Genomic DNA, 71,134 nt, shown 5'->3' with positions numbered 1-71,134 from the left:
AAGTGGAAAGGTAAGTCTGAGAGTCACTGGGCCTATCGTTGGTGTTAAAATCCAAGGCGCAGAATGAAATCCCCCAAGAAGGAAATAAAGATAGAAAAGAGGATGGGGAAAAAAAAAAAAAGAAGGAGGACCCAGCGGGAGGCAGCCTGGGAGCACTACCATGATGAGAGATGAGTGAGGAGGTGGAGCCAGCAAAGGATGAGAGAAGGAGCACCCAGGGATGGAGGGGGGAGCAGAGGGCATGGATCTGGGTGGGAATGCTTCCAAAGGGATTGACTATGAGGTGCCACTTCCTGATTTTTGGCCACTGGCTCTAACAAGCCAAGGTCAGTGGCTGCTCTGGAAAATGTTTTGAGCCGATAATGGAAGTGGGTTCCCTAGAGGCTCAGTGGTAAAGAATCTGCCAGCCAACACAGGAGCCAGGGATTCGATCCCTGGGTCGAGAAGATCCCCTAGAAAAGGAAATGGCAACCCGCTCCAGTATTCTTGCCTGGGAAATCCCGCAGACAGAGGAACCTGGTGGGCTACAGTCCATGGGGTCGCAAAAGAATCGGACACAACTTAGTGACTGAGCGACAATGGCAAGGAACAATGGGAGGACGTGTCTTTTTTTTTTTTTTTTTCTCTCTCTGCTCTGAAAGAAAGACATGGGCTGGAAGCTGGAGACATGACTAGAGGCCAAGGGAATTGTTTTTGCTTTTGAATTGAGGATGAGGGTTGTTAGAGCCTGCGGTCTGCCCCGGAGGGCGGTCCAGAAGCCATTTATGGACTGTGCAGGAGGAAAGGAAACAGAGGTAGGAATGAAGTCCTTGGAGAGACAGAGAGAAATGGGGTCCATGACCCCGTGGACAGGAATACAGGTGCCACAGATGCCTCAGCTCGGCCGACCCCAGGGCAGGGGCGCCAACCCAGGTCCCGAGCGCAGAGGATCTGAAGCGGCTCACTCAAGGCTGAGAGGATGAACACTTGCTTCCTCACTGACTGCTGAGCCTCCGATGCATGCATTTTAGCCCCCTTCTGGTCAGTGGCTGCCATGGTCACCACCCTCATTTTCATACAAATGGCTTTAGAGAGGAGAGCTCATTTGATCCAGAGCTCCTGGAAGGCAGAGTAGATCTGAACTCAGTTCTGCCAGCTTCCCATCTCAGGGCCTTGCTACCTCTAGCATGAGATGGCTGGGGTTGGGATCAGCTCAGCACGTGGGTGCGGCTGAGGCTATAGTGGAGAGACCCTCCATGGCTCTGCTGAAGGGGTCCTGAGACAGCGGGGCTCGGGGACATTGCTGTGGATGAGGGCTTGGGCAGTTTGATAGAAAAATAAGAATGCAAGTCAGAGAGCCTGGATGTTTTAACACCCCATCCCAGGTGACTTCTTTGGTGGTCCCGTGGTTAAGGCTGAGCTCCTGATGTAGGAGATCCTGATTCAATTCCATGTCAGGGAAGTAGGTCCCACCTGGCGTAACTAAAGAAAAATTTTTTTAAAGTCCAGGCTTAAGGAGTCTCTCTTTATTCTGTGGATAGAGAGAAGTTCTGAGACCTCAGGGGCTGGGAGGACAGATGCCTCATCACCATCAATCCTAAAGCGTGCCTGGAAAAACGGCAAGGTCCCGCTGTTCACCTTTGTCACTTTCTCCTCCCTAGGGTCGCAGATGTGTTTGTGCCCAGGTTGACCATCACCAGTAACTACGACCTGAAGAAGATGCTGTCCCACCTGGGCATCAGCAAAATCTTTGAGGAACATGGTGATCTCACCAGGATCTCCCCTCATCGAAACCTGAAAGTGGGTGAGGTAAGCCTGCCTGGCCGGGTCGCTGCCCACCTCCAGCTCAGGGAGCCTTCCTACAGCCCCGGGCCAGACACACTATCACAGTAGCTGTGATGGCCCCACCAGTCAGGCCAAGCCTAACTTCCCTGAACTGCCTATGGTCCTGGGCAAATCAAGTACCTTCCCAAGCCTCATGTTTCTAGTCTTCAAAATCGGACCTGTCGATCTCCTGGTCCTACTTTGGAAGTTGATTCAATGCAACAGTGGATGGAGGCTTGGAGCTGTCATCAGGTCTAGGAGTGACCGAGGCTTGGGAGGAGTAAGTTGTGAACATTTTTCTACATAATGTAGAGATAAGCAAGCTCAGGACCCCTTGGTCTCCAGCAAGGCTGAGCATTTGCCTGCTGGTGACAGTCAGAAGGACCACATGGTGGAAGTGCTCAGGTGTAGCAGACAGACTATAATATACCAGGGACTGCCCTGGTGGTCCAGTGGTCAAGATTTCGCCTTCCAATGCAGGGGGTTAGGGTTCAGTCCCTGATCGGGAGATCTAAGATCCCACATGCCTTGTGACCCCCCCAAAACCAAAATATAGAACAGAAGCAATGTTGTCACAAATTCAGTAAAGACTTTAAAAATGGTCCACGTTTAAAAAAAAAAAAATCTTAAAAAAACACGGGACATCAGCGAAATTCGAATTTCATATAAGTGATGAATGAATGTTTTGTGTATAGCCTAAATATTGCATGGGATACACTTATGCTGAAAATTTCATCATTTATCTGAAATTCAATTTTAACTGGAAGTTCAAGTTTATCCATACTTTATCTGGCAATCCTACTTTTAGGTTCAAAGGGCATTGAGATCAGGGAAGATTTCAGCAAGCAGAGGCAGGTGGGAGGAAGATCTTCCAGGAGGAAAGCACCCCAGCCTGAGGCTGGTAGGTGAGATGGCGTGGAGTCTAGGGGGTGGAGTTGACAGCTGTGATTCCATGTGATTCCAAGACATCAACTATTGACTTGCCAGTATCAGCATTAGCATTTCTAAAGAATTAGCGTTCTTTAGAGCAGAGTCACTAGTGGTAAAGAACCCACCTGCCAACACAGGAGATGTAAGAGACTCGGGTTCTATTCCTGAGTTAGGAAGATCCCCTGGAGGAGGGCATGGCCACCCACTCCAGTGTTCTTGCCTGGAGAATTCCATGGACAGAGGAGCCTGGTGAGCTGCAGTCCATGGGGTTGCCAAAGGTTGCACATGACTGAAGGGACTTAGCAGCAGCTGCAGAACGGAGTGAAATGTATCAATATTTAACAGAGGCCCATCAGTGTTCCAGTGTCCATTACTTCCTCACGGATGTTGATGCCTTTGGGGTGGATCTGGGGCCTGAGTCATCTCCAACAGCTACCCTGGAATCAGACTCCTTCTAAACATTCCACCAGGAGGATGAAAGGCGTTCAGAGGGGGCTGGCTGCTTTGGGCCGGGGGTGCCTTCACCTCCCTCCCATCCAGCTAAAGTTCAGCACAGCCTTTCCGTGATTAGTACCATTGATGAATCCCTGCAAGTCTTGGGAAACATAGCAAATCCCACTCCATCTCCCCTCCCTGTAACTGATGCTCTCCTGCATCATTTTTTCTTTCAAGCTGCATCTGCTTGTTAAGTATCCTTAACTGATGACAACAGAACAGCCATGAGCCCTGGGGCTGAGTTACTGCTATGCTGGGTGATTCAGGCAGAGGCCTCTTCTTCTCCGAGCCTTGTTGACTTAAAAAATAATCACAACCTCGAAGTTGAGAGTTATGTTTTATTCAGTGGAAATTTTTAGGACTGCAAGCCTGGAAGACAGCATCTCAAGTAACCCTGAGAAAACTGTTCAGAGGAGATAGGGGTGTTGGGGGTGAAGGAGTTGGGTTATATAGAAGTTGGTGACAAGAGGCAGGTAGTCTGAACATCAAAAGATTATTGTTAATTAAGGAAAACCAGAGATTTCAAGTTAGGGAATTTACTGTTTTTCTATGTCTGGGAAGATGCAAGAGTCTGGGCTCACTGAAATCATTCCTTTCAAATGTATCTCAGCTATCTGGGGCCAACATCCTATGATTTGCTTTTTCACATCTTTAGTTCCTTGATCTTCATTGGATCCTAGGCGTTGTTCTTTCTGAGTGCCCTCCAGGCTCAGAAAGTCCCATCTGGAGGGCCGGAACAGCTGATGGCTCTGACATCCTTGTTTATTGATATGGCAGGAAATACTGCATTTCAAGGGTTTCCCTGGTGGTGCTAGTGGTAAAGAACCTGCCTGCCAAAGCAGGAGAAGTAAGAGAAGAGGATTTGATCCCCAGGTCGGGAAGATCCCCCGGAGGAGGCCATGGCAACCCTCTCTAACACTCTTGGCTGGAGAATCCCGTGGACAGGGGAGCCTGGTGGGCTACCACCCATAGGGTCATAAAGAGTCAGACACGACTGAAGCGCCTTAGCATGCGTGCACGCACTCCATTTCACAGCCTCTTGTTAGCTTTCACCCATCCAGGGCCTCCGAGTGGCTTCCCAAGCACTGACCCCACTCCCGTTTCCCACAGGCGGTGCACAAGGCTACCCTGAAGATGGATGAGAAGGGCACAGAGGGAGCTGCGGGCTCCGGAGCGCAGACACTGCCCATGGAGACACCAATTCGGGTCAAGATAAACCACCGCTTCCTGCTGATGATCTGGGAGACTAAAATGAATAACCTGCTCTTCTTTGGAAAGATTGTTAATCCTTCTGGGAGATAAGGCAGAAACCCAACTTCCTGCAGGCCCCAGCTATGTCCTGGGGTTGGATGCGCTTTGTCTCCTTGAGACCACAGGGACTTTCTCATCTCATTTCACATTATCCTGAGCTCTCCACACCACCATCCAAAGAGGCAGCACCACTGGCTTCTGGGCACCATTTCCCCCCCTTAGCCCCCTCACCACCCATTCAAATTTCAGGATTAGACGCCTCAGCCCCACCCAGTTGATAGTAACCTTCTCCCCAGCCCCTGGTAGGCAGAAGGGTTTTGTGATTTAATAAACAACACTCCCAAGATCTGCTGACTGTTGGTAGACAATATGGGGATTCTGTGAGCCAAGGAGAGTACCAGCTTGGGTTCAGAGTGAAGGAGACCTAGGTTCAAATCTCAGAAACACAGTCTTTGGGAAAGTCCTAATATGCTCTCCGCACTTCTGTTTCCCTATGGAACTAGGCCAAGACTGAGGGCAATGATACTTCTCGAGGGCTCCAAGGAAGCTAGCACACCACTTGAGAAAAGTTAGTTCCCCTTTGTGAGCCCTTGGCTTGGGGTGTTTGGCATGTGAGCTACACAGATATCCTCTGCATAGGGTCCCTATGGGAGCTGTGGGCTCAGCCAAGCATCCAGGCAGATGACAAAGCAGGAGTGGGGCTGGTCCAGCATTAGGCAGATGCAACCCAGAGTAGCAGCAGCCAGGAAACTCAGTGCCAGGTTTGTCTGACTCCAGAGCCGCTGTTTCAGGCACAGCGTAGAGAGCGTGGGGTTTGAGCCAGTCAGCAAGCTCTGCTGAAGTTAATCGTTCCGGTGCACCTGGCCCGGAAAGCATGAGAGTGCAGAGTCTGCCTATAACCACTAGAGGGCACCAGTGTTCACAGGACCAAGGATGCGATGCGTGTGGGTTTCTTTAAGCACACGATTCCTTGCTGAATACCCAAAGCCAGTGCTGAAGGTGTTTAGGGAGCAAGGGATCCTCACTGGCTTGGCACTAAGAAGTCTGAGCTGGCACCAGTTGCCATCCCCTGGCAATTCACAGCTCACCATGCCTCTTCGGTCCTGGTCACAGCTACCCTGCCCGCGGCCAGAATGGACATTTGTATGAGAGATGTGGAAAGTGAGGCTCAGAGAGGCGAAGTGACTTCCCTGTGTCCTTGTGGTTAGTGACAGGCAGCAAACAGCCATGTCATCTGGTCTGAGGCGGGAAGGGAGGGGTTCCACATAGACCTGGGGGCCCAGTTAGTCATTGCATTCCTCAGATCCAGTCCCAGCTGAGAGAGCTGCCCTGTCCCATTTGGGATGTGTGTGTGTGTGTGTGTGTGTGCGCGCGCGCGCGCGCACGCACACACATGCGTGCATGCGTGTGTTCAGTAAGCACCTCCTCCTCTGTCCCGGGCCCTTGCAGGGCCCTGGAGACCCAACTGTCACACAAGCTTGTAGGGAAGGTGGCCTAGAGAGGGAGAGGACTAGTTTAGGATGCTAAGTGCTAAGATCAGGCAGCACCAGAGTAAGCGGCCTCTGTTTGAGAAGGTGGGTAGGGTGAGAAGGTTGAGATTCTGCACCCAGGACACAGATGTGGGGGCAACAGCACTCCCTGAAGCACTTTGCTGACCATCACCATTTCCCAGGCATTAGCCTGGGGGCTGGGGGGTGGGAGGACTCCAGGGCAGCACCAGAATCCCCAGGAATTCACTCAGGTCCATGACATGTGCCACTGGGGACATGGGACAAGAGGGTAAGCCATTTAGTAGCTGGGTGACTTGGGTATGTCATTTAAAGCCTCTGAGCCTGAGCACCTCCTCATGTGTTGAAAGTTGCTATCTCCTCTACCGGTCATGCTCACCTCCTGCCTAATGAGCTCCTACTCATCCTTCAATGCCCAATCCATAGTAATCTCTTTATGGAATTTTGTCTACCAAGCAGTTGTTCGATAAAGTACTCACTTCCCATGCATTGTGATGGCTCCTGGGTGTGAATTTTCCTACCACTCACACATGGGTTACAATCAATCCTACATGGAATGATGACTCATGAGATAGCAACCCCTGGGCTAGTTGTTGATACAAACAGACCTGGCCCCTGCCTTCATGGACTTAATATCCAATGAAAGAAACAAGCATGAATCAAATAACGACATGACCATGAGCTCTAGTGAACATGATGAAAGGTGGTCACAGGTGCTTTGAGAGTTTGTAACAGGTCGGTCTGACCCAGCCTGGGGTCTCAGACACTGAGAACACGACAATTGGGAAAAGCTCTGAATGTTGAGAGCATGTCTGTTTTGAATCATAGCTATTAATTAAAACTGCATAAGGGTGTGTTTTTCCTCATATAGTTAAAAATATGTAAAACCCTGATTGATCTTTCAAATATTAATATAAATGAAGGTTAATGTCTAGTGCTTCATTCATCTTTATTTTAACCAGTTTTATTCTAAGTAGGACTGGTGTTGTTGTTCAGTCACTAAGTTGTGTCTGACTCTGTGACCCCATGGACTGCAGCACACCAAGTTCTCTTGTCCTTCACTGTCTCCCAGAGTTTCTTCAAATTCATGTCCATTGAGTCAGTGATGCTACCCAAACATCTCATCCTCTCCCTTCTCCTCCTCCTGCCCTCATTCTTTCCCTGCATCAGGGTCTTTTCCAATGAGTTGGCTCTTTGCTTCAGGTGGCCAAAATATTGGAGCTTTAACTTCACCACCAGTCCTTCCAATGAATTTTCAGGGTTGATTTCCTTTAGGATTGAAGGGTTTGATCTCCTTGCAGTCCAAGGGACTCTCAAGAGTTTTTTCCAACACCATAGTTCATAAGCATCAATTCTTCAGCACTCAGCCTTCTTTATGGCCCAACTCTCACAACTGTACATGACTACTGGAAAAACAAAAGCTTTGACTGTACGGAACTTTGTTGGCAAAGTGATGTCTCTGCTTTTTGATATGCTGTCTAGGTTTGTCTTAGCTTTTCTTCCAAGGAGCAAGTGTCTTTTAACTTCATGGCTGCAGTCACTGTCCCAGTTTTTCTGTAAGATTTCCTACTTGTTTGTTGTTCAGCCATTCAGTCATACCTGACTCTTTGCGACCCTGTGAACAACAACACACCAGCCTTTTCTGTCCTTCGCTATCTCCCAGATTTCACTCAAACTCATGTCCATTGAGTCGGTGATGCCATGAAACCATCTCATCCTCTGTCATCCCCTTCTCCTCCTGCCTTCAATCTTTCCCAGCATCAGGGTCTTTTCCAGTGAGTTGGCTTTTTGTATCAGGTGGCCAAAGTATTGGAGCTTCAGCTTCAGCATCAGTCCTTCCAATGAATATTCAGTGTTGATTTCCTTTAGGATTGACTGATTTGATCTCCTTTCAGTCCAAGGGACTCTCAAAAGTCTTCCCAACACCACAGTTCAAAGCATCAATTCTTCATTGCCCAGCCTTCTTTATGGTCCAACTCTCCCATCCATACATGACTACTGGAAAAATCATGGTTTTAACTATACCAACCTTTGTCGGCAAAGTGATGTCTCTGCTTTTGAATACACTGTCTAGATTTATCATAGCTTTCCGTCCAAGGAGCAAGTGTTTTTTAATTTCATGGCTGTAGTCACAGTCTGAAGTGATTTTGGAGCCCAAGATAATAAAGTCTCTCACTGTTTCCATTTCCCCCGCCCCCCCATCTTTTTGCCATGAAGTGATGGTGCTATATGCCATGATCTTAGTTTTTTGAATGTTGAGTTTTAAGCCAGCTTTTTCACTCTCCTCTTTCACCTTCATCAAGAGGCTCTTTAGCTCCTCTTTGTTTTCTGCCAAAAGGGTGGTGTCATCTGCATATCTGAAGTTATTGATATTTCTCTCAGCAGTCTTGATTCCAGCTTGTGCTCTTCCAATCTGGCATTTCACATGACGTACTCTGCATATAAGTTAAATAAGCAGGGTGAGGAAATACAGACTTGACGTACTCCTTTCCCAATTTAGAACCCATCTGCTATCCCATGTCTGGTTCTAACTGTTGCTTCTTTACCTGCATATGGGTTTCTCAGGAGGCAAGTAAAGTGATCTGGTAGTCCCATCTCTTTAAGAATTTTCCAGTTTGTTGTAATCCACACAGTCAAAGGCTTTAGCGTAGTCAATGAAGCAGAAGTAGATGCTTTTCTGGAATTCCTTTGCTTTTTCTATAATCCAACAGATGTTGTCAATTTAATCTCTGGTTCCTCTGCCTTTTCTAAAGGCTTGTAGCTGGAAGCTCTCGGTTCATATGCTGTTGAAGCCTAGCTTGAAGGATTTTGAGCATTATTTTGCTAGCATGTGAAATGAGTGCAGCCATATTTTCACTCTTCACTACAGAAATAAATTCTATCTAGGTAACCAAGAGAGGGAAGGCTGTGGTAGGGAGCAGAGGGAAACTGTCCCAAGCAGAGTGGACAGTGTGTGCAAAGGCCCTGAGGTTAGAAGGTGATGTGGACAAAAAACTGAAATGAGGTGAATGTAACAGAATAAAGCAAAAGAAGTGGGCAGTGAGGCTGGAGAGGTAGCCTGGGTCCTCCTGGGCTACAGGGAGAATGGTGGTCTTGAATTGAGGGACTACAGGGAACTTCAGCAGGCGTTTAGTTAGAGGGTGACCCAGACAGACTCTGTGCTGTAAGTGTCCTGAAGGCTGCAGACTGGGCATCTCTGAGTCCCCAGGACCCAGGTGTCAATGCATGAAATGGAGAAGATGCCCAACACATGTTTATTGAAAAGAAAGACTGCCCCAGTCATCGCCCATGTTCCAGACACGGCCAATTCCTTCCTGAGCTCTCCCCTCCTCAGGGAGGGAAGGCCATGTGCCTTAGCCCGCCTGGCAAGCCCATCATGGGACTCGTCCATGCCTCTTCTTCACATGGATCTGCGGAACACACTGTCTGCGTCACCCCCTCCAGCCTCTGTTCCTGCCATCCCCCCCCTCCCAGATACTCCCCGTGTTTCCCATACTCTCCGCCTCCCGCAGTTCCTTTCAGCGTGTTACTCATCTTTCTAGAAAGGAATCAGACCTAGGCCTCACCAGGCCACATGTTTGTGGACTGGCAGACCTCTTGAACAAATGAATATGTTTAAATGCCTCTTAGCAGCCCGGCACTGGATAGGACCTGCCCCCAAACCCCTGTCAGCCCAACTCTTCAAGTTAGTATGGCCATTCCATTTTACAGATGAGAAAACTGAGGCTCAAGATTGCTTAATTTGCCCAAATCCCCACAGCTAGAAAGCCACAGAGTTGGAACTCTGGAACATCTGTCCAGCCAGCCAGCCATTCGTCCATCCAACAAATATTTGCCATGTCTACACGGTGCCAGGGACTGTTCTAGGGGCTGGGACATATCAATAAACAAAATATACCAAACTCCTTGCCCTTACAGGAGTTCCAGGCTTGGAGGCAGAGGCAGATCATAAACAGTATGAGTAATAAATAAGTAAGAACATTGCGTAGAGCAGGTCGGGGTGATTGCAGGGACAGTGATGGTCAGTTTGCCCTCTTTGGGAAGGTGACCACTGAGATGCTCCTTTCCTTGGTCTGTGAGGCAGCTCCTGGAGCCTTCTGAGCCGGGAGATGCCCACAAATGGGTGTACTCTCGAGAGGAGAGGGGTTAGTCTCCATCCTCCACCCAGAATGGAAGTGCCCGACATCACAATCCCAGAGTAGGAAGGACCCTGGGATGTGATCCAACTTAACTTTACAAATAACGCAGAACGGCTTCGGGCAGCTTCCGAGCAGATGGCTTTTCGAGTGCCCACCGGGTGCCCGGAGGCTGACTTCCTGTCTGCCCGGGTGGAGGTCATTTGTGTGGTCACATACTGGAAGTGACAGGCTGGCGTGCTGGCGAGGGTAATCACAGGTGAGAAGCTCCTTCCCAGCCCTGCTCTTCCCACACAGTGTGGTTCAGGCAAACACCTCCTTCTTCCCGGGCCTGTGCTTCCCATTTGTGCCATAATGGGGTGTCCCTGGATGGTCCCCCAAGGCCCTGCTATCCCAGACAATACTTTGACACTCATATTGGAAATCGACAGAACTAACTCCAGAGCTTTATCTGCATATTCATTCTTCCATGCCTTTAGTCAACAAATAGTTTTTGAGCATTTGAGTCTGTGCCAGGCAGGGTGCCAGGCTTCCCAGGTGACCCTAGTGGTAAAGACCTGCCTGCCAATGCAGGAGACATAAGAGATGCAGGTTTGATCCCTGGGTCGGGAAGATCCCCTGGAGGAGGGCATGGCAACCCACTCCAGTATTCTTGCCTGGAGGATCCCAAGAACAGAGGAGCCTGGAGGGCTACAATCCATAGGGTTGCAAAGAGTCGGACGTGACTGAAGTGACTTAACACGCACTCCTGCAGGCAGGGTGCCAGTGTGGAAAAGCCAGGTGAGAGTTTAGGGTCCCTTGGCTGGCTTCCTCTGGCTCAGGCCCAGTCAGGAGAGCGTTTCCCATCCCCCCGGGTCACCAGGTCAGTGATCAGGTGTGACCTTAAGCTGTCAAGGCCAACACATCCTCTCCCTTTGTGAAATGTTCTTTCCATTTCCACTTAATTTCCCAACTTACATCCATTCCTGACCCCCTTTTCTGATTGTGGCTGAGTCCTCATCTCTTTCCTTCCATTATTTTCCTAGATTGACCTTTAAATCAATCCACATTTAAAAAAATATGTTTTAACAGAAAAATTAATATCACAGTCATATACAGAAACCCCCCCAAAACTTGACATAAATAAAAATTAATTATAAAAATAAACAGCAAAATCAAGCCAGTGATTAAATTCCACAGAGACTGTTGTTTCTTAAAGTCTCTGAATGTGAAGCCTGGTCCACTTTGTTGAAGAGGAAAGTCAGCAGCCATCCAATGGCTATAAAGACTTGCTGGAACCAAGGAGAGACTGTCTCCTTGAGGAGATCAGGAAGCAGTGCTGGTAAGTGAAGGATACTGCCATTGTGTGGGTCCAGGTCAGGGGCAAAACGCACAGAAGTTGTTTAATCTGTGAACGCAAGGAAGTTACCTTCCCCACCCCATGCCCCACTGCCTGGAGTGTCAGACCAACATTGGAATGTGTTCATGACTTACATGCCTGATTAGCCATTCTCTATAAGATAAATTTTAAATTTTTGAATAATTTTAGACTTACAAAAATGTTGTGAACATAGTATAGAGTTTCTGCATTCTCTGGCCCCAATATCCTCAATACTAATATCTTATATAACCAGTAAATTGAAAGTCGCTAAGTTGTGTCCGACTCTTTGCAACCCCGTGGACTATACAGTCCATGGCATTCTCCAGGCCAGGAAACTGGAGTTGGTAGCCTTTCCCCTCTCCAGGGGATCTACCCAACCCAGGGATCAAACCCAGATCTCCCACATCGAAGGCGGATTCTTTACCAGCTGAGCCACAAGGGAAGCCCAAGAATGCTAGAGTTGATAGCCTGTCCCTTCTCCAGGGGATCTTCCCCACCCAAGAATTGAACTGAGATCTCCTGCATTGCAGGACAATTCTTTACCAACTGAGCTATCAGAGAAGCCCTCATATAATCAGGAGACATTTGACACAAAGAACAAAAGCTGGTACAGTACAATTAACTGAACTTTATTTGGATTTCAACAGCTTTTTTCACTAATGTCTCTTTGTCTGTTCCAGGCTAAAACCCAAGGTATTGTGCTGCAGATTAATGAACTTTCACTTTAAAGGCTTTGGCAGGGGCTTCACGGGGCTGGAGATTGGGGTAGGAAGCCCTGGTGTCAGACAGGCTGAAGTTCATGCTCAATGCTCTGCCTTGCACTTGGTTTGTGACATTAGGCAAGGCACTTTATTGGGCCCAACCCTTAGTTTTTGCTCTCTGTGAAGTGGGGATCTGGAGAAGGGAATGGTAATTCACTCCAGTATATTCTTGCCTGGAGAATCATCATATCCATCTCACAGGGCATTTGAGGGGGATTAGGTGATGAAATGCATGTAAATCTACTTTGCACCTGGTGGGCACCCATCCATGTCTGAGACGCCTGTTAAAGGCACCAGACTGGTAGGGCAGTGTACTGTGTACACTCCCATGAAAGCTGCTTGCCCTTCCAGCACGAGTCACATTTTGGCTGTTGTTTTTTCTTGGCATGATGTGAACAGATGACTCACAGATTCCTGGACTAGGAAAAACCAACCAGAAACAAACAGGAAAAAAAAGCTCCTCGGGGCTTGGGCATCTGTCTAGACCTGCCTCCCTTCCCCATCTCCACCCTCAGCTTGGCTCAGATTCCTGAAAGTCAGGCGACCATCCAGGCAAGCTAAGAAATGAGCAGTGTTGTAGCAAAAGAGGTTGCCGGGAGCTCTGGGGAGCCCTTCCCCTGGAGGCAGGTGCAAAGGTCCACAGTGGGTAACCTTGGGTCCTTGTTGGGAAGCCCTGAAGGGTCACTTCTGGTTAAGATGGTGTTGCAGGGTCAGCCTTGAGGCACCCAATCGGCTCTACAGTTAAGAGCAAGAATACATTAAATAGGACTTCTCTGAGGGTCGAATGATTAAGAATTTGCTTGCCAATGCAGAGGACACGGGTTCCATCCAAGATCCAGGAAGATCCCACAAGCTGTGGGGCAACAAAGCCCATGTGACACAACTAAGCCCGTGCTCTAGAGACCACAAGCTGCAATTGCTGAAGCCCCCGCAGCCCGTACTATACAGCAAGAGAAGCCCCCACAATGGGAAGCCCACACTCTGCCACCAGAAAGTAGCCCCTGCTCACCGCGACTAGAGAAAGCCCCTGCCCAGCAACGACGTCTTGTTCAGTCACTAAGTCCTGCACGGCTCTTTGAGACCCCATGGACTGCAGCACACCCGGCTTCCCCGTCCTTCACCACCCCCCAGAATTTGCTCAAACTCATGTCCAGTGAGTCGGTGATGCCATCTAAGCATCTCATCCTCTGTCATCCTCTTCTCTTCCTGCCCTCAGTCTTTCCCAGCATCAGGGTCTTCTCCAATGAGTTGGCTCTTGTTGAGCTTCAGCTTCAACATCAGTCCTTCCAATGAGTATTCGGGCTTGATTTCCTTTAGGATTGACCGGTTTGATCTTGCTGTCCAAGGGACTCTCAAGAGTCTTCTCCAGCACCACAGTTCAAAAGCATTGATTCTTCAATACTCAGCCTTCTTTATGGTTCAGAAGTCCCTGGGTCTGGGTGAGCCAGCAGAACCTGGCCCTCGGGGTTCCCATCTTCCCTTCCACAGCCCCCACCATCTTTATATTCCCCTTTAGTCTTCTCCCCATTACTCCTTGATCATATTCCCTGCCCCAGAGGAAGCCACAAAAGGTCCAGACCCTCTAACCAGGGAGACAGACACACAGGAAGGAAGATCACGATAGTTTGTTCCAGGCGGTTGTAAAAGGAGGGGCAAACATTCTGTAGGATCCAGGAGTATGTGGTGACTGGGAGATTTGGAACTGGAGCTGGAAGGATGAAAAGGAGTTTGTCAGGTGGGGAGAATGGCCAGGGCAATCGAGACAGATGGACAGTCATGCATGATCATATAGCATAAGGAAAAAAAAATGGCAGGGCTGCCTTCATTTCATTTTATTGCATTTAGTCTTTTTTACTTAGGTATAGTTTATATAGGGCAAATTATACAGTATTTCTGGCAATTATTTCCTCAAAGCTTCTTCTGTCTTCCCACACCCAGTTTTTGCCTAGATTACAATTATAAGTATGTTAGACCACTTGATTTTGTCCCATGGGTCACTGAGACTTTTGTTTTTTTCCACCAGTTTGCTCTCATCAGTTTGGATTGCTCCTACTGCTCTATTTTCAAGCTTGTTGATCTCTACAATTTAAATTTTCTCATAAGGCTAGCCAGCTAGTTTTTCATTTCAGATACTGGATTTTTCCTCTCTAAAAGGTCAATTTGATTCTTTTTATGCATTTGATTTTTCTCACATTATATCATGCTTTATTGTAAAAGCTTCCCCAGTAGCTCAGAAGGTAAAGATTCTGCCTGCAATGTAGGAGACCTGGGTTCAATCCCTGAGCTGGGAAGATCACTTGGGGAAAGGAATGGTTACCCACTCCAGTATTCTTGCCTGGAGAATCCCATGGAGAGAGGAGCCTGATGGGCTATAGTCCATGGGGTCCCAAAGAGTCAGACACTCCTGAGTGACTAACACACACAAACAGCTGTTTTAAAGTCGTTGTCTGTTAATTCCATAATTTCAGTCATATCTGCACCTGTTTCTATTGACTGATTTTTTTCTTCTGGACATGGATAACATTTTCCCATTTCTTAGAAAATTTAGCATTTTTGGTTGGATGCTGGACATTGTGGCATTGCAATTTTTTATCTAGATTTTGTTGTCTTCCTCTATGGTGTGTAACACTGATTTTGACAGTGAAAATTACCTACAAAACTGTAGAATGATCGCCCTAATTAAGACCCTAAAAAAGAAAATCTCTTTTGCTCATTTCCGGTCAGTGTCACCCTTCAGAATGGGTACATTTAAACTAGGTAAGTGATGTGTTGACAAGGAGAATGAGGAAGAAGGAGATTCAAGGACAAATCCTACATCTGAATAGCTAGTTGAATGGTGGTGGCAAGGATGGAGATGTTGAAAGGAAGTTTCGGCTGTAACTTTCCTTGGGAGAGGGTGTTTGGAAAAAGAGTGTAAGTTCCATTTGGGTCATATTGAGCGTAAGGTTCACTTGTGACATCAGAAGGAGATATCAAGTAGGTGGTTAGATACGCGAAGTTCAGATGAAATGGAGATTGAGAGTAATGAGTGATTTGAATCTTAGTGGTAAAACTGTGAGTGTGATGAAATCAGCTGGGTAAAACAGAGAAGTTAAAGTGAGGAGGGCACCACAACCAAGTACAGACGCTGAAAGGCTTGCCAACACATGAGGACGTGGAGGAGAGGAGGAGCTAGCAGCGGGGGCCAGGAGGAGGAGCAGAGAGAGAGACCCAGGAGAATGTGGTGTCCCAGGGCCAAGGGCAGGGACTGCTTAAGGGCCGAGTATGGTATCCAGTGTCAGAGGCTCCTGGGAAGTCAGGTAAGATGAGAAATCAGGTATGCTCATGGACTGCTCCTAGGTCTGTGAACCCAGAAGCCAGGCTGGAGTGGACCAAGGAGTGAGTGAGAGGTGGGACCATGAACACACAGCTCCTGTGGATTTGGGGCGTGATGGGGAGGATGGAGACAGAGCCCAGGCTGGAAGGGAACGTGTTGTTGGTCGTAGTGGTTTGTCTTACTGGACAAGACTTGAACATATTTTAAAACAAACTTATGGTTACCAATCAACCCTGGATATTCATTGGAAGGACTGATGCTGAAGCTGAAGCTCCAATATTTTGGCCACCTGATGTGAAGAGCTGACTTACTGGAAAAGACTGAAGGCAAAAGGAGAACCGGGTGGCAGAGGATGAGGTGGTTGGACAGCATCGCCGACTCAATGGACATGAGTTTGAGCAAACTCTGGGAGATAGTGAGGGACAGGGAAGCCTGGCGTGCTGCAGTCCATGGAGTCACAAAGAGTTGGACAAAAGTGAGCGACTGGACAACACTAATGGTTACCAAAATGGGGCCGGGGGTTAGGGATAAATTAAGAGTGTGGGATTAATGTATACACACTCCCATAAATAAAATAGATAACCAACAAGGACCTATTGTATAGCACACTGAACTATACTCATTATCTTAAAATAACCTATAAGGGAAAAGAATCTGGAAAAAAATAAATATACATGTATGCATAACTGAATCACTCTGCCGAACACCTGCAACTAACACAACATTGTAAATCAACCATACTTCAGTAAAAGAAAATAAATACATAATTTTTTGAAAAGCCTATGGCAAGGATCCAGTTGAGAAGTAGTATTTAAATTCAGAAGAGGGGGCTGTAAGGCTCCTCATCAGATGATACAAAACTGTGAAACAAAAAATTGCTGAATCAGATAAATGGAAATGGAGAGAAATTTTCAGTTTCCTAAAGTACTTATTCATTCATCAAAAAGATTTCTCAAATTTTAGCTATATTTGGTATGATAAAATGTCCAATTTACATAAATTTAGTTTCAACAAAGAAGCTGTTGGGAATGTGGCTACCATGTTAGGACTGGCCTGACATTGACAAGCCTTATTGCCCTCAGTCCTCTGAACAGCTCTACAGGGCTGTATTATTGTCTCGATGTCGCAGAGCAGAATAAGAAAACTAAAATCCAGAGAGGTTAAAAACTTGCCCATCATGGACTCAGAGTTGATACAACCAAAACCTGGGACTTCCTTTGATGGTGGTCCAGTGGTTAAGAATTCACCCTGCAATGCAGGGGACAAGGGTTTGATCCCTGGTTGGGGAACTAAGATCCCACATATTGTGGAGCAACTAAGCCCGAGTGCCGCAACTCCTGAGCCCACGCACCACAACAAGCCTTCCCAGATGACACAACAAAGATCCCATGTGTCACAGCTAAGACCTGATGATGCAGCCAAATAAATAAATATTTTCTTTTTTAAATCTCAGCCATGACTTACTCCAAAACTGCTGGAGTTTCCAGTGGCAGTCGGGTCACTGAGTCTAAAATCCTCCTTATGCCAAAGTCTTGTTGGATGACACCTGTAAGGGAGGAGGCATCTGGACAACCAAGGTTGTAGGTAGGCTTCTACCCTGAATTTTCACTTTTTGAGGGACATCAACACACCAGCAAACACCTCTTGCTAGGGAGAGGCAACAATGGTGAGAAAATGATCAGATCTACACAAAAGGGATGAAGGGTGTTTGGAGGAATCTCTAAGGGGTAAGAGCACTTCTGGCTGCTGAGGTTGGGACTTTGCAGTCAGGTTTCACTGTCTCACTTCTTTAAAAAGTAACCCTATGATTAAGGGAAAGACCCTGATTTGGGGAAAGATTGAAGGCAGGAGGAGAAGGGGATGAAAGAGGATGAAATGGTTGGATGTCATCACAGACTCAATGGACGTGAGTTGGAGAAAAACTCCAGGAGATGGTGAAGGACAGGGAAGCCTGGCATGCTGCAGTCCATGAGGTTGCGAAGAGTCAGTCATGATTAAGCGACTGAACAACAAATGGTTAGGAAGTTAGGCAGGGACATGCTGTACATTTAACACTCATTTGTGTCTGACTCTTTGTGACCCTGTGGACTGTAGTCCATCAGGCTCCCCTGTCCATGGGATTCTGCAGGCAAGAATACTGGAGTGGGTTGCCATTCCCTTCTCCAGAGGATCTTCCCAACCCAGGGATCCAGCCCAGGTCTCCTGCATTGCAGGTGAATTCTTTACCACTAAGCCACCAGGGAAGTCCTTGGAGACATGCACACTGCTATATTTAAAATGGGTAACCAACAGAGACCTAGAGTATAGCACAGGGAGCCCTGCTCAATGTATGTGGCTGCCTGGTTGGGAAGGAAGTTTGGGGGAGAATGGCTACATGTATATGAATGGCTGAGTCCCTTCACTGTTGCCCTGAAACTACCAAAACATTGTAAATGGCTATACCCCTATTTGGGCTTCCCGGGTGGCTCCAGTGCTAAAGAACCTGCCTGCCAATGCAGAAGACATAAGAGATGTGGGTCTAATCTGTGGGTTGGGAAGATCCCCTTGGAGGAGGGCACAGCAACCCTCTCCGGTATTCTTGCCTGGAGAATTCCATGGACAGAGGAGCCAGGTGGGCTACAGTCCGTAGGGTTGCAGAGTCAGACATGACTGCAGTGACTTAGTGTGTATGCATACCCTAACTTAAAAAGTTTTTTTTAAGAAGTAACCCTAATGAAGCAGAAAAAGCAGAATGTGGGATCTGGGATTTGAATTTGGGATCATGGGATCTGAGACCTGATTTGGAATCCCAGGCAGAACACAGACTAGCCGTGTGACCAGGGTGTTACACCACCTCCAGTGGTCATGTATGGATGTGAGGGTTGGACCATAAAGAAAGCTGAGCACTGAAGAATTGATGCTTTTGAACTGTGGTGTTGGAGAAGACTCTTGAGAGTCCCTTGGACAGCAAGGAGATCCAACCAGTCAATCCTAAAGGAAATCAACTCTGAATATTCATTGGAAGGACTGGTGCTGAAGCTGAAGCTCCAATACTTTGGCCACCTGATGTGAAGAACTGACTGCTTAGAAAAGACCCTGATGCTGGGAAAGATTGAAGGCAGGAGGAGAAGGGGTCAACAGAGGATGAGATGGTCAGTTGGCATCACCAACTCGATGGACATGAGTTTGAGCAAGCTCCAGGAGTTGCTGATGGGCAGGGAGGCCTGGTGTGTTGCAGTCCATGGGGTCACAAAGAGTGGAACACAACTGAGCAACTGAACTGAACTGAACTGATCTTCAAAGCTGGACTTGCTCATCCATGAGGTTTACTTCCAGAGCAACCTAGGTTGTTATCTGGATGTGTTGACTTCTCTAGCAGCAACCAGTGCCTGGAGGAAGAGCAGAGTCTCCTGAAAGGCCACCTAGAATGGTTACCACAGGCTGCTACCACACCCTGTCCTTTCTTCTTTTCCACAGGTAGTTAGAAGTGTTCATTCCAAAAGTTTCCTTTTCTGCCTCTTATGACCCGGAAACTATCCTCCTGTAGATGGGCATCTAGGATGCCTTTGACAAAAACGCTGATTTTCTGGAATCACAAAGACAAGCTTCCTGCAAGTTTCCAAAGTGAGTTGGTTGAGGAGCATGTTGAATGTAAGTGTGAGTCCGAAGGGCCTGGCTTGTGGAGCACCCTCATCTCATTGATTAGGAAATAGAAGCCCCAAGAGGCAAAATGACTTCTCTACAACATAAGTGAGGCTGGATCTCATAGCTACCAGGCTTGTGGCTTTATGGCTGTCATACCACTGATAGGGGCTTCCCCAGTGGCTCAGTCGCAAAGACTCCACCTGCAATGCAGGAGATGCAGGAGACACAGGTTCAATCCCTGGGTCAGAAAGATCCCCTGGTGGAAGGCATGGCAACCCACTCCAGTACTCTTGCCTGGAGAATTGCATGGACTGAAGAGCCTGGTGGGCTATAGTCCCAAGGGTCGCAAAGGGTCAGACACAACTGAGTGAGCATACACACCACTGATACACGGGCATCCTTTATCCTTCTTCAAGTAATTGCTCCTAAGGTCCAACTACAGGACTCTGAGAGTCAAGTCTTTACTTGGCAGGAAGCTGTGCAGATGAGTAACTGCCTGACACCCTTCTTCTGCCCTGCATTTGACCTCATCTTCCTAAAGCCTAGGTGCTCACACCAAAGTCATCATGTGACTGCTCATAGGCCAGGGGTACCCTGCAGAGGCATGGTGTTTGGTCTGCAATTGAAAGAAAGGAAGGGAGGCAGAGAGGATGAAAGAAAGAAGGGAGGAGGGAGGGCAGAAAGAAAAGAAGGAAGGAAGAGGGAGGGAGGAAAACAGCTGACTTCTGTAAGATACTGGATCTAAAATGTTGCATTCTGTGTCTCTTGAAAGAAGCCACCAAGCCAAATTCAGTGAGCCCAAACAGTCAGCCCGAGGGATTCCTTCAGGAACCCCATGTGGCCTCTGCCCTTACAAGACACCTTCTCATCTCACGGGGGTTACCTGCCCAGCCCCTGCACACATGGGTTTCTGATTGCTAACCTAAAATTTTATTTCAATAACAGATTATAATGATCAGAAGTGGTCCTGGCAGAGAAGGGGATCTTCATCACTGGTGCTCAGGGAAAGAGTGCAGAGAGATCTCACTGGAATATAAAGGCTGTCATGGACCTTTCCCATGGTATGCTTTTCTGCACATACAAAAAACAATGATTAAAATTAAAATGTTTTACATAGCTGAAAAAAAAAACAAAGGTTATAACTGTTAAGAGTCCTCCAGCCCCCTGCAGTTTAGGAGGACATGAATTTCTTCCCTACCTGACCAAACCGGGAGGTACTATTTAGAAATCTTTAATCTAGGTTGCCTGTACAACAATGGAAGCAATTGCAATTGCTCAAAACCAGGTCTTTCCAGTCTGTATTTGTAAACATTTAACTCTGTACTTCAGAGCCAACTGACCAGTAACCACCACAACTGCAATTAATTGGGCAAACTTAATGCCACGTATCACCTTGGAGCATCTTGAGGGGGTGTTCTCATTCCTAGACAAAACACAAAAACTCAGTAAATAAAGGTGTCTGAATGGGAATTGCTGATGTTTATTTTTCCCTTGGCAGGTGGCCCACAAGGCCATGCTGGACATCAGCGAGGAGGGGATACAGGCCACAGAAGCCAATGCTACCAAGCTCATCGTCCCGTCAAAGGATGGCCCCCTTTATCCTACCATCTCCTTCAACAGGCCCTTCATACTGCCGGCTGTAACCAAAGCCACAAAGACCTTGGTTTTCGTTGGGAAAGTTGAAAATCCCACTCAGTTCTAGGTGGAAAAAAGGCCTCTTTGTTAACTTCTGGGTTTTAGATATACCTAATGATAGTCTTGTTAAAAGCAGAAGTAGGGGTAAGCTTTCTCAAGTTATTAAGAATGCCTCTTCAGGCTTCCCTGGTGGTCCAGTGGTTAAGAATCCTCCTGTCAATGCAGGGGGCAGTGAGTTCCATCCCTGGTCTGGGAAGGTCCCCCATGCCTGGAGCTAACTGAATCCACGGGCGGTAACTAGTGAAGCCCCCGCAAGCCTAGAGCCCAGTTCCCGCAACAAGAGAGAGTAGCTCCTGCTCGCAGCAACCAGAGAACACCCACACACAGCAATAAAAACACAGCACAGTCAAATAAAGATTAAAAAAATTAAAGAATATGCCTATTCAGTGTGAGTGGCTGCCGCAGGTCTGTCCTTGGCAAGGTGAGAATGCAGGGTCTAACTGGCTGACCCAATGCTGGGGAGTTAATTCTTGACGCAGAATTTGTCTATTCCTAATTTATAAAGGAATTTATAATTTCTTTTTATAATTATAAGTTCTAATTCATAATTTGTCTATTCCTAATAAAGGACAGAGATGGTATGGACCTAACAGAAGCAGAAGATATTAAGAAGAGGTGGCAAGAATACACAGAAGAACTGTACAAAAAAGATCTTCACAACCCAGATAATCACAATGGTGTGATCACTCACTTAGAGTCAGACATCCTGGAATGTGAAGTCAAGTGGGCCTTAGGAAGCATCACTACGAACAAAGCTAGTGGAGGTGATGGAATTCCAGTTGAGCTATTTCAAATCCTAAAAGATGATGCTGTGAGAGTGCTGCAGTCAATAAGTCAGCAAATCTGGAAAACTCAGCAGTGGCCACAGGACTGGAAAAGGTCAGTTTTCATTCCAATTTCAAAGAAAAGAAATGCCAAAGAATGCTCAAACTAGGGCACAATTGCACTCATCTCACATGCTAGTAAAGTAATGCTCAAAATTCTCCAAGCCAGGCTTCAGCAATATGTGAACCATGAACTTCCAGATGTTCAAGCTGATTTTAGAAAAGGCAGAGGAACCAGAAATCAAATTGCCAACATCCGCTGGATCATCAAAAAAGCAAGAGAGTTCCAGAAAAACATCTATTTCTGTTTTATTGACCAAGCCAAAGCCTTTGACTGTGCATCACAATAAACTGTGGAAAATTCTGAAAGAGATGGGCATACCAAACCACCTGACCTGCCTCTTGAGAAACCTGTACGCAGGTCAGGAAGCAACAGTTAGAACTGGACATGGAACAACAGACTGGTTCCAAGTAGGAAAAGAAGTACATCAAGGCTGTATATTGTCACCCTGCTTATTTAACTTATATGCAGAGTACATCATGAGAAATGCTGGGCTGGAGGAAGCACAAGCTGGAATCAAGATTTCCAGGAGGAATATCAATAACCTCAGATATGCAGATGACACCACTCTTATGGCAGTGAAGAAGAGCTAAAGAGCCTCTTGATGAAAGTGAAAGAACAGAGTGAAAAAGTTGGCTTAAAGTCCAAGATTCAGAAAACTAAGATCATGGCATCCAGTCCCATCACTTCATGGCAAATAGATGGGGAAACAGTGGAAACAGTAGTCGACTTTATTTTTTTGGGCTCCAAAATCACTGCAGATGATGACTGCAGCCATGAAATTAAAAGACACTTACTCCTTGGAAGGAAAGTTATGACCAACCTAGATAGCATATTAAAAAATAGAGACATTACTTTGTCAACAAAGGTCCATCTAGTCAAAGCTATGGTTTTTCCAGTAGTCATGTATGGATGTGACAGTTGGACTATAAAGAAAGCTGAGCACCAAAGAATTGATGCTTTTGAACTGTGGTGTTGGAGAAGACTCTTGAGAGTCCCTTGGACTTCAAGGAGATCCAACCAGTCCATCCTAAAGGAGATCCATCCTGGGTGTTCATTGGAAGGACTGATGCTGAACCTGAAACTCCAATACTTTGGCCACCTCATGCGAAGAGCTGACTCATTTGAAAAGACCCTGATGCTGGAAAAGATTGAAGGCAGGAGGACAAGGGGTGGACAGAGGGTGAGATGGTTGGATGGCATCACCAACTCCATGGACTTGAGTTTGAGTGGACTCTGGGAGTTGGTGATGGACAGGGAGGCCTGGTGTGCTGCAGTTCACGCGGTCGCAAAGAATCGGACACAACTGAGTGACTGAACTGAACTGAATTTATCGTTTGTCCTGTCAGACAGAATTTTCATATGTAGTTATGCAGAAGTTATTCAGTATTATTTCTGAGTATTAAGTAGCAACCTGTCCATTATTAAAATCAGTTAAATCTATTTATGAAAGTTATTAAACAATGAGGTGCTAGTTGCTCAGTGAACTCTTTGTGACCCCATGGTCTATAGCCCACCAAGCTCCTCTGTCCCTGGAATCCTCCAGGCCAGAATACTGGAGTGGGTTGCCATTCCCTTCTCCAGGGGATCTTCCCAACTTGGGGATCGAACCCGGGTCTCCTCCATTGCAGGCAGACACTTTACCGCTGAGCCACCAAGGAAGCATTAAACTGTAGCATGTTTATTTATTTACTTACTTTTTAGTTCTTTAGGAAGTTCTTTAGTTACTTTAGGAAGATGCTGGATCGCTCGTGCTGAGACTTCTCTCGGTGACTCCCCTCTGATTGCGGGGTGCAGGCTTCTCGTTGTGGTGGCTTCTCTTGTTGTGGAGCATGGGCTCTAGAGCGTGTGGGCTTCAGTAGTTTTGCACACGGGCTTAGTTGCCCCATAGCATATAAAATCTCCCCAGACCAGGGATCGAACCCTTGTTCTCTGCATTAGCAGGCAGATTCTTAACCATTGGACCACCGGGGAAGTCCAAGCTTCAGATCATATTCAGTGGCCCTTCCATCCTTTCAGGCGCTCAAGCTAAAAACCCTGGGATCCTCCCTGATCACTCTCTCTACTCCAGCCCCTCATTCAGTCCGCCAGGGGATCCCAATAGCCCCACTTCAAGAAATACCTGCAGTCTGGTCCCTACCCCCAAAATCCATGACCCCCAGGATCTGACTGCGGCACTCAGCAGCTTCCAAATGACAGTGAGAGTGGCCTGGCTCCTGTCCTCTGATTCCTCAGAACCAGAGCTGCAGGGGGTGGAGAGACTACTCCACCATCCTCCCCTCCTTCACCCACCCTCCTCTGCCAGACAGGGTGCTCTGGTTCCTTCCTTTTTAGATTCTGGGGCTGCCAGTGTCCCATACCACCTCAGATGTGCTAAGGCGCCTTATGTTGTCTTTTCCAAGTTCTTTTCACAAAAAGAAACAGGGAGAAAGGCAAATCATGTATATTAACACATATATATGCATGTGAAGTCGTTTCAGTCATGTCCGACTCTGTGCGACCCCATGGACAGCAGCCCACCAGGCTCCTCTGTCCACAGGATTCTCCAAGCGAAAATACTGGAGTGGGTTGTCATATATAAGGAATCTAGAAAAAAGGTACTGATGAACCTATTTGGAAGACAAGAACAGAGACATAGACCGAGAGAACGGACATATAGACTCTGGGGTGAGGGGAAGGGGAGGGTGGGATGAACTGGGAGGTGACCACCGACACATACACACTCCATGTGTAAGGTAGATAGTTGGCAGGAAGCTGCCCTATGGCACAGGGAACTCAACTCTGTGTTCTGTGACAACCTCCAGGGGTGGGGTGGGGGGCAGGACGGAGGGGATATATGTATATACTTATAGCTGATTCACCGTTGTTGTGCGGCAGAAACTAATACAACTTTGTAAAGCAATTATGTTCCAATAAAAAATAAATATACAGTGACAATTTTTTTTTAAAGAAAGAAAGAAGCAGGGACTTCCCTGGTAGTCCAGTGGTTAAGACTCTGTGCTTCCATTGCAGGGGACCCTGGGTTTGATTCCTGGTGGGGGAACTGCATGCCAGTGTGTTGCAGCCACAAAAAAAAAAAAAAAAGAAGAAGCATTTTTTTCTAGCCAACCCATATATCTCCCACACCAATCATTTCTTTATTGGAAAAATCACTTTTTGAAAAACCATCCATTAGGCTTATTAATGTGGATTTTGGATCCGACATTCCAGATCAACCTAATATTGATGCTAGTTAGCCAGAGCAAGCCAGCCACCTCTGTCAAATGCTAGGTCCCCCTGAAGTGTCTATTACTAATGGGATTCCTCACTTTTTATTCACTATCCCTAGGATGTACAAAAAAAACAATTGCCACCTCCCTCATGTCTGTGCTGAGTGTTTTAAAAGGCATCATAAAAGCTTGACCACCCAAAACATCAGAACATCTGGCTTTTCTAGGTGGGTGTTACTTCTCCGCCTGCCCAGTCCCCGGCCCAGGGAGTCCAGGTGCAGCCATTGAGGTGAACTGGGCTCATGCTTGGGTCAGAGAGGGCGCTGAACTGGGGTTACAACAAGGAACGAATCCTGCCTCATGGGGCTGACAACCCTGGGAGGAGGAGGGGGAGATACTGTAAGTGATGGCTCAATACAGCCCTTCACGAGATTTCAGGACAAGACACTGTAGCCAGCGATGTGACTCAAAAGCATGCTCCTGGGCAGAAGCACTGAGAAAGCCCCCTGACGGCAGTGCAGTCACCCCAAGTGGCATCTCTGCCCCCTGGGGGATGACGGCCACCCGGGTGCCAAGGCAGGCAGGAGCTGGGACTGGAGCTGTGGCACCCGTGTCCCCACCCACCCCTACCCATGTGCTGGACGGTTAACACAGCACAGGGGTGAGGATTTCAAACGGTCCCCAGTTCCAGCTCCCAGTCACGGTCGGACACCCAGGGCTCCTGCATCACTGGGCGGTCATATGAGTCAACACAGAAAGTCCTCAGGACAATACCTTGCAAGCTGTTGGCACCCCGTGAAGTCTACCCGTTAATGTCATTGTTCTGACTGTTTCCACACCAGGAACATTTTAAAACAACAAAGATGTTTCTTTCTACCTCCTTTCCCAGCTGGGAGTTGAGAAGAAAAGACATCTGTTTGTGCAGAATGTTGTCCTCCACAATATCCCTCACTGTCTGCCCAGCATCCTCCAACCCATTCCAGCTCAGGACCATCTACAACCCAGGGGACCCTTTGCATTCTGCATTGTGGGACTGATCTCTGGTACTAACACACCCTCCACCTCCCCCAGCTCAGTAGATTCACAGGAAATGTGTTCAGAGGCCCAGGTTTAAAATGAAATGCTACTGAACTTATTCGGGCTTCCCAGGTGGCACAAATGGGAAAGAATCTGCGTGCAATGCAGGAGAGTAAAAGATGCAGGTTCCATCCCTGGTCGGGAAAGGCCTCAAGCCAAAAAACCAAAACATAAAACAGAAGCAATATTGTTACAAACTCAGTAAAGACTTTTAAAAAAATGGTCCTCATAAAAAAAAAAAAAAATCTTCAAAAAAATATGATCATTACTGAAGATGAGAGGACGTAAAGTTAAAGCCCTTATCTTTGGCAGTTTTCAACACGTAATAGTCCATGATCTAGTACCATAAAGAGAAGATGACTGGCCAGGGGACTCTGAGTTAGGAGCGTGGCTCGGGTGTCAGGTAGACACCAGTGTGAATCCCAGCTCTGTCCCCCACTAGCTGTGTGACTGTGGGTGAGTTACTGAACCTCTCTGAGCCTGGATCCATAGCTCTAAAACAGGAACAGTGAGAATACTACCTGCTTTGGCGAGATTGTTGTGAGGGTTGAATGAGACATGGAAGATTAGTTGTGATACTCAGTGGCATTCGGCATAGAGGCGGCCACTATGGCTATTCAATGTTCACAGGGGTCTGGGCAGAGGAAGTACTGGATACGGCAGCCCATCCTTCCTCTAGCTCAACTCCTGCTCCCCAATCAAAAAAAGAAGTGCCCCCAAGGGACCCACAGCATACGGGCAGAGGCATGGCCCCTGGGAGGGAGTGGGGGGTTCTCTGTAAAGACAGGGCCCCTCAAAGTAATCTAATGTGCTCATTTGTTCATTTACTGAGTATTTGTATACCTGCTGTGTGCCAGCACAAAGGAGAGGATCACGAATTGCATGCAGATGATTCCAAGGTTTCAGACTGGGAGGAAATGAACCCAAGTGTTCAGTGAGACATGGTCATGAGAGGTGAGCATGGGGCACTGTAGGAGCTCGCAGAGCCTAGCCCCTCCCCGGTGGAAGGAGAGAGGGTGGCTGTCAGGAAAGGCTTTCTCAAGGAGAGATCTGAACTGAGTCCTGAAGAAGGAGCTGAGTTAGCCTGAGAAGGAGAAGGAGTGGAGACAGGGTTCCAGGCAGTGGGAAAAGCAGCTGGCCCCCAGGGGACTCTGAACCCCGTAGAATGTCAGGAGAGTATCACGTATTGGGTACCTACTGGGTACATACATTGAATCGTCATGCTCTCAGCATGCTCGGTTACTCAGTCGAGTCTGACTCTTTTGCAAACCCATGAACTATAGCCCGCCGGGCTCTTCTGTCCATGGGATTCCCCAGGCAAGAAATACTGGAGTGGGTTGCCATTTCCTGCTTCAGGGACAACCTCTCAGAACAAGCTGCAAAATGAATACTATTTCTCCACTGCAATGGAGGGAGCTAAGGCTCAGAAAGATGAGTAACTTGCTCAAGGGGCCTCACAGACGCCAGTCAGGACTCTGGTATTCACCTTCAGGTCCTTGGAACCCCAGCTCATCAGATTTCCTACGTAGCCTGCGGCCAATGCTCATCTTTCTTTTTAAAATAATAGCTTTCCTGAGCCCCTAATTTGCATATGAAAAATTCATCTGTTGTACATGTCTAATTCAATGATTTTTTTTTTTTTGTTCATTTGTAACATTCTGCAGCATCACCTCTATCCAGTTATAGAACTTTTTTTCAATTACCAGAAATGTCCTCAAGCCCATTTTAGCCTGTTCTAGTATGTGTCCTTGTTACCAAAAGACTGTATGGGGTGGGTCCGGCTGCTTGCTGCTCAAAAGCCAATGAACAGGCCAGGTTGGTGGAAAGGAAAGTTTGCTTTATCTCAGATGCCAGCAACTGGGGGGTAGGGGATGGAGTGTGGAGGGAGGCAGACATCTGTCCAAAGGTTGACTCCTCACCTTTTGGTAACTATGGGCCAAGAGATTACATACTTGGGGTGTGGGGGGTGGGGATGGGGGGAGCTACAGCAGAAACAGCACCATCATCTCTGACAGTCATCTTGAAATTGGTCATCAGTGGTCTGATCAGCGTCATCTTGGGTGTTTTAGGTACAGTTAATCATCAGTTCCAGGGTCTGTTTGTTCCCATTTCTTTGAGGTCGGTTCTCGGAACTGTAGCAGCTTATGTCATTGCTACAGCCCAGTCATCATGTAGCTAACGTCTGCCACCTGGTGTTTCAGTATCTGTAAGACCGCTCACAGGATATGGCTCAGAATATTATCTTTAGTCCTTGAGAAGGAACTAAAGGTCCTTGACTCTGCTTAATGACTAAATTATTATTATTTGGTCTCCTTTGGCTGTTTTCCTTTGTTTCTGCTTTTCTCATTTCTTTGATTAAACTCATTCTGCCACGCAAGTTTCCCACAGACAAAAGGCAGGCAGAGGACACGGGCCGAGGGGGTTGGGGAGGCAAGGATCCCAAGGTCCTGCTGTTTCATTCTCAGCTCCAGGTCACCACTAATCCGCTCTTTCTAAAACTTTACCTTTCCTGGATTTATTACATTAATGATATGGTATGTAATCTTCTGAGTCTGGCCTCTTTTGCATTTCCTTAATGACTAATGATGCTGAGCGCATTTTCATGTTCTTACTAGCTATTCATATGTCTTCATTGGTAAAATGTCTATGGAGTCTTTTGCCCAATTTTAAATTAGATTGTTTTTCTCTTTATTATTATTTGCTATTAATTTGTATTGGGGTGTAGCTGCTTTACAACGCTGTGTCACTTCCTACGGCACAGCAAAGTGATTCAGCTATATGTTTATTTACATCCCCTCTTTTTTGGATTTCCTTCCCATGTAGGTAACCACAGAGCACTGAGTAGGGTTCCCTGTGCTATAAAGTAGGTTCTCCTTAATTATCTATTTTATACACAGTCTCAATAGCGTACATTGAGTTATAAGAGCTATGTGCATATTTAGGACGAAAAGTCCCTAAGTAGATCTACATTTTGCAAAGCTTTTCCCCAAGTCTGTGCCTAGATGTTTCATTTTCATTATGTCCAAAACACCAAAGTTTTAATGAAATCTAATTTATCAATTTTTTTTTTATTCTTGTCTGATTCATGCTTTTGGTGTTAGATCTAAGAAAACTTTGCTTAAATCAGGGTCACAAAAATAATTTCCTCTGTTTTCTTACAGAAATGTTATGATTTTTCACACAAACATAAAACTCGGCCCGTTTGAGTTGAATTTGGTATATGCTGAGAGGTAAGGATATAGGGTTTTTGTTTGTTGGTTTGTTTTGCCTTTGCATATGAATTGGCTTCCCTCATAACTCAGCTGGTAAAGAATCCGCCTGCAATGCGGAAGACCCCAGTTCAATTCCTGGGTTGGGAAGATCCCCTAGAGAAGGGAAAGACTACCCACTCCAGTATTCTGGCCTGGAGAATTCCATGGACTATATTGTCCATGGGGTCACAAAGAGTCAGACATGACTTAGCAACTGAGCACACTCCCCATTTAATTATCTTGGCACTTTCTTTTCTGACATAGGTGTTTAAAGTTATAGATTTCCCTCTCTCAGCTGCTTTAGTGGCATCCCATAAATTATGATATGCTGATAATTTTGTTTCATTTAGTTTAAAACATTTTTACTTTCCCCATGATATCTTCTTTGAACTATGAATTATGCAGAAGCACTTTGTTTACTTTCCAAAATTTTTTTTTTTTTTCAGATTTCTTTCTGTTATAAATGTATCATAGTGAGACAAGTTGCTGTTTGATCACTAAGTCGTGTCGGACTCTTTTGTGACTCCATAAACTGTAGCCCACCAGGCTTCTCTGTCCATGGGATTTCCAAAGCAACAATACTGCAGTGGGCTGCCATTTCCTTCTCCAAGGGATCTTCCCAACCCAGGGATGGAACCCATGTCTTCTGCTTGACAGGAGGATTCTTTAGCACTGAGCCACCTGGGAAGTGCATTCAGACAATATACTTCTTATAATTTCTCTTCTCAATTTGTTAGACCTATTTTGTTGAGAAGACTATATACTATCCTTAGCAATATTTCCCATCATTTTAGCCTATTTGTGGCTTTGAATCTAAGCTGTATCTATTGTAGATAGCATATAAGTGGGTCTTGGGTTTTTACTCAGCCTGACTATTTCAATTAAATATGAAGTTTAATGCATTTGTATATAATGTATTTATTGATATATTTGAATTATATCTCACATTTTGCCAACCTCATACCCATTTTGCTTTTCTGTTCCTTATTTATTGCCTTCTTTGGGGGAAAGTAAAAATTTTTAGTGAATCACTTTAATTTCTCTTTGAATTTTTTTTTTTTCTTTTTGTTGGCTCTAGGGATTGCAGTATAATCTTAATTTATCATAATCTGCTTCAAAGTAGTATTAACTTAATTTCAGTAAAATATAAAACCTTGAGCCTAATACAGTTTCATTTCCTCCCCCTCCTTTGTACTATTCCATCACGTGCTCAATCATGTCCAACTCTTTGCAACTCCATGGACTGTAGCCCACCAGGTTCCTCTGTCCATAAGATTCTCCAGGCAAAATTACTGGAGTAAGCTGCTGTTTCCTCCTCCAGGTTGTGCTATTATTGTATGTATATTTTGTATGTATGTGCATGCATGCAAAGTCACTCAAGCTGTGTCTGACTCTTTGCAAACCTATGGACTATAGCTCACCAGACTCCTCTGTCCATGGGATTCTCCAGGCCAGAATACTGGAGTGGGCTGCCATGCCCTCCTTAAGAGTATCTTATTGTGTATATATATGTTATAAATACAACAACACATTGTTCTAGTTATTGCTTTTTACAATCTTATGCTATTTAGAGAAAAGAATAATGAGAATATATATTTAGAGTTTTTTATATTTACCTACATATTTACTATTTTTGGTGGTGGTGGTGGTTTAGTCACTAAGTGGTGTCTGACTCTTGGCAATCCCATGGACTGGGAACCTACCAGGCTCCTCTGTTTGTCCTTGGGAGTCTCCAGGCAAGAATACTGGAGTGGGTTGCCATTTCTTTCTCCAGGGGATCTTCCCGACCCAGGAATTGAACCCAGGTCTCCTGCACTGCAGGCAGATTCTTTACCAACTGAGCTACAAGAGCAAGTTTTTTTACCATTGTTTATTTCTTTCTGTAGATTGAAATCACCATCTGGTATCATTTCCTTCCAATCTGAAGGAATTGCTCTAGTATTTACTGTAAAAAAGTTTCTCTAGCAACTATTCTCTGAATATTTATTTATCTGTAAATGTTATTTCACCTTCATTTTCAAAGGGAAGCTTTGCTGGAAAGAATTCTTTGTTGACAGGTGTTTCTTTCCTTCAGCACTTTAACTATGTCATCCAACTGCATTTCTCCCTCCATTGTTCCTAACTAGAAGTCAACCATTAATTGTTTTGTTATTCCTTGGCATGTGATAAGTTATTTTTCCTCTTACTGCTTTCATGATTTTCCCTTTGCCTTTCAACAATTTAATTACAGTGTCTAGGTGTGGATTTCTTTGGGCTTCTTGGGTTTGTAAATTAATGTTTTTCCACCAACTTTGAGGAGATTTCCATCAGTATTTCTTCAAATATTTTTTCTACTCTTTTCTCTCTCCTTCTTCTGGGATTCCCATTACAGTTATGTTAGTATGCTTGATCTTGTATCACTGGTCAATGAGAGGTCTGTTCATTTATTTTTCAGTTTTTAAATTTTCCTTTCTCTGTTCATATTGGATCATTTCTATTGGTCCAGCTTCAAATTCACAGATTCTTTCTCCCACCATCTCAAATCTACTGTTGAGTCCTTTAGTGAATTTTTATTTCAGTTATTGTGCCTATTTTTAAATCCAGAATTTCTATTAAAAATAGTTTCTATCTCTTTATTGAGTTTCCCTACATATTGTATCACTGTCTTCATTTTTCTTTCATTCTTTAAACATGGTTTCCTTTATTTCTTTAGATGTATTTGTTATAGCTGCTGTGCACTTTTTGGCAGCTAAATCTAACATCTTTGGACACTCAGAAACCATTTCTATTGATTTATTTTTTTTCCTGAATATGGGTCACACTTTCTTTTTTCTTTGCATTTATCACACATTTTTTGTTGTTGTTGAATACTGGATATTTCAGATAACATATAGTAGTAACTCTGGATTCTGACTCTCCCCCTCTTGTGGGTTTTTGTTTTTGTTTATTTAGAAATTTTCTTGGACTGACCTGTGAAATGTGGTTCCCCTGCAATTACTGACGAGTGGTGTTTCTTCTCAGTCTTTCTTTATTTTTATACTTGCTTCTTAGAGGTCACCTTGTCTGCAATGCTTTTTATCCTCATTTGTTATGTTTTTCTATTGGAATATAATTGCTTTTTTCTTTGGGATGGTTTTGGTCACTGCTTCTTGTACGATATTGTGAACTTCCATCCATAGTTCTTCAGGCACTCTGTCTATCAGATCTAATCCCTTGAATCTATTTGTCACTTCTACTGTATAATCATAAGGGATTTAATTTAGTTCATACTTCAATGGCCTTATGGGGCTTCCCTGATAGCTCAGTTGATAAAGAATCCACCTGCAAGGCAGGAGACCCCAGTTCAATTCCTGGGTCAGGAAGCTCCCCTGGAGAAGGGATAGGCTAACCACTTCAGTATTCTTGGGTTTCCCTTGTAGCTCAGCTGGTGAAGAATCTGTCTGCAATGAGGGAGACCTGGGTTCAATCCCTGGGTTGGAAAGATCCCCTAGAGAAGGGAAATGTTACCCATTCCAGTATTCTGGCCTGGAGACTTCTATGGACCATATGATTCATGGGCCCACAAAGAGTCAGACACAACTTAGCAACTTTCACTGCCCTGCACTTCACTTCAATGGCCTACTTCTCTTCAGTGGTTTTCCCTACTTACTTCAATTTAGCTCTGAATTTTGAAGAAAGGAGCTCATGATCTGATCCACAGTCTGCTTCCAGTCTTGTTTTTGCTGACTGTATAATTTCTCCATTTTTGGCTGCAAAGAATATAATCAATCTGATTTCAGTATTGACCACTTAGTGATGTCCATGTGTCGAGTTGTCTCTTGTGTTGTTGGAGGAGGGTGTTTGCTTTGACCAGTGTGTTCTCTTGGCAAAACTCTGTTAGACTTTGCTCTGCTTTATTTTGTATTACAAGGCTAAACCTGCCTGTTACTCCAGGTATCTCTTGACTTCCCACTTTTGCATTCCAATCGCCTATGATGAAAAGGACATCTTCTTCTGGTATTAGTTCTACCAAGTCTTGGAGGTCTTCATAGAACCGTTCAACTTAAGTTTCTTTGGCATTAGTGGTTGCACTACCTACCACTATTAGTGGTAGTTGTTTGGCATAATTAATTTGATTACTGTGATATTGAATGGTTTGCCTTGGAAACGAACCAAGTTCATTCTGTCATTTTTGAGATTGCACTCAAGTACTGCATTTCAGACCCTTTTGTTGACTATGAGGGTTACTCCATACCTTCTAAGGGATTCTTGCCCACCTAATTCACCCATTCCTATCCATTTTAAGTCACTGATTCCTAAAATGTCAGTGTACACTCTTGCCATCTCCTGATTGACCACCTCCAATTTACCTTGATTCATGGATCTATGAACACTCCAGGTTCCTATGCAATATTGTTCTTTACATCATCAGACTTTATTTTCACCACCAGACACATCCACAGCTGGGTATCATTTCCAATTTGGCCCAGCCTCTTCATTCTTTCTGGAGCTATTTCTATGCTCTTCCACAGCAGCATGTTGGACACCTACTTTGGTATAAGTGGACCCCTTCTTTGGTATAATTGTCCTCCAGTTTACGGGTCACCCGCCCAGTGGCTCTATGGTAGGGATAATAGCAATCTCCTCCAAGAGGACTTGTGCCAACATTCCACACCTCCCAGAATTGCTGTTGCCAGTGCCCGTGTCTCCACAGCAGGCCACTGCTGACTCATGCCTCCGCAGGAGACCTCCAAACACTCACAGGCAGGTCTGGCGCAGTTTCTTGTGGGGGCCGTTGCTCCTCTCCCCTGGGTCCTGGTGTGCACAAGGTTTTGTTTGTGCCCTCCAAGAGTCTCTGGGAGGTATGGGGTTTGATTTTAACATGACTGAGCCGCTCCTACCATCTTGTTGTTACTTCTCCTTGGTCCTTGGATGTCAGGTATCATTTTTTGGTGGGTTCCAACATTCTCCTGTCAAGGACTGTTCAGCAGCTAATTGCAAATCTGGTACTCTCATAGGAGAAGATAAGTGCACGTCCTTCTACTCGGCATGGGCTCATGTCACATGCTAGCAAGGCATTGCTCAAAATCCTTCAAGCTAGGCTTCAACAGTACATGAACTGAGAACTTCCAGATGTACAAACTGGATTTAGAAAAGGCAGAGGAACCAGAAATTGGAATCAAATTGCCAATATTCCTAGCTCATAGAGAAAGCAAGGGAATTCCAGAAAACTGTCTTTTTCTGCTTCATTGACTACATTAAAGCCTTTGACTGTGTGGATCACAACAAGCCCTGGAAAATTCTTAAAGAGATGGGAATACAGGACCACCTTACCTGTTTCCTGAGAAACTTGTATATGGGTCAAGAAGCAAATTAGAACTGAACATGGAACAGCAGACTGGTTCAAAATTGAGACAGGAGTACATCAAGGCTGTATACTGTCACCCTGCTTATTTAACTTATATGCAGAGTACATCATGCAAAATGCCAGGCTGGATGAATTACAAGCTGGAATCAAAATTGCTGGGAGAAATACCAACAATCTCAGATATGCAGGTAATACCACCCTAATGGAAGAAAGCAAGGAGAAACTAAAGAACCTCTTAATGAAGTTGAAAGAGGAAAGTGAAAAAGCTGACTTAAAACTCAACATTCAAAAAAACCAAGATAATGGCATTCAGTCCCACACTGCATGGCAAATAGACAGGGAAAAAAATGGAAACAGTGGCAGATTTTATTTTCTTGGGCTCCAGTATCACTGCAGACAATGACTGCAGCCATGAGATTAAAAGACACTAGCTCCTTGGAAGAAAAGCTATGACCAACCTAAACAGCATATTAAAAAGTGGAGACATCATTTTGCCAACAAAGGTCTGTATAGTCAAAACTATGGTTCTTCCAGTAGTCATGTATGGATGGAAGAGTTGGACCGTAAAGAAGGCTGAGCACTGAAAAATTGATGCTTTTGAACTGTGATGCTGGAGAAGACTCCTGAGAGTCCCTTTTACAGCAAGGAGATCAAACCTGTCAGTCCTAAAGGAAATCAACCCTGAATATTCATTGGAAGGACTGATGCTGAAGCTGAAGCTCCAGTTCTTTGACCACGTGATGCAAAGAGCTGACTCATTGGATAAGACCCTGATGATGGGAAAGATTGAGGGCAGGAGAAGGGGACAAGAGAGAATGAGATGGTTGGTTGGATGGCATCACCAACTCAATGGATATGAGTTTGAGCATACTCTGGGAGATGATAAAGGACAAGGAAGCCTGGTGTGCTGCAATCCATTGGGTTGCAAAGAGTGGAATATGACTTAGCGATTAAACAACAATAATTGCTTTACAACGTTGTATATGTTTTTGCTGTACAATAATGTGAATCTGCTGTATGTATACATATATCCCCTCCCTCTCAAACCTCCCTCCCACACTAGGAGGTCATCACTGCTCTAGGTCATCACAGAGCTGTATTGCTTATTGTTCAGCCATATTTTGACAGAAATTGCTTTCAAACACCTCAAGCCAATAAAAGTTCTACTTTCTGCTGATGGATCTGTGTGCAGGCCGATAAGCCCATTCAAACCTCAAGTACCACCACATTTTACTTTCCATCTTTCTCTCTTACTTCCCCAAGGGCCAGGGAGGGGTGGGTACCTTGGGTCTTCTCCAGTCTCTGGTGCCCATGTGCAGAAGCACGTTTCAACCTGGGACATGCAGAGAGCTTATCAAGCCCCCTACAGCTGTCACACCTCTTGGAACTCCTTGGTTAATCCCATGTTAATCCTCTAGTCCATTTATTGATCTACAGTTGCAGGTTAACAGAACCACTGCCCCCCAACCCATGCTCATACATGCTTTGCTTGCCACCAATATTATCACTTTAACTGACAAGGTTCCAAGTCAGGTGAGTCTGCTCCGGCAGCAGCAGTCAGACTCTGGATAGACCACTCACCAGCAGAACCCCAGACAAGCATGTAGAGACTCACTCTGTCCTTACACAGAGTTCAGTACTTTTGTTAATGAACGCTTATCTTCCTCACCCTTCATCTTTGTTGTGGGCCTTTGGTGAATTTCTATAGCACTGAAATGATTGTTTTTTGTTGATTTTGTCCACTTCTTTAGTGGCTATTGAAGAGAACACTTGGCAGTGGCTGCACCCCACCATGTCAGAACTGAATTTTGCCTAGACTTGGGGAAAACTTGCAGGTAAAGCCTTGACCACCACTCTCCCAGGGAACCCCACCCAACCCCAGCATTCAGAATTCCCTCTTCACGCTTCCTTGACAATATGTTGACTCCTGCCTATTTTTTATGACTTACAGGAACAGTTACTCAATCTCTCTGAATTGTCCTAGATTATTAACTGTGCCCTCCTCTTTCCAAACACAACTCCTTAGTGGTCCTGTGTGCTCTTCATGAAATAGCCAAAATGTAGCCCACGGGCCTTTTACATGTTTGTCTCTTCTTCAAAACTAGGATATCCTTGAAGCCGGAGGTTCTCCTCAAGGGTGAAAATCAGGCCTTAGGCATCATGCCCCCGCCCCCACCCCGTACCTAGCCCAGAGTATGGATCTTAGTAAAAGCTAAGTAAGTGTTTGTTGAAATAACGCATGAGTAATTGAATGAACAGCAGCTCAAACAGTACCACAATCCATTGATTTGTTCACTGATTCACCAGAACTGAAATGATTCAGTTCTTGTTTTGTCTGCACCATATTTGAACACAACTATTTGGCCAAGTTAGTATTAATTCAGGTTTATCCATTTCACTACACCAATGGCAGTATAAATAAGTCACTGACAGAGGCAAAGAGCAACATCATAGATAACGGCGGGCTCCCCTGAAGGGTAAGTCAGCTTTCTTCTCTTGGGGATAGTGAGGGTGGGTGTTTTATTGCTCTTTTGCTATGGGTCAAGCAGCCTCTGCCTTGGGCGAGATGATGAAAGATCCAGGATAATAAGGGTGTGTATATTTTCTAGAATCTCCTGCATCCACTGCTCTCCCCGCCCCATAGCTCTCTTCCACTCTCTGGCCCCCTCAACCACAATGTCCTCCATTCTCACCAACCCTTCTCCCACTTAGATGAGGTGGATGGGGGAGGTGATGAAGGGGGGAAGGCTGGGAGAACAATGGTTGGCAGTGAGAGGTAGGGGCTAATTGGAGGAGACAGTGCGGGACTGATGTAGACTGCTTAGGACCAGGTTGCTGAGTCGGGCTGGCAGGAACCAGGGTATGGTAGGACTTCTCTGCCACCTGAAGAATTTGGACTCCATCCCCTTGAAACTCGTGGGGAACCAAGAAACAGAAGTGATTGACACTCTGAGGAGCCCACTTTGGCTGTAGGGTGTCCGGAAATGTTGGTGGGGGGAAGAATGACAGGCAGGTGACGTTGTCGTGGCAACTTGGGCTGCATAACAAAATACTGTAACCTACGTGGCTTAAGCAATAGAAATTTATTCTCTCACAGCTCTGAGGCTGGAAGTCCAAGATGAGGGTGCCAACATGGCTGGATTCTGGTGAGAGTTCTGGCTTGTAGATGGCTGTCTTCTCATTGCGTCCTCACAAGACCTCATCTCTGTGGTGCACACGCAGGGACGGAGTGGGGACAGCCCGTACTCTGGTGTCGCTTCTCTTATGGGAAACTAATATATGGCTACATGCAAGGGACACTCGTGACCTCATCCGACTCCAATTACTTCCCAGAGGCCTTCCTTCAAGTACTGTTACATTCAGAGCTAGGGCTTTTGACATAGGAATTTCGAGGGGCATAAACCTTCAGTCCACAGTAGATGCTATTTCAGTAGCCATGATAAGGGACACCAGGGGTGGCAGGGATAATGCAGAGAAGTGGACCCTGTGCCTGGAACTGAGCTGGGTGCCATAGGAGACGAAGGAAGGGAGGACAGGCCCTGCCCTAAGGAGGTAGAATTGAGCACAAAATCAGGTCATGGTTCTCATCTTTTTCCTTCCCATCAGAGGGGCCAGAAATCCTGCCATCTGCGCTCCCTTCAGATGCAAGGCCTGACTTCTGGTCTCAGTCGTGGGGTCACGTGTGGGGACATTCATTCCTTCATTTGTGGTTGCTCACTCAGTTGTGTCCAGGTCCCTGTGGCCCCACAGACTGTAGCCCTCCAGGCTCCTCTGCCCATGGAGTTTTCCAGGCAAGAATACTGAAGTAGGGTGCCATTTTATACTCCAGTGGATCTCCCTGACCCAGGGAGCAAACCCATGTCTCTTATGTCTCCTGCAACGACAGGCAGATGCTTTACCACTAGCGCCATCCAGGAAGGCCGCATGAGGACAGAGAGGGGTTTTTGCCCCGACAGTGGGTGAGGGGCTGTGGCTGACAGCACGGACAGAGCGTAAGTGAGGCGACCGGGATTCCTGAGCCGACCTCCGCCAGGCTCTCGGTTTAGCCGATGACCAAGTTGTCTGAGCGCCACCCGGGATTCACTTTAGAAATCACACCAGCATCTCTAAAGTCAGATTTGGCAGGCCTGCATCTGGACTTTGGGCTGCTAGCAAGTTGCTTTTGGAAAGGTTGAATTTTCACGTAAAAATCTGGATTTTTAGATGCTTCAGAAACAATAAAAACAACAAAAAAGACACCCAGCACCACTGCCCCAGAACTGATCCTAGTCATAGCTGGAGCTAAGTAATGCCAGCCCCTTCAACCTGAGCACATTGGTCTGTTTTCCCCAGCCCCCAGCATGCCTTACTTCACTACACTTGCTGTCTTTCCATGGGGGTATTTCTGGCCAGACCTCTGTGGGTGTCTGAACCTGCAATCTTGGCTCATTCTCTCCTCCTGTTTCTTTCCTTTCCACACTTGTCAGGATAGTGTCATGAACCCTGTACTTAAAAATGGAAAGAAAAAAGTGTGGATGGAGAAGACTCACTTGCAGGGTCAGCTAGGGGCAGAACTAAATCCCTCTTAATCAGGTCACTTTAATTTGTCTTTAGTCAGGTTCCAAAATCCTCATTAGACCTTCCTCATTGGACTTAGCTAGCATTCTCCAATGCAGGACTAATAGCAACCCCACCAGGTGAGCTGCATATAGATAAAGTGAGCCTTTTTCAATCCCTACAGCATTGAGAACACGTTCCGTGGAATATTCACCCACATACCTCTTCCTTCCAATAGCAGCTCTGGATTGCCGCAGAAATGTCCCACAGGAGAATGCATCTGGCCCTGTCTCTGGTCCTCATCCTCTGTGGCCTGTTTAATAGCATCTTCTCTGAAAAGCAACAACACTCTCAACAGCACATGGACCTAACCTTATTAAAGAAAATTGCAGCTCTCTCCCAGAAGATGGAAGCTCACCCTAAGGCTTTTGCCCAAGAATTGTTCAAGGCTTTGATAATTGAGGATCCCAGAAAGAATACCATCTTCTCCCCCGTGGCCATGACCACCACCCTGGCCACTCTCTCCCTGGTGATCAAATCCACAATGAGCACCAACCACCCTGAGGACCTGAAACTTGACCCTGAACTGTTGGATGTGCACAAGCACATACAGCATCTTGTCCACATGGGGCATGAGCTAGTGAAGAAGAAGCAACTGAAGCACCATGACATTCTCTTTATCAACAGCAAAACAGTGGTCCACCAGATGCTCCTTCAACAGATAAGCAAGCTGCAGGGAGTGGACATTCAGATGATTGACTTTACAGATAAAGAAAAAGCCAAGAAGGCGATCAGCCACCACATGACTGAAAAAACACATACGAAAATCACAGACTTAATCACCGACCTGAACCCTGAGACCATCCTATATCTTGTCAACCATGTTTTCTTCAAAGGTGAGGCTTATTAAGTGCATGAATTCCTGTTTTGGTAATCTTTGCCCTTGTGTTTCCTAACAGGTTTAAGTCAAAAAAAAAAACCATAATTTTTGTCAGTATCTCCCATTTTCTCAGAAACCAGTAGATTTAAAACTTTTTTAACTGACTTTGATATCACTGCATTGTCTAGCATTTTTCAGTGTTTCTTCTCTTAATCCTCTCAGTCATCTTGTTTGTGGTGCTTAAGATATTCTGGAGTAAAACGTGATCATTCTTGCTGATAAAAAGGGGGGGAAAAGACATCTTTTTTTGCAGAGCCATGAACATTGGCTAATTCGCTTGTCTTGTAAGGTCGGATTAGTGCGAGATGAGATGCTTTCTGCATCTGTGCCCCGTGTTGAATTTAGGGTCACACACCACATATCTAAAATATCAGTGTGAATTCCTGGTCACAGATCTTGACATCACCAGTGCTTCTTCGGGTGGCCTCAGAGTTACCCCTCGCTGGTATCTATTTACATCCTCTTCCTCCACTCAGTATCACCCGCCTCCTTCTTCCACTGACTCTCAGCTGTGACCTCTCCAACTGCCCGAATGCGGACAAGAAAGCAGGTCAGGCAGGATGTCCTCCATGTGCTGTCCAAGGCCCACAACACCTCTCCTCTCTCTCCCCTTCCATCACAGCGAAGAAATAGTCGTGCCCTCGTCGTCCTCAAGGCGGCACCCCTTCTGTCTTCCCTGTCCAAGCACTCCTCCCACCTGCCTCTTACCCCAGAGCTTGTTTCTTTCTTGTCTCCTTTGCTGTTTTCTCTTCTCCTGACTTCTAAAAGTGTCTCCCACCTCACCTGGGCTCACAGCCTCAAACACCATCTGTACTCTATTCCCTAGTCTCTAGATGAGGCCCGGACCACCTCCCCTGAGGGCCAGATTCTAATACCTTTGGGGGGGGTGTTTCACAGACCTCCAAACACAACCCCCCAACCTGGTACCACCCCCAACATCCTTTGTCTCCTCATCTCAGAGAATCACAGCACCATCTACCCACCTGCTCCACACAAAACCTCCAGATCCAAGAACACAAGTCATATGGATTCTGCCTGCAGAGTCGACCTGGAATGTGTTGACTTCTCACCATCTGAGAAACCTAGCCCGGAAGTTTCTAGCCCAGGCCAACACTATCTCTTGCCTAGATGACTTTCCAAAGTTAATTACTCAGTTGCCATTCATGCCTGCCTCCAACCTCTTCTCCATTAAAAGGCCAGAACAGTTTTCTTAAAACATAAATCAGCTCTCTGTTTTATTCATTGTTCTAACCTCAGTAGGTACTATGGTACCTGGAACATTTTTTGAGTTCTAGGAATTTTAGGTTTAAATGAGTCAATTCATGGATATTCTATTACTGATTAAACATGGTTCTTACCAGGACATGAATAGTGTTTGTCCTGTCCATGATAAGTGAGGGAACTGCTCACCAAACAGTGCTTTCCAGCATAGGATGTTTGCTGAAGCCACTGGGACCATCTGTTATTCATATTTAGGCCCACAGTTCCAAACTACATACCTGGGACATAAAAAGTGCTCCAAAAATGATCCTTTTTTTTTTTTTTTAACCATACTGTGTGGCCTAAGGGATCTTATTTCCCCAACCAGGGATTGAACTTGTGCCCCCTGCGTTGGGAGCAAGGAGTCTTAACCACTGAACTGCCAGGGAAGTCCCAACATGAATGATCTTGGAGGGATCATTTCTCTGGATATTCCAGAGAACTCTGCAGCATGATTCTCCCTTGGTGGTGGTGGTTTAGTCGCTAAGTCATGTGCAACTCTTTGCGACCTCATGGACTGTAGCCCACCAGCCTCCGACAGTTTTTCGAAAGCTTTACCATACCACTCTCTAGAAAGCAAGAAGCAAAAACAGAACAGAGAGGACTTCAAGTCTGCCTCTAGAATCAGAAGCAAGACTAACACTTGTAGAGATTTTCCACACCAGACCAGATGGCCATTACTCTGGGTGATGGATGCTTTTTTTAACTGGCGTATGCTTTGAATTTTTCTTAAAATCCACTGGGAATTGCATTATTTAAAATAGAATTTCACGCAGAGATGTGCACGTGTACTGAGGTGTGTGTGCCTTTCTGATGAAAAGCTTACCTCCTTGAATAAAATTAATACACTTTATTCTAAATAATTAATTTTTTGGAGTATGATTGCTTTACAATGTTGTGTTGGCTCCTACTGAACAGCAAGTTTAATAAATTTTAAATAGATTTCTTTACCATTCTTTGAACTCTTAAAACACTCATATGCAGTAGAAATTTTCAAGGAAGGGATGCTGTGATCAATGTTTCCTGAATTATTTGATGACAAAAATCCTTTCTTGGTGTTATAGTTCCAGAGGCAGTTATTTTGGTAAACATCTTTCGAGAAATACAGATTTAAAGAAATTGTAGGGTGATTATTTTTGAAAATCATGTGTTTGCCTTTATGTCCTTTGACCCGTCTAGAATTTTAACTATTCTGCTCCCTAGAGTCAAGGTGTCACCTTAAACAGACTGCTTCCTTCTCAAGCAGATCACCTCTGGGGGCCCCAAACATGAAGGTGATGATGACTTTTCCACCAGATCACTCTTTGACTTTTCCTTCCTGATTTTCCCAGGCATCTTGAAAACAGCTTTTCAGGCCAAACTCACCCAGAAGGAGGACTTCTTTGTGAATGACCAAACCAAAGTGCAGGTGGACATGATGAGAAAGACAGAACGGATGATGTACAGCCGGTCAGAGGAGCTACTTGCTACGATGGTTAAGATGCCTTGCAAAGAAAATGTGTCCCTAATTCTTGTGCTCCCAGATGCAGGGCAATTTGACTCTGTTCTAAAAAAGATGACTACTAAGCGAGCTAAACTTCAGAAAACCAGTGACTTCAGGTATGTTATTCTGAAGGAATACTTTAGATTTGAATTAGATATTTGCTCAGCCCTCACTTCCTCTATGCAAAAGCCTTATTTGGGTGGCAAGGGTAGACAAGTTTGGCATCTGGTTATTTCCTAGGATATGTGTAGAAAATGAAACAAACCAAACAGGAAGAATAGTGACCTGAATCCAATTACCAAGTTGGAAGCCCCTTCAACTGTTAATTATAGTTCTTTTGGTGACACGTACAATATCAGAAACCCACTTTGTAAAAGATCAAGTGGGATACAGAGAGGAATTATTGGAAAAATACGTGAGAATTTCACGAAACTTACAAAATACATGAAATGGAATTTCAGGGAATAAACACAGCCAGGTCTCATGAGGGAGTGGAACAAGGGACGGCAAAGTCACCTGGAACTCCGTCTCTCTTGTCACAAGTCCTTGTTTCTCCCTCTCCAGCTCAGCAAACCAGCTTTCCCCCCACACTAGCACACAATCCACTCACCCCCAAAATATTTTCTGAGCATCTATTCTATGCCAGAAACTGCTTGGTGCTGGGAATACAATGACTAGCCAAACACATCTCTGTTCTCATGAAATTTTCAGTCTGGTAGAAAAGCTACAAAGTCAACTAACAAATACGCAACTTCAAACTGTAGAAAAGCTATGAGAGAATGGGTAGGGTATATAACAAAATTCAGTGGTGGAGTGTTCATCAGGGATCTTAAGTAGGAAATGATCTTAAGGCAGTAAATGTCAAGCTGAGACCGCTGTGGACAGACACGACTCTCCTCCGTTCAATCAGATGCTCCAACCCACACTACACTGAGCATCTTTCAGTTCCAATTACATAATCCTGGAAGAGAAAATTGAATCAATCCAGCTTGAGTAACGTGTCCATCAGGCTCCAATTAACGCAGATAAATTACATAGCGAAAGTGTGATCTTCAATGGCCCACTGATCTTGGTGGTGGGAGTCGGGGAACAGTCTTCGGGCAACAAATGTGCAGATTGGGAAGAAATCTGTAAATAGCATTTAATCCTACAGTTGAGAGCCATCTCAGAGTGGATCTGTCATTTTCTGCCACAGTTGTGCCTCCCACAGTATTCCTGGTTGGGGCAGAGGGGATTCAGCAGTGGAGGAAGCCAGCTGAGTGGGTTGCTATCCAATCAGAAGCTCAACACGGCATTGACACAGGCTAAGATGGATTGGTTTGTGAGCAACTAAAAATGTTGGGTGAGAGGGCTGGCACTGCACATTGTAATGTTTTGTTCAGTTGCTAAGTCATATCTGACTTCTTGCAACTGCTTTCTAATACTCTCCCTTAGTTAGAGCTGCTGATCTGTAGAAGGAGGGGTCCTCCTTTCTGTTCCAAAGAATATCATCTGAGATGGAACTTCCTCTCCTGTGAAAAATCCCTATGCTCTACCTGCAGCAAGAGGATCCCATGTCCCCCAGCCCCCTCAGCACGTTTAGGCTCACCACCCAGTTTAAACTGCTGCTTCCAGATGGAGGGTTAGAGGGACTCCGGGCTGGATGCCCTTGGTCTGACCCTCATCTTCTCTTGTATAGAAAGCCTGCGAAGGGAATCATTTGAATAGTAAAGTGTATTCTGAGTTAGTGGTTTGCTTGGAAATTCAACATTGCAGCTCAGACCCCAGCATCTTTAATCTTCCCCCCAAGCAAGCCCTGAGAACAAACACTTCTATTGTATTTTCATTAGGAAAAGATCTATCAGCCTAAGCAAGGTACAGCCCATGGACCCCAGGACAGAGACATAGCTCAGCTTCCTTGTCATTTTCATTCTTAACAGACTGGTGCACTTAGTTTTGCCCAAGTTCAAGATCTCTGTCAAGATAAACTTAAAGCATCTACTTCACAAGATTGACCCCAAACATATGCTGACTACCACAGCAATTTCACGGGACATCACATTGAAGGCTCCCCTGCCTAATTTGGAGGTGAGTGGGGCAATTTCTAGGGTCTCTGTTTTATTATCCACCACAGCCCTGATTGAAAATCAGTTTTTTAATATAGCAGTTATACCTCTTATCTGCCCAGATCCCTGGGCTTTGGGGGTCCTTTCATCATTCATTCACTCAAAGGTTATCGCTTCAAGCCCTGGAGGCATGCAGGGGTAAAGTCATGGGCCAGCCAGACAATATCTTACTCCCATAGCTGTTATGTTCTATTGACAGGGCAGACAGTGAGCATACCCACAGACCTTTATGCTCTGTGTCCACCTGTGATACATCGTCTGCAGAAAAGAGAGCAGAGAGACCAGGAACAGTGGGCTGGGGTGCAGTGGGCAGGCATTAGAAGGGCTGGGTTGGCCTTTATGCCAAGTCCTGGATAAAGGGCGAGGGAGAGCAAGGGGGCATATGCCTGGGGACTTGTGTTCTGGGCAAAGAGACCAACCAGGTTATCTGGAGGGGATGTGAACTTGACATTTTTTAAGAACCCCAAGAAAGCCTAGGCAGCTAGAGTGATGAGTAAGACAGAGTCTGGTAGGAGGTGAAGGCAGAAGTCAGGCAGAGCCGGGTCACTTGGGTCTCCCAGGCCCTGGATACGACTGGGGTTTTATTTGATTGACATGGGAGACCACCAAGGCTGACATGAGCTGACACGTTTTACAAAGATCACTTTTTGCCATGTGGAAAACAGGCAGTGTCCCTGGAGGAAGAGGGGACCCAGTAGGAAGTTTGGTGGGTAACCCAGGTGAGAGATATTGGTGGTTATACGGGGCATTCAAGGGAGAGTTAACAGTGATGAGAAGGTGCTGTGGGCTTTTTAGACAGAGCTGGGGAGCGGGAAGGGGAGTCGGGTTTGTGAGCTAGAAGAGTGGGAAACAATGGAGCCAGTGTCTGAGGCAGGAAAGACGAAGCAGGGGTGGGTCTCGGGAAGGCAGAGACTAGCTCTGCGAAACTGGAGATGCCGGTTAGACATCGGGATGCCAGGAAGCATCTACTCGTGAGACAATTTTACCCACCCTGGCAGACACAGGGGTTGCCCTCCAATGACTCCGCCAAGGTCACTAGCTAGCTGGCTGCCTTGTGGCTGCCCTGTGACACTGCCCAGAACGTAAATAGCAATCAGAGTCTGTCATCCTGGTGCAGCACCTGACAAACTATAAAATACTTTCTCACGGTTTCTCTCACTCAGTCTCCCAATGAACCCAAAGAACCCTGGTCTTTAATTGGGAGATGAGGGACCTGCTGCTCAGAGACATCGATGGAGTTCCAAAGTTGGGACCCCACAGGCATGCTGTGCTTTCCATGGCCCCGTAAGCGTTAGTGGCTCAGTCGTGTCCGACTCTTTTGCAGTCCTGTAGACTGTAGCCCGCCAGGCTCCTCTATCCATGGGCTTTCCCGGGCAAGAATATTAGAGTGGGTTGCCATGCCCTTCTCCAGGAGATCCTCCCAACCCAGGGGTTGAACCCGGGTCTCCTGCACTGCAGGCAGCTTCTTTACCATCTGAGCCACTAACAAAATCCACCCAGCAGGTGTGCCCTGAGTGCTGGGTTTGGGAGATGTTGAGCTCTTCACAATCCAATACAAACAATGTCATAGCCACGTTCCCCAGCAGGGCCTCCTGCAGATCAGGGGTCATGTGTGTTCTGGCACAAGTGCTTTTTCTCAGAGGGCAAGTTGTCCTTGGTTGGATGGAGACAAGAAAACCTAGCTCCCTGGTGGTTTTCATCACATCCTTTTCTAAAAGTGTTGGAAAGGACTATCTCTCAGTTATTTTGCGGGAATTTTTTCTAAGCCTTCAGACCACCCAGGCTTCCTCTGTGTTTTATTCCCCTTTCCTCCCTTTTAAACGCACAGACTCCTTGAGTCATTTGCCCAACCCTGAGGATGTCTGAACACAAGAATCACCAACCCTAGTATTGACCCCTCTTGGGGACATCTAACGTTCAAGGGCAAATCCAGTTGCTGGGAGCCAAAGGCAGCTTTCCAGGAGTGGAAGCCAGCCTTCCTCCAACTGCTGGTGGCTTTTCAGGAGTGGAAACCAGCCTTCCTTCACCTGGCATCAGCTGTCGGGGGGTGGGGGCTGCCCCCCCGATCTTGGCCATAGGAGATTGCTGGGCACACCCCACCCCCACCGCCTCCCCCACTCCCGCCAGCTTGGTCTGGGGCTAACCCAGAATCTGTGTCTTCCAGGCCCTGCATCAAGCTGAGATAGAGGTGAGCGAGCATGGCTTAGCTGCGGACGCAGCCATGCACACAGAAAATCTGCTGAAAATCCCCCTGAACGCAAAGGAGGTCCCCGTGGTCGTGAAGGTCAACAGACCCTTCTTGCTGTTTGTGGAGGATGAGATGACTCAAAGAGACCTCCTTGTGGGCACAGTCGTCAACCCCCAAGTTGACTAGAGGCGGGGCCAGGCTGTGCAGCGCAGGAACTTAGCGGGCCGTGAATAAAAAGAGTACAATTCACCAGCCATGCGTCAGAGACCCTGAGACTGAGACGTGTGGTCTGGGAATGGAGTGGGGACGGGTCTTCACTGGTGTCTGTCCAGGAACAGAGCGGTGTAAGACGGGGGCCGAGGGGGTCTGCCAGGGACATTTGGCCAGGATGTCTTCTATCCCCAAACAAGGCTGACGTAGGCAGAGAAGCAATTCTGAATGGTTGAGCAGGTGCGGGAGGGCTGTTTCAGTTGGGGGCTGTCTCACAGCCTTGCTTCCTGCCCAACTGGCAGTCAGAGTGTGGCCCCTCATCCGTACTTTCCCCCTGCCCCCTGCCCCCTGCCCCCAAGAGCCCCAGGCAGAGGAAGGTCCCACTGCAGAGAGGAGGCTGGGAAGAGGACAGACCCCTGGGGGGGCTTCTGTGTGTTCACCCAGCTCCAGGGAGAAATGGGGGTACCAGAGAGGCTGAAAATCCCAAATATGTTGACAGCATCTTCTCCGTCCCTCATCTGGTTTCTTTTCATCTTTATACCAACCTTCTAGTAGTAGTTGTTGTCGTTCAGTCGCTAAGTCCTGTCCGACTCTTGCAACCCCACAGACTGTAGCCCTCCAGGCTCCTCTGTCCATGGGATTCTCCAGGCAAGAATACTGGAGTGGGTTGCCATTTCCTTTTCCAGGGGATTGTGCCGAGCCAGGGATTGAATCCGGGTTTCCTGCATTACAGACAGATTCTTTACCAACTGAACTAAAACAGCCTTCTATGAGAGAGTTATTATTGCCCCCTACCGCACAGGAAGTAAAAGTGATGTGGGAAAAAGAAGACAATCATGCACAGGATAGGGTGTGTGTGTGTGTGTGTGTGTGTGTGTGTGTGTGTATGTGGCTGGGACTTGGGTATTACCCGGCTGGCTATGAACTGCCTTGTACATATAGAATCATGGAGTCTGATGGCAACCAGACATTTGACAAGTCAGGTCCAGGGGTGAAGGGCACAAAGACATTGGCCAAACAGGCTGACCCAATAGTGCTATCCATGCAGCAGGACCTTGCCTGGATGGGCTAGCTCAGCATAGCAGCCAGAGAAGACTAGGCCAGATGGTGAAATGAAACTCTTCTGGTAGAAATTCCAGCTTCAGTGCTGAAAACACAAGGCCAGGAGTGAGACGGGTGGACAAAGATGGGGCAGGGGGCACTGACTTCTGAGCCGTGCAATGACATGACCAAGACAGAGCCTCCTGGGGGCCACCATGAGACCCAGGAGCCTTGGACTGGACAAGAGAGACCTGGGCCCCCTCAGAACATGAAAGTCCCTCTGTGGTGGGATTTAGGACACAACCCAAGTATGCTCTTCTGGGGATGATATGAGGCCGAAGGAACCCCATCCCCTACCAAAGGAGTCGTTTCAGGGCTAGAACTTTCATTCTTTTAACAAAGACGCCCAAGAAAAGGCCTTGCCACTTGCATTATCACTTAAATCCAAGCTACAGGAAAGGAGAGGCCTGGGAATGGGCCACAAGAGTACCTTGGAAAAGTAGTTCAGTAAAGCAGCTAACTCAAGAGAGGAACCCTGAGGTGGATTGTTCTAGAAAGTGTGGAGGAAGTGGAGTCAGAAGCATAAGCAAATGGAAGAAGGCCATGAGACCCATGCTTGGGCACAGATCATATCCAAGCAGATGCATGGCAGAGGCAGAGAGGGAAGGTGATCATAGAGGATGTTGAGGGCCTGGTTCTGATCTTGGTGGCCCCGACCTGCCATGGCTTGAAGCAGGGTTTCGGTTCCTGGTCAGAGACTGAGGTCAGGTTGCTGCAGGGAGAAAGCCAATTCCTAATCACTAGACCAGTGGTCAGTGACAAGGCCCTGGCCCCTTGGCTTTGCAGAAAAGAATTCCCATAAATACAGAAAGTACTGAAGCAATTACAGTGTTTACTTGGGGAAAGAGTACAAGACATGTAGACAGACATGGGTAGACTCAGAGACAGAGAGAGAGAGTGGTGCCCTCGTGGTAGTTTTAATCACTTATATGGGGCATTTCTTCTGGGTTTGCCTGGTTCTGAACCGTTGTTGGGCTTCCCTGATAGCTCAGTTGATAAAGAATCCGGCTGCAATGCAGGAGACCCCAGCTCGATTCCTGGGTTGGGAAGATGGGTCCTCTCATGTGTACACGCGTATCTTTCAGTCAAGATGAGTTCCATCAAAGAGGCCTATGGGTAACTGGCATCACTTATTATGGGGTGGCGCCCCCTCCCTTTTTAACCTCCAAGGAGCTTTCCAGTCAGGAAGATTTTCTTGACTTTATGTGGTCCCTCATCTCTTATCTGGGCAAGGCCCAGCTTCCTCTCCTGATGGTCCTGCCATTGACCTTTTGGAGTTTTGGAGCTTGGATATTTCACAGGGAATAAACTCCATCTGCTTACCCTGGAGGAGGGGGGCATCTACCGCCTGCCTCAGTTCCATTTAGTAGAGGGTGTCCATGAAGGATTTGTTCAAGGTGTGCAGCATGATGGTTTGACTTACACATATTGTGGAATGATCACCACAGTAAGTTTAGTTAACATCTCCTATTCAGAGTGATTCATGAAGAACATGGCCCAGAACACACAAAACACTGGTAATGGGTCAGCAGCTGCCACATCACCACCCCCTGACGTCACATCCATATGCGAATGTCTTCACTCACCAAGCCGGGTCCAGGATCTCAACTCACTCTGCAGGACAGGCCAGCAGGACGGAAACTGTAACAAAAAAGGTCACTTCCGGTCTTCATGCCGGTTCTAGGAATTGACCTGACAAATATTAACTAGGCTGCCGTGATCGTCAAACACTATTTTCCTGTGGGTAGGAGGCGAGGCAGTGCTGAAGACCCAGGTACCCCAGCCCAGGGACCTTGCTGTGAGTACCACGCTTGTGTCTGAAATGAAGGTGGGGGTGACAGCACTCTCTCTTCTCTCCCTCCCCCTGCACTCCTCTGCCCCCTCCCGCCCCAGTCCCTCCTTCTCACTTTGGCAGAATAAACATCAGAACTGAGTTCCCTAAAGGAAAAATGCAATGATGTACTGCATCTAAGTCTTGAAGCAGGAACTTCAGGTTTTAAACAACCTTTTATAAATAACTTGGCCTTTAAATTTCTTTTGAGAAACTCCCAGTATTTCTCACAGTTAGACAAGAAAACAGAGCAATACAACCCAAAGCAAAATGATCGCATGGTTGTAGCAACTTTATGGGACATTTTATCATATGAAATAGGGATGCTTCAGGGCCCTGGTCTGGAATTTGACCCATGCTCCTGCCACTTGTGTTTGTCTCAGCCCCTAAGACTCAGTTTCCCCGTGGGTACAACAGGGATAATATTACCATTACCGAGGGCTTAGGTTCTCATAAGGATTCCCTGAAAGGACATGAAGCAGTTTTCCTCGACTGGGGCACTGCTGACATGTGGGGTGGACCGGGCTTCCTGGCTTGCGTCTATTCTAGCATTTCCAGAGCTTTCTCTTTCCCTCTGCACTGCAGCTGCATCTCCTTCTCCAGGCTTTGAGATGATCCATCCCCACCTTCGCACACATCCCTCCCACAGCATCTGAGAACAGGCTGGGAGCTAGTGATCCAATACAGCTAATATCTCCATCTCCACCACAAAAGAAATGATAAGTAGGGATGTTATACCTAATTCATGGGCTTCTTAATTTTCTTCTGAGATCTTTTGGGGAAAGGAATAAAGGAATAACTTTGGTGTGACTATATCCAGCCTCAGTAGAAAGGGGTGAAAATTAGCATTGCATGCTTCCTATGTGCCAGGTGCTCTTTACATTATATTACGTCTCATGATCCTTAAGCAACCCCACCCCCAGGAGGTAGGCATTGTCGTTTGCATTTTGCAAATATCAACCAGCAGTTCGGAAAGCTTCCTTAACACAGTGTCACCCGATGATTTAACTACAGAGACTTGATTCAAACCCAGGCCCTCTGACTTACAGTTCAATCCTTTGTGAAATAGATACTCTGCAGGTCTGGGTGTCCTTGGGGTGCAATAAGTAGAATGTGGTGGTGAGTTCACTGGGATAAAAAGAATAAACTGGAAAAAGTTAAAAAAAAAAAAAAAGAATAAACTGGAAAAAGTTTTATTACAGCTGTATTTCTAATTTTCTCCAGGGGCAGTCCAATATTTAAGCTGTTCCGTTTCTCAATATGAACGAGAATCATTACTAAGTGGGCCTGTTTAGTTCAGTTCAGTTCAGTCACTCAGTCGTGTCCGACTCTTTGCGACCCCATGGACCACAGCACGCCAGGCCTCCCTGTCCATCACCAACTCCCGGGGATTACTCAAACTCATGTCCGTTGAGTCGGTAATGCCATGTACTGAGCTGCAATGGAGGAGTTAGGACGTGGCCTTGGGGATCTGCCTGCAGTACTTTGACCAGCAAACGTGTTTCGACATAATCGATAATGAAGCTACATTCCTCCCTCCCAACAACTGGCCTTGGGGGTTTAAAGGGATTCCTAGGGCACCAGGTGCTATAAACCATCTGCAAAAATGTGTAAATGGCCCAGAGATCATTGGTTTGGGTGAAAGGCATTAAAGGTGCTGATTAAGAACTTACTGACCAGAGAGACATCTTTTGTTACTGGAACGTTATTGACCGAGTCATTTCAATATTCACTTACATAGCAAAACACCAGGCACAGGATTTGGTTTTTGCAAAATCCCCTAATCAGTAAAGTGTTAAGACATAAAATGCATCAGGAGAGACAAACGAGGATGGGGTGGTGAGCTGTGGATGGCCGCTGAGGCATGGAACAACAGAAGGGTCAGTCTTAGAAGGAGCAAGGGGCCGAGACTCCTTACGGAGGACAGCAAGTGGGTGTGGGGGGCCGAGTGCAAGCTCTGTGTCGATGTGGGGACCCATGTGTGATAAGCCTTCACCCCGAGCTGGTGCTGCACTCCTCACCCCGAAACACTTTGACCCTCTAGGGGTGGCATGAAGGCTCTTCTGGCCACTTCATATTAATGGAGTGATATTAATGGTATTATGATACTATGGATGATATTGATGGAGTCATATTAACAAGCTCCTTAAAGCACAGGAGCTATTGTATATGTTTCCTAGGCAGTATTAACAACCTTCCACAAACTGGGTGGCTTACACAACAGAAACGGATTCTCACAGTTCTGAGGATGGGAAATCCAAGATCGAGCTGTCGGCAAGGCTGGGTCCTGAGGCTCCAAGACGGGAGTCGGCTCCAAGCCGCTCTCTCTGCTCCTGTAATCTTAGGTGCTCCTTGGCTTGTAGAATCATCACCCTGATTGGTCTCTGCCTTCATCCTTACATCGCCTTCTCCCTGTGTGTCCCTGTGTCCAATTCCCCTCTTTATAAAGGACATCAGTCATATAGATTAGGGCCCATGCAACCTCATATTAGAGCTTCAGAGACATAAGAGACGTGGGTTCCATCCCTGGGTCAGAAAGATTCCCCTGGAGGAGGACATGGCAACCCACTCTAGTATTCTTGCCTGGGGAATCCCATGGACAGAGGAGCCTGGCGGGTTACAGCCTGTAGGGTTGCAAAGAGTTGGACATGACTGAAGCTGCTTAGTCCGAATGCACACAACCTCATGTTAACTAATTACAACTCAATGACTCTACTTCCCAACAAGACCACGTTCTGATATGCTGAGGATTAGGACTTCAATATTTGAATTTGTGGGTGGGAGATTCAATTCAGCAGATATCTTTCCTAAACCTCTCCATCAGTTAAGATACAGGTTTCAGCCCCTGCAAGTGACAAGAGCTACTGGAGATAACAGAGATAGAGTAAATCTCTCTCCTCTCCCTCCACCCCCAGGCTCCATTCATCCCGTGGCTTTGCCACCCCTCATGGGCTGCCCTCACCCATAAGGTCTCTGAGGTCGATCGGTCACATCCACACTCCAGCTCACAGAGACCAGAAGAGCAGAGGGCATGTCTCCTTCTGGGAGAGCCTGGCCAGGAGGTCCATGCAGCGTCTTACCCCCTCCGGTAGGCAAGACGCTAGTTAAAGGCCACACCCAAGTGCAGGGGAGGCCAGCATCACTCCTGTCATAGTGCCCTGACTTTTGTCCCATACTATTGAGGGTCTCTCCAGTCTTTGAAAGTTAACAAATTGTTGAAAGAATGACTAGATAGTAGAAAGAAAAAGGAAGGAATGGAAGGAAGGAAGAAGGAAGGGAGGCAGGGAGGAGGAAGGCAAGGGGAAAAGACCATGGAAGATGTTGGAGTTTATTTTGGGGGTAGGGGGGTTAATCGTTCAGAAAAAGCAACAAAATCTTATAGATGAATCGATATATAAAGCTGAGAAGGGGCTCCTGCTGTGACCTGGGGGAAAGTGTCTGGAGTCAGCTTGCTTACCCCCTCCTCACCCTCTGCAGGGCCCCACTTGACATCTCTGTGGGATCCAGCCTGGATGTGGTGTACTGTGTAAACACGAGGCTGTTTATGAAGAAGGATGATGTGTTCCCCATCTTGTTTTCAGAGGATGGGGCCAGCATGGCTGTGGCTGCTGGGAGCTGGGATCCTGGTCTCTGTCCACTGTCAGCCCTTTCCTGCCCATGGAGAAAAGAGCCCGAGGGTGCCTGAAGCCCCCCATAGTCAGCTCTCAGAGACCCTCCCCGCCTACCAGAAAATCACTCCCACCCTTACCAGCTTCGCTTTGCGTCTGTACAAGCAGCTGGCAGCAGAAACCCCAGGAAACATCTTCTTCTCCCCAGTGAGCCTCTCCAGCACCCTGGCCCTGCTCTCTCTGGGAGCACAAGCTGATACCCGGACTCAGATCCTGGAGGGCCTTGGCTTCAATCTCACCGAGACCCCAGAAGCCGACATCCACCGGGGCTTCCAGAGCCTCATCCACACGCTTGACCTACCCAGCCCCAAACTGGAATTGAAACTCGGCAACTCTCTGTTCCTGGACATGCAGCTGAAGCCTCAGCAGCACATTTTGGACAACATCAGGGAGCTGTATGGAGTTTTTGCCTTTTCTGCCAACTTCACAAACTCTGATGCAACTAGGAAGCAGATTAATGACTACGTGAGAAGGCAAACGTACGGGCAGGTTGTGGACTGCCTGGAGGAATTCACCCAAGACACGTTTATGGTTCTCTTGAATTATATGTTCTTTAAAGGTGAGGGCTGGCTCAAGCTCCTCCATCTCCAACCCTGCCCCTAAAAGCCACCTATCTAAAAGTCTATAGCTGTATCTTCTGGAAGTTACCTCTACTATATTTAAATACTGGTCTTATTTGTTTTTATTGTTGTTTAGTCACTAAGTCATGTCTGATTCTTGCCACACTATGAGCTGTAGTCCTCCAGGCTCCTCTGTCCTTGGGATATCCTAGGCAAGAATACTGGAGTAGGTTGCCATTTCTGTCTCCAGTGGATCTTCCCAACCCAGGGATCGAACCTGCGTCTCCTGCATTGGCAGGTGATCTCTTAACCACTGAGCCACCAGAGAAGCCTTGATCTTATATCACTACTTCTTAATTTACCAATATTTGATTTCTTTTGCCATGTTTTTTCTGTTCTACTTTTACTCTGATTTTTTAATACAATTTACAGCTAATCTTGCTTTTCTCTTAGTAATTCACTATTAGGGAAATAGTTTAAGTTTTATATCATTGCCTATTTCAAACCTACAGAAATTTGTAGAGAATGACATAAAAACCACCATGTACCAAGAATTAACACATACTAACATTTTGCCATTCACTGCAGGTTTTTTGAAAAGCAATATTGCAGATACATTCAATTCCTTCTTAATCCTTCCCTAGTCCCATTTTCTTCCTTCCATTCCTCCCTAAAGGCAACCAGTATCCTAGGGTTGGTGTGTATTCCTCACATCCTTGGGTTCACACCATTAGGGTCTGAGTCTAAATCATGATTGGTTCTCCTGAGTCTGACACAGGTTTAAGGATGTGTTCAGGTTAAGGACATTTGCTGAATGAATGATTTTCAAGGTAAACTTTGGCTTTATGTTTAAGGCCTCTAGGAATGTTATTCATTCATTCAAAAGCATACATTAAGTACTAACTATATCACAGGGACTTTGATTACCTTTTGGGGAAATCTGCTGGAGACAAAGTTTCAATCCCTGGGTTGAGAAAATTCCCTGGAGAAGGAAATGGTAAGCCACTCCAATATTCTTGCCTAGGAAATCCCATCCACAGAGGAGCCTAATGGGTTACAGTCCATAGGGTTACAAAAAGTTGGACACGACTTGGCGACTACACAATAACAATATGAATAAGGCAGAGTTTTCTCATTCTTGTGTAGCCCACAGTCCCATGTGAGTTGTAAGTAAAAACACAACTACAACTCAGTGGAAAAGTGATAGTATTCTGGGTAGATATGGTTGTCCTGGAGTTCTTGGAAGATACAACTTTCCAGATTCAAAGAGTGAGGGAAGCCTTCCTGGAAGAGAAGGCATCTAAGCTGAGACACGCAGGGTGAGTTAGACTTACTCAGGCAAAGAGGCTATGGGAAAAATGAATGGAAGAGGGTTCAGCTTGAAATATACTGTGTGCAAAGATCCAAGGAAAAGAGTTACTATTGCATTTTCAAGAAAGAAGCAAATTTAATTAGACTGGTGCACGTTTAGTCTGGCTACAATCTGGGAAATGATTTGGAGGAGAATAAGGGTAGAACAAAGACAAGTCAGGAGGTTCCTGAAATGGTTCAAAGTCAGATGGTGGCCTCAAATAAAGTGGTGACTTTGGAGACAGAATCAGCAATACTTGGTCGTGGATTGGGGGTGGGCATGAGGAACAGGATGAGCCAGCCCCCTCCCCCATCACCAAGACCAGTGTTTTCAGGAGGTCAAGTCAGGAGGTGATTGTGGGTAGAGATGGTAAGTAGAAAGAAAGAAAGTATTGCACACGTGGCCAGGACTGTGAGAGATTCTGCATCTCTAACCAGCCTGGCTGGCTGAGTGTATGTCTGCCCAGGCTAGCCCTCTTAGAATGTCTTCTCATGGTTTTGTGGGTTTTGTGTCCTAAGCCAAGTGGAAGCATCCTTTCGATCGTTACCAGACCCGGAAGCAAGAGAGCTTCTTTGTGGATGGGAGGACCTCTCTCCGCATCCCCATGATGCACCAGAAGGAAATGCACAGGTTCCTCTATGACCAGGAGGTGGCCTGCACTGTCCTGAAGCTGGAATACAGCGGAAATGCTCAGGCCCTGCTGATCCTCCCTGACCCGGGGAAGATGGCGCAGGTGGAGGCCGCTCTGCAGCCAGACACCCTGAAGAAATGGGATAAATTGCTCCTCCCCAGGTAAGTGCCAGAGCGGAAGGACTCTGGCTGACTTTGTATGACAAACCAGCAGGTCTTGATCAACTCCAGTTGCAAGATCCTAAACCCTAGCTTGGCTCTCTGCACTGCCAGTTAACCAACTATGTGATCTTGGGCAGTTCTTGCCGTGTGGGTCTCAGTTCTTAGTCGCTCAGTCATGTCAGACTGTAGCCCACCAGGCTCCTCTGTCCATGGAATTCACCGGGCAAGAAAACTGGAGTGGGTTGCCATGCCCTTCTCCAAAATGTGGGTCTCAAATTTTCTCAAATGTAAAATGGGGCCGTTATAACCACCACACTGGGTTGCTTGGAGGATTAATCAAGTTAATACGTAGAGAATATGAGAGTGGTACTTGGTGCAGGAGAAGGGCTCACCAGGTATTAATCATGATTACCCCTTCCTGGACATCTTTCTGCTTTTCTTCTTGTCTTTTTCTCTGGATAATAATTTACTATGAGAAGACAACTAAGTGTATGTAACAAATCAGATCAAGGACAATTATCCAATATTAAGAATAATTATAATTCACAGAACAGTGGGTATTTCTTAAAGAGTGCCTCTTTTTTAGCTAAAACATTCCTTAAAGAAGCTAAATACCAAGAAGAATATTGTAAAAATAAAAATGCTGATTGCCAGTTTGGGGGAACTCTACCTAACCCCTTCTATCTCACTTGCTTTTTGGCTTGTGGTTTTTCTCATAGTGGTTTTAGCCTTTTCTGGTTTCCCTAGACTGCATACTCCAACTAACCCATTCTTGAGATGTTTCTTCCTTTATGGGGTACTCTGGATAAAATCTGGCCTCAAGTTCTAATTACCTCTTGCTGCATAACAATCCACCCCCAATAGACTAACTTGAAAAACAGCCATCTAGTATCTCTCTTGATTCTGCAGGTGGACTGGGTTCAGCTGGGCGGTTCTCACTTGGGTCTCTCGTGGATGGAGTCAGACAGTGGCCCGAAGTGGAGCACTGGAGTCTCTTCCACTTGGGTGTCTAGAGCCTGGGCTGTCTGGCTGGCTGAGCTAAGAGCTTAGCAGGCATCTCTCTCTCTCCAGGCAGCATCTCCATGAGGCTAGCCTGGGCTTCTGCACAGCAGCTCGGCACAGTTGGTATTGTTATATGACAGCTCAAGAATCCAAGAGGGAGCATTCTGAAAGGCAGGAAGTGAAGGCTCCCGCTCTTTTAAGGCCTGGGCTCAGAAGTTAGCCAATGTCATTTCTGCCATATTCTATTGGTCAGAACATTCACTGGCTTCAAAGGGGTGAGGTATAGACTAAACCTCTTAAATCCACCATCACTACTTGATAGGTATCAGTCACCCTCATCCCCACAGGAGCCTTCTCTCAGCACCCCAATGACACAGGTACCAAGGATAGAGAAACGGTGTTTTGTGTTTGGGTAGAGATTCAAGTACCAAATAAAAGAGATACAGGTCAAGGACAGAGGCCAGAATTTAAAGTATTATTCCTGTTGTTTGTGAATCTACACATCTCTGGTCAGTTTGATTCCAGCACCATATTCTCAAGCTCTCTTGGGATGAACCTGCCCTTTCCCCCATCACAGAAGAAAGTACCATAGAATCTTCTAGACCAGTAGATTTTTTTTTTCTTAAGAAGGATCTGTTTTGACCTTCCACTTTGACCTTCAAAAATCAAAACCAACCTAGATTATTTATCTAAACCTCAGTGGTTCCCCGATACCATTTGTTGTGCCAGAGAGTTACAATATCATGATAGCGTTTGAATGGGCTTCCAGACATGGAAAATTCAAGCTTCCAGGTTTCCCTTTATTCAGCTATGAGAAAGGCTAGTCTGCCCACGGGAATTGTGTTTCCTGATAACTCCATTTTTTACTTACATTGATTGAACACCTACTCTTATGTTGGGCTCTCTAAAACACACCCTCATTTAGGCTGTACTCAAACCCTGCTCCGTGGCGGGACCTGCCCTCCAAACGCTGCCTGTGAAAATTGTGTCTGGTTGGCTCAAAAATTGGCCAATGTAATTTCTGCCATACTCTATTGCTTTCTGTCCTCCACATTTGTTTCCTTTTTATCACTGTTCAACCCCTGACTTCCCACTACCTCCCACTTCAGTTAGACATCTGTAACGTCATGTTGGCCTAGGAGTTAAACCAGTAAAAAATAATCTGAATTGGCATCTCTAATTTGAATTTATTTGAGGCACAAGTTTCCAAGCTGGCTTTAACTAAACCAAGCTTGCAGGCGTCATGACAACTGTCAAACAGTAATTTCAGAGATGAATAATCCCAGGAAGAAAGGGACAGAATTCTCTGGGTCAAAGGAAACTTGTGAAAATAACACTAGGAATAAGACAATCTGATGGCGAAGGCATGGCAGTAACAGGAGAGAGAGTTACTCTGGATTCATGACGTCACTTTACATGCAAGGTCTCTCATCAGATCTTCAACAGGCCCTGAAGTTCAGATAGATGAGAGATGGTGTAGCTTTATTAGGGGTTTGCCAATAGATGGGTTTAGGATATAGTTCAGAAACTGAGCCAACAGAACTTGCTAATGAATCAGATATGGAGGTGGGGCAATGTTAAAGCATTTACCTTCCACGGTTACTATGTGACTTCAATCAGCGAAGCCCTGGAAACCTAACCCAATGTGCAGCACCTAGAAAGTCCTCCAGAAATGTGATGAAGATGAAGACCTCTAGCTGTGCCAGGAGTCGTCTTAGATCCAGACAAGATACTCTGTGTGGTCTGAAGAAAAGGGAGTTCTGGATGGTGGGATGTTCTGGCATAGTAGGTGGTATCATGAGAAGCCTGGTTCCCCCACCCTCGGGAGCACATCTCCCTCCCAAAGCTCAGGCTGCCCACACACAGGGCAAGGGCAGCATGTATAATGAGATAGTGGCTCTTCTCCGTCTGATTCTCTCCCCAGCCTGCTGGATTTGCACCTGCCGAAGTTTTCCATTTCTGGAACATATAACCTGGAAGAGATACTTCCCCATATTGGTCTCACCAGCTTATTCAACTCGGAAGCTGACTACTCAGGAATCACCGGGCAGCTCAACAGAACGATCTCCAGGGTAAGGTGGTGTGTGTGGATGTGCGTGTTGGCTGGGAGGGGGAGGGTATTTTCTCCTTTGACATAAGGTTCACTTGAAAGTCAGGTGCTTCTTTTTTTCGTTTCTGGTTCCTCAATATCACAGTCTTTAAGGCTTCTTTTCACTGGCAGCTCCCTTTTTTACTCCCCTTTCTTCTAGATTTCTGTTTTTCAAAGAAAGAACAGAGTCTTGAATAGAGTAGACGCCCATCCATGGAGCCAGAATTTCCCCAGGGGTGGGACCAGCCTTCTTTTTATCCTTTAAACTTCCTCCAAAGGCAGGCAGTGAGATTCTGTCTGCCTTTATTAGAACTGTAGAGAGTAGAGGGCATGAACAGGAAGTGTATCCATCAGCTTTGCTGTAGTAACAAACAATCCCCAAATTTCAGTGTCTTCTTATAACAGAGGTTTATTACCTATCCATGTGACATATCAGAGTTGTATCACTACATCTTGCTACAAATCTACTTGGCATGTCTTCTTCATTCTAGAATGCAGGTTAAAAGAATGTAGGCTTCTATGTGGGACATGCCATTCTCATTGCAGTGGGGGAAAAAACAGAGAAAATATGCAATGTCTCTTAACACTTCTCCTCACTCATGGCCTCTGTCAAGGCCACTCATCTGTCCTTGACTAAGACGAACCCCACAGTTAAGACAGCCATCAGTGGGGTGGGCTCATGTTCTGTTGCAGGAGGCACTGCAGGCCACAGGTGTGGGTGGGGGCTGATGACAGCCTAAAGGAAGGGAGAGTTCGTATTTGAGAAGAAGAATGCAATTTTCCATAAGAGGGAAGACCAAAAGGACCCTTCTGTTCTTCCATTACCTTCCTAAGGTAGAGTCATTATCAGTTTAGTCTTGGCTAGGAATTTCATAAAGAAAGTATACTGTCTTCAATTTTGGAAAGAGCAGCTGAGATTTGGAACATGAAACTAGGGAATAGGGACAGGGTTTTGAGTGTGTGTCTCTGTGTGTGTGTGTGTGTGTGTGTGTGTGTGTACCTGCCCACCATGGAGAGAACAAACAAGAGGAAAAAGGAATAATTTAACCTTTTAAAGGATTTATTTTATGGTAACCTTCATTGTTAGATTTATCTTTTTACAGATCTTTTTAGAAATGAAAGAGACTGTTAAGGCCAATATTTTCAATTTAATTAAATTTAAAGCCTCAGAAACCTTCCTAAGGAGTTGTGTGAAAATGAGTCTTTAAAGGGCTTCCCAGGTGGCACTAGTGGTAAAGAACCTGCTTGCCAATGCAGGAGACATAAGAGATGCGAGTTCAGTTCCTGGGTCGGGAAGATCCCCTGGAGGAGAAAATGACAACCCACTCCAATATTGTTTCCTGAACAATCCCATGGACAGAGGAGCCTGGCGGGCTACAGCCCATAGGGTTGCAAGAGTCTGACGTGACTTAGCATGCAGGTACAAGGCTTTAAAAGAGCAGAATTTTTTTAATTAATTAGTTTAATTGGAGGCTAGTTATTTTACAATATTGTGGTGGTTTTCACCATACATAGACATGACTCAGCCATGGGTGCACATATGTCCCCCCATCCTGAAACCCCTACCCACCTCCCTCCCCTTCTCATCCCTCTGGGTTATCCCAGAGCACCAACTCTGAGCACCCTGCTTCATGTATCAAACTTGCACTGGTCATCTATGTTACATATGGTAATATACATGCTTCAAAGCTATTCTTTCAAATCATCCCACCCTCACCTTCTCCCACATAGTCCAAAAGTTTTCTTTACATCTTTACTATCTTTCTAAATTCCATATATATGTGTTAATATACTGTATTGGTGCTTCTCTTTCTGACTTACTTTATATAACAGGATCCAGTTTCATCCACCTCATTAGAACTGACACAAGTGTGTTCTTTTTTATAGCTGAGTAATATTCCATTGTGTATATGTACCACAACTCCCTTATCCATTCACCTGCCGATGGACATCTAGGTTGCTTCCATGTCCTAGCTGTTGTCAACAGTGAAGAGTAGAATTCTTTCCATGGAGGCCAGTAGAGGGCTCGGCACATCAGACAACCTGGTTTTGCTGAGCTCATTTTGGAAACCATTGACTTAGGCGGAGCAAGCCATTTTATGAGAAAACTGAGACTTAGTGAGAACAAGCACAGCTCATAGCAGAAAATGACTCCCCAGCCTGTGCCTCAGGTACACCCGAGCACTTGGGAAATGCTCCTAAAAGTCGCTGTTGGGTTTTTACAGACTGGTGCATGCTTGAGCAGGCTTCCCAGGTGGCGCAGTGGTAAAGAATCCACCTGCCAATGCAGAAGATGCAGGATACATGGGTTCCATCCCTGGATCGGGAAGATCCCCTGGAGAAGGAAATGGCAACCCACTCCAATACCCTTGCCTGGAGAATCCCAAGGACAGGAGATCCTGGCGGGCTACAGTCCTTGGGGTCGGGCATGACTGAGCAAATATGCATGCTCGTGAAGCCCTCAACCCCGTTCAGGCCTATCTGTTTCTCCTTCAAAGAGCAAAGAGCATGGCCAGGGTGACACCCGAGGAGACGATGGAGGTAGAGAAACCCGTGAAGGAAGGAAATGAAATAAAGGCAGGAGTTGCTTCCTGGGAGGGTGGGGCCTGGGTGGGGTAACTCCGCCTCCATCTCCCTCTGCCGCACAAGGTGGCCTCAGACCCCATGAAGCACCCTGACCTCATGCTGTCTCTGCCCCCTGCTCTCCTTCTAGGTGTCACACAAGGCGACAGTGGACGTGAGTGAGCGGGGAACCGAGGCAGGCGTGGCCTCCGGCCTTCTCTCCCAGCCTCGGTCTCTGAAAGCGACGTTGGCCCCACACGCCCGTTTCAACCGGCCTTTCCTCCTGCTCCTTTGGGAGGTGACCACCGAGAGCCCACTCTTCCTGGGAAAAGTTGTCAACCCAGCTGCCGGGTGACCATCATGGGAGACCAGGGGGTGTCTTGTCCCCTTTTTTTAAACACAGGAGGGCCAGCACCAGCCTGCATCTCAGGGCTGCTGCGAGGACCAGTGAATCAGTGTGCAAAGATGCTAATAAAGTTGACCCTGGGTTTTGTGAACAGTGAGGAGTGATGCTTACAGGAGGGGGTTGAGCACCCACAGCAGGGGTCAGTCATTCACTCTACTGTCTCCTCCCATCTGGAGTCAGCTGTGGCTAGAAAGTTGGCGATGAGAACAGAATGGCCTCCCTGGAGTTGTCCACTGCTGCTGCCACCACCACTGATCCTTCCTGAGTGTCCTTTGGGCAGAAGTCCTAGGAAAAGGCACAAAAGACATCAGGAAGAGTAAGTGAATTTCTCACCGCTTGGTGACCCGTCTTGGCTATATAGCAAAGTGATGTCAACCTGAAATATCATTGCCTGGATGTGAGAAGTTAGTTCACCTTGAGAGGAGGTTGAAGCAGGGCAGGAGCTGTAAGCTATGTTCTATGAAAAGAAGTGGGTGCAAGGATGGGCCAATGAAATAAAATTCAGAAACAGAGGTCAAGTGTCCAAGGACAACTCCAGATCAAAGAAAGTGGAAAAATCAATATGACCCGGGGAGACAGTGCGCTTATGGTGCAATCTTGATAAGTGGGATGAATTTGCATCTAAGCAATGATGCATCCTTTTGGGGGTCAGCAGGCCCACTCCCACAAGCGTGCCCCTCCAGTCTTATAGAGGCATCTCTCTGGAAGTAGTGGGGAAACTCAGAAATGCCAACACAGCTCCATGTATGTACCATGCATGTAACAATACATCCCCACAATGAAGTCGGTGCCTAGAGGGTGACTGTGGATGGTACATGTCTAGGAAGAAGTTGTACCAACAAAAGCAAGTGGTAGAACTCCCCCACCCTCTTCCCTCTTCAAGAAGGTAAGACTTGAATTGGATCTTGAAAGCCAGGGAAGCCTGAAATAAAGAGAAAGAGGGTAAGACAATCTGGGAGAGGATGGAGGAGATACATTTTGGGCAAAGACCACCAGAGAAAATGTATGTTCTGAAAAAAGAAGAGACGGAATTTATAGCAATAGAAGGCTTGTGTTGGATCACAGGGAGAGTCATGCTAGAGAGGGATACAGAGTTAAATGTTGGAGGCTTTGGTTGCCAGGGTAAACGGTGTGGACTCTCTTTTGTCCACAGTGGGGAGTGACTGTACCACTGCGTAAGCAGATGTGGGTGTGGACGAAGCAGTGACTGGAGAATCCTGACAGGTGGGTGTGGATGAGACCAGGTGTAGTGAAGCTGGCATGAGGGGTCAGCCAGAAAAGGCGTTGTACTAAGTCCACTGGTCCACTAAGTCCTGGCCCATCCCACCTCCTGCCTCCGCCAGGCCACCAGCACACATGACCCCAAGTCCAACCAGCCCCCTTGGGCCCTCTGCACCCCTCTCCCCCTGCCCTGCCTGCCTATGTGGACCATACTTCTCTTATTAGAAAGGAGGGGATACCAGGAGGCCCGCCTCATGTCCTGGCAACCTGCCAAGCACAAAACCTCTCTGTTGCTTTGAACTAAAAACTGAATAAAAGTTAACCTTCAAAAGCTTGAAGAGCTGCCAAAATCCTCTTCAACACTGGAATTGGCTCTTGCAGAAATAAAGAAAAAAAAAGTTTTTTAAGTTAAAAAATTAAAGTGTGCAGGTAGGTGGCCATCACACAGGCTACACGCACCGCTTTGGAGACAAACACGTGTTCTGCCTCAACACTGATTTACTGAACACCTACTATGTGCTAAGTGCCGGGCACTGTTAGGCACTGTTAGAATAGGGCGGTGAAAAAAAGACAATAAGCCCTGCACTCATGGGGCTTGCCTTCTAGTGGCGGAAACGAAACAGGTAAATAAAATAAGCACTAGAGCAGAGGGTCCAAACTCCAGGCTCTAATGCCTTCTGATCTGAGGTGGAACCAACAATATCCTAGAAACAAAGTGCACAATAAATGTAATGTGCTTGAAAGCATCCCGGGTACCACGAGACATTATCTTCCACGAAACCAGTCCCTGGTACCAAAAAGGCTGAGGACCGCTGCCCTAGAGAGAGACAGCAGTGAGGATGAGTTCTCTGTGGGTGAGAACGTGCCCAGGCAAGTGTACCTCTGATGCAGGTGACCCTTGATGGCGACTGAGCAGAGCACCCAGGGATGAAGCTGAATTTCAGCAGAGCGTGTTGTGTGCTCCCTTTTATCCTTCCTACCAAGGGAAACTACAACAAGTGGGATCCAATCCTCTCTACCGGGCAAGGGGCTCTGAATTGAGACCAAGGCAGCCAGGGGTCTAGAAATATTCATTAATTCTCTGCTCCAGCCTAGGCATGGTGATCACAGAACCGTTGACCAGCCTTTCAAGTCTCCCTCTCTGTGTCCAGCGCCCAGTGCATTCAATACTATGGATTAAACAGCATTATAGAGTTGACAGATATCAACAAATTTAGTAGCTGCCCCCCTGAAATCATGAGCAGTAGTTCTGCTCTGCTTCCCTCTTCCAGGTGGGGAAACTGAGGCATGGTTTGCTAGCCCATGGCAGAACCTGGAGTTGAACCAGGCTGTCCAGCTCCGGAGCCCATACGCTTCACCTCTAGGGCACTCCACCTGGACTTCCCTTGTGGCTCAGACAGTAAAGTGTCTGCCTACAATGTGGGAGACCCGGGTTCGATCCCTGGGTCAGGAAGATCCCCTGGAGAAGGAAATGGCAACCCACTCCAGTACTCTTGCCTGGAAAATCCCATGGATGGAGGAGCCTATAGTCCATGGGGTTGCAAACAGTCGGACATGACTGAACAACTTCACTTCACTTTTACCTGCCAGGGGGAACAACTCGAAAGTCACCCAAACACATCTCATTGGCTCCAATACTGCAAGGACCTGACCCCTTAGGCTGAAGAAGGGAAGGAGCGGGAAGCCCCGCGAGCAGGAGCCTTTGGGGGAGGCGTTACAGCGGAAGACCCAGAAGCATGCCTGGAGGACAGAGATGCGCCCTTTCATCTGCTGAGAGCCTTTGAGAGACTGACACAAAGGAAGCGGTGAAACACGTTTACTAACGTAACGCTGTGAGGGAGAGGTATGCCACCTGGTGAAATTTTGAGGCAAAGACTCAGAGGTGAGGAGGAAACAGCCTGATGAAGGAAGTGGTGCAAGTGAATTCTTGCTACCTCCCATTGGCTGGACAACCTTGGACACGACGCGTGATCTGTCCGTGCCTCAGCCTCTTCGGCACAATGGAAAACACAAAACCCAAGGTACAGGGCTTCCCCGGTGGCTCAGTGGTAGAGAATCCACCTGCCAATGCAGGAGACACGGGTTTGACCGATGATCCAGGAAGACTCCACTTGCCATGGAGCAACAAAGCCCGTTCACCGTAACTACTGAGTCTGTGCTCTGGACTCCGGGAGCTGCAACTACCGAGCCCACGTGCCTCAGCTTTTGAAGCCCATGCACTCTAGAGCCTGTGCTCCGCAACAAGAGAAGCCCCCACAATGAGAAACCCACACACCGCAGTGAAGAGTAACCCCGGCTCAGGGCAACTAGAGGAAAGCTCATGCAGCAGTGAAGACCCAGCACAGTCAAAAATAAATAAATACTTACTTATATTTATTTCACTGCTGAGATTATGGCATCTGGTCCCATCACTTCATGGGAAATAAACGTGGAAACAGTGGAAACAGTGTCAGACTTTATTTTTTTTAGGCTCCAAAATCACTGCAGATGGTGACTGCAGTCATGAAATTAAAAGACGCTTACTCCTTGGAAGGAAAGTTATGACCAACCTAGACAGCATATTAAAAAGTAGAGACATTACTTTGCCAACAAAGGTCCATCTAGTCAAGGCTATGGCTTTTCCAGTAGTCATGTATGGATGTGAGAGTTGGACGGGGAAGAAAGCTGAGCACCAAAGAACTGATGCTTTTTAACTGTGGTATTGGAGAAGACTCTTGAGAGTCCCTTGGACTGCAAGAAGATCCAACCAGTCCATCCTAAAAATCAGTCCTGGGTGTTCATTGGAAGGACTGATGTTGAAGCTGAAGCTCTAATACTTTGGCCACTTCATGAGAAGAGCTGACTCATTGGAAAAGACCCTAATGCTGGGAAGGATTGGGGGCAGGAGAAGAAAGGGACGACAGAGGATGAGATGGCTGGATGGCATCGCCGACTCGATGGACATGGGTTTGGGTAGACTCCGGGAGTTGGTGATGGACAGGGAGGCCTAGCAAGCTGAGATTCATGGGGTCACAAAGAGTCAGACACGACTGAGCAACAGAACTGATTTCACTGCTGAGGCAGTGAAATATTATAAATATATTATAAATATTTATAAATAAAATACTTATTTTTAAAGAAGAAATAGATAACTCAAATACTGTTATATCCATTTAAAAAAAACAGAATTGTGAACATCAAATGAGGTCATGAGTGCAAAGCATTAAGCACCTGTTATATAGTAGGTGGAGAAGGAAATGGCAATCCACTCCAGTATTCTTGCCTGGAGAATCCTGTGGACGGAGGAGCCTGGTGGGCTGCCATCTACGGGGTCACACAGAGTCAGACATGACTGAAGTGACTTAGCAGCAGCAGCAGCATACAGTAGGTGCTCAATGAATGTTGGTTTTATCCCCACCCTATTCTCTGGCTGCCCCAGCTCTCAAGGTTGCCCTTTATTCTCACAGAGCATAGGTCAGATCTAGGGAATGTCCACATCCCCCAGGTGACCACTGGTCCAGGTGTGAGATGTAACCCCTCCCAGTGAAACCATGGAGGTAGAACATCCTCAGAACCCAAAAGTGCCGATGGAGAGCCTTCAGGGACTTTGCCCAGGGAATCCGCCTGGAGGGCGAGACCGCTCTTGCTGCAGGGACGTTTGCTGTGGGGGCACATGGGCTGTGACCGCACTGGGGCACCCAGGGGGAACCGCTGGCCCAGGAGCGAGGGCTGAGACTGCAGAGGTGTGCGTGGGTGAGAGCCCTGTGGGTTTTCTCTAGAAACATCACTGTTGGTGATCACTCACTGAGCTACTTCTTCACTCCCTTCTCAAACTGTCACTTTCAGTCATCTGTGAATTGAGTATGTTTCTCCCCAAGTGCAGGTTCCCAATGTGTTTAGACTCCAAAGGAGACTTCGAACCATCTAGAAGAACATGATCATTTTCATCTTTTTAAATTCTTATGGGGGAATTAGAATTGACTAAAATTCTAATTGGGAATATAGTTGACTAAAAATAATGTGTTAGTTTCAGGTGTACACTGAAGTGATTCAGTTATACATATTCATGTATCTATTCTTTTTCAGATTCTTTTCCCATTTAGGTTATTACAGAATATTGAGCAGAGTTCCCTGTGTGTAGTAGATCCTTGCTGGTTATCTATTTTAAATATAGCAATGTGTACATTTCCATCCCAAACTCCCAAGCTATCTCTCCCTTACCCCAGTAACCGTAAGTGGATGAAGAACCTGATCATTTTCAAGATAAGTCAACAGCTACCTGAAATTTATATTTTTTAAGATCTTGGAATATTCTTTTTGGTAGGTCTTGAACCATCTCTGCCATGCCATAGAGTGCCAGAAACACTTATTTTGTCCCCGGTGGTAGGTAAATAGGCCTTGAATGCTGGAACTAGGGCCCTAGCCATGTGCAGCCTACAAGAATACACAGGACTCTGTGGGGAAAATATCCTAGAACCCACTGTCTATCGCCCTGCTTGCCAACGCAGGAGACACAGGCTCGATCCCTGGGTCGGGAAATACCCCCTGGAGAAGTGGCAACCCACTCCAGGATTCTTGTCTGGATAATCCCATGGACAGAGAAGCCAGGTGGGTTACAGCCTGTGGGATCACGAGGAGTCAGACACGACCGAGCACATATGCATACGCACATGCTACTTCAGTATTTTAGGCTGAAGAAGTTGATGACTTTCTGTTTCCCCAGCTGCAGCCTTCCAGAACTTCATCCCCTCATCCCATCCACCCACACCCATGAGAGCCCCAGTTCCTGTAATAAAACCCTTTATTACAAAAACTACTTGCGGTGCCTCTTTTCCTGATCAAGAAACCAGACTAATTCACATGAAAGCAACTTTGTTTTGCCTTCTTTCTTGGAGGATAATTTCACTGGGTATTAAGTAGGGAGATTTTTTTTTTTTTTTTCAGTGCTGGAAAGATCTCATTCCATTATATTTGACTTTCATATTTTTGGTTGAAATACTATCTATAATTTTTATAATCCTTTGAATGTAATGAATTTTTCCCCCTCTGGCTGCTTTAAATTTCTTCTCTCTCTGTCTCTCTCTCTTTTTTTTTTTTTTTTTTGGTCTTTCAACTGTTTTAAAATTATGTCCCTAGGTGCAGTTTTTCTTGTACTAATCCTGTTTGGGGTTCATGTAACTTCTAGAATATGCAATCTGATGTCTGTTTTGAAGAATTCACAGAAATTCTCTCTTTAAAAATTGCTTTTATTCCAATTTTTTCTTCTTTTTCTGGGACCACAATTATGCATGTATTAGATGTTTTCATCCTGTCTCATATATCTCTCATGTGCTTTTCCGCATTTTCTATTCTTTTTTTCTCTCTGGGCTTAATATGAATATTTTCTATTTGCCCATCTCTCGCTCCTTCTCTTTTTTCCTCTGTTTGGACTGCTGTTGAATACCTCTACTGAACTCTTAACTGAAGTTATCTTATTTTTAATACTAGAATTCTAATTAGATTCTTTTTGTGGATTCCATGTCTCTGTCTTTTCTTCTATTTCATTATACAGAATAATCATGGTGAAAGTCTGCTTGATAGCTCCAATATCTAGATACCTGTGAATGCTTATTCTCTCTTTTTCTCTTCATCTTCAGCTATGTTTTTCTGTTATTTGTTATGCCTGGTTGTTTTTATTAGATGCCAGACAATGTATGTCAAAAATTATGTAGTTGTGACTATTTGCTTTCTCAAGGGAATATTTTATTTTCTTCCCTTGGGCAGAGAGAGGACAGAAAGATTCTCTCGAAGAGTCAAGATTGGGTTTCAATGTTTTTTGAGGTCTGGTTTATTTGGCCTTCCCCCACCTAATGTAGCAATAAGGAGGTCTCCACTGCCCCCTTCACAAGTTCATCCACAAATTCTTGTCCCCTGAATACCATGAGCCTGCTAAAACATGTGTTATGTTAGCAGGTAACTTTTGTCTGATTATTCGGTATCCCATACATTCACTGCTCCAGTATTTTTGCCTGGAGAACCCCATGGACAGAGGGGAAGTTGTGTGACTCGTTGAGGACAGTCAGAAAATTCCTTGGAGGAAATGGTGTGCAGAACACTGAATTCGCTTCATTGTGGGTCTCTATCTTCTAGAAAATTAGTTCCCTTGCGTCTTAATTTCTTGTTGCTTCCGAACTCTCATTTTTGTTTCCTCAGCCTAGTGACACTGATATAGGCTCTAAGCCACTGTGTTTTGCCCACTTCTGTGCCCTAGACTGGAAATCAGCAAAAGTCCTAGAGGGAAGAACCAGCAGCAAATGTTGCTTCACTGCAACACACTTCCTTTCTCTCTGGAATCTTCTCCCTGTCCTTACCTCAAGCTTCTACACTGTTCTCCAGTACTTATAACCATCTATATTTTATATCTTAGTCAGCATTTATAGTTTCCTTGAGGCAGGATTAGTGTGATTTTAGCCTCTCTCTCATAGTCAGAAGCCAAATTCTTACAGAGAAGCCTGAGCTATGATTCCATGCCCTTGGTGGTAACCTCAGATTACGTGTCCACTTGGTTGGTCCATGGAGTGAGTGCCCAGGCATTTGGTGCCCAGACATTATTCTGAGTGTTTGCGTGTGTGTTTAGGGTGAGATTAACATTTAAATGAATTAAAGCAGATTGCCCTCCATAATGTGAGTGGGCCTCATGCAATTCACCGAAAACCTGAATAGAACAGGCAGGAGGAGAAAGGGACAATAGAGGACTTGATGGTTGGATGGCATAACCGACTCAGTGGACATGAGTTTGAGCAAGCTCTGGGAGATGGTGAAGGACAGGGAAGCCTGGAGGGCTGCAGTCCATGGGGTCACAAAGAGTCGGACACAACTGAGTGACTGAACAACGACAACTGAATAAAACAAAAAACTGACCCTCCCCTGAGGAAGGGAGAATAAAGCTATGTCAACCCGAGACAGAGTTTTTAAAAGCAGAGACATCACTTTTCTGACAAAAGTCTGTCTAGTAAAAGCCATGTTTTCTCCAGTGGCCACGTACAGATGTGAGAGTTGGATCATAAAGAAGGCTCAGCACAGAAGAATTGATGCTTTCGAACTGTGGTGTTGGAGAAGCCTCTTGAGATTCCCTTGGACTGCAAGGAGATCAAAGCAATCAATCCTAAAGGAGATCAACTCTGAATATTCATTGGAAGGACTGATGCTGAAGCTGAACCTCCAGTACTTTGGCCATCTGATGT

The 71,134-nt window shown here is 46.2% G+C and overlaps 3 protein-coding genes across 3 annotated transcripts in view; all 3 read left to right on the top strand.

Moving 5' to 3' along the window:
* Positions 1-4,530, top strand: part of SERPINA12 (serpin family A member 12) — a 9,328-nt gene extending 4,798 nt beyond the window's left edge. Inside the window, exons 3-4 of the mRNA XM_061159704.1 lie at positions 1,641-1,788; positions 4,339-4,530. Coding sequence (XP_061015687.1) covers positions 1,641-1,788; positions 4,339-4,530 — 340 coding nt within the window. The remainder of the gene's footprint in view (positions 1-1,640; positions 1,789-4,338) is intronic.
* Positions 4,531-37,067: 32,537 nt separating this feature from the next.
* On the top strand, positions 37,068-47,325 carry LOC133068482 (uterine milk protein-like). Its single transcript, XM_061159703.1, has 5 exons — positions 37,068-37,104; positions 39,402-40,059; positions 42,695-42,962; positions 44,766-44,913; positions 47,116-47,325. The coding sequence occupies exons 2-5, from the start codon at positions 39,423-39,425 to the stop codon at positions 47,323-47,325; spliced, it is 1,263 nt and encodes a 420-aa protein (XP_061015686.1). The 5' UTR covers positions 37,068-37,104; positions 39,402-39,422.
* A 2,880-nt stretch (positions 47,326-50,205) lies between these two features.
* SERPINA11 (serpin family A member 11) lies at positions 50,206-62,675 on the top strand. Its single transcript, XM_061159701.1, has 5 exons — positions 50,206-50,248; positions 53,863-54,508; positions 56,379-56,652; positions 59,579-59,726; positions 62,457-62,675. The coding sequence occupies exons 2-5, from the start codon at positions 53,866-53,868 to the stop codon at positions 62,658-62,660; spliced, it is 1,269 nt and encodes a 422-aa protein (XP_061015684.1). The 5' UTR covers positions 50,206-50,248; positions 53,863-53,865; the 3' UTR covers positions 62,661-62,675.
* The last annotated feature ends 8,459 nt before the right edge of the window (positions 62,676-71,134 follow it).

The sequence above is a fragment of the Dama dama genome, chromosome 13, assembly GCF_033118175.1.
Source record: "Dama dama isolate Ldn47 chromosome 13, ASM3311817v1, whole genome shotgun sequence".
Lineage (NCBI taxonomy): Eukaryota > Metazoa > Chordata > Mammalia > Artiodactyla > Cervidae > Dama > Dama dama.
Note: the sequence above shows the minus strand (reverse complement) of the source record. Positions and strands in the feature narration are given on the sequence as shown.

Bases quoted from the DNA above. Each gene is read 5' to 3' on its own strand.
- LOC133068482 (XM_061159703.1), top strand. From the start codon at position 39,423: ATGTCCCACAGGAGAATGCATCTGGCCCTGTCTCTGGTCCTCATCCTC. The intron at 42,963-44,765 runs GTATGTTATTCT...CATTCTTAACAG, and splicing joins CAGAAAACCAGTGACTTCAG to ACTGGTGCACTTAGTTTTGC. The intron at 44,914-47,115 runs GTGAGTGGGGCA...TGTGTCTTCCAG, and splicing joins CTCCCCTGCCTAATTTGGAG to GCCCTGCATCAAGCTGAGAT.
- SERPINA11 (XM_061159701.1), top strand. From the start codon at position 53,866: ATGGGGCCAGCATGGCTGTGGCTGCTGGGAGCTGGGATCCTGGTCTCT. The intron at 56,653-59,578 runs GTAAGTGCCAGA...TTCTCTCCCCAG, and splicing joins GATAAATTGCTCCTCCCCAG to CCTGCTGGATTTGCACCTGC. The intron at 59,727-62,456 runs GTAAGGTGGTGT...CTCTCCTTCTAG, and splicing joins TCAACAGAACGATCTCCAGG to GTGTCACACAAGGCGACAGT.